The sequence below is a fragment of the Solanum lycopersicum genome, chromosome 6 (assembly GCF_036512215.1).
Source record: "Solanum lycopersicum chromosome 6, SLM_r2.1".
In the NCBI taxonomy this organism is placed as follows: domain Eukaryota; kingdom Viridiplantae; phylum Streptophyta; class Magnoliopsida; order Solanales; family Solanaceae; genus Solanum; species Solanum lycopersicum.
In genome coordinates, this window is record NC_090805.1 from 44,000,164 (window position 1) to 44,061,111 (window position 60,948).

The window sequence follows — 60,948 nt, forward strand, 5'->3', positions numbered from 1 at the left end:
ACCCAAAAAATGGTTTGCTATAACACACACAAATTGTCGAAATGAGGGGTATGCTCGCTTCGGGGCTCGTTTGACCTTCAAAATGGGTCAAACTGGCCGTGAGGGACAACCAGCTGCATAGACAAGGTCTTGACGGACGTCCACAAAAAAATTTGGCATTTTTGACGTCGAAATCCGGATCACCCAAAAAATTGTTTGTTATAGCACACAAAAATCGTCGAAATGAGGGGTATGCTCGCTTCGGGGCTTGTTTGACCTTCAAAATAGGTCGGACTAGCCGTGAGGGATAACCGGTTGCATAAACAAGGTCTTGACGGACGTCCAAAAAAAATTGACATTTTTGACGTCGAAATCTGGATCACCTGAAAAATGATTTGCTATAGCACACGAAAATTGTCGAAATGGGGGTATGCGTGCTTCGAGGCTCGTTTGACCTTGAAAATTTGTCGGACTGGCCGTGAGGGACAACCGGATGCATAATTAAGGTCTTGACGCACGTCCACTAAAAGGTTTGGCATTTTTGACATCGAAATCCGGATCACCCTTAAAATGGTTTGCTATAGCACACGAAAATCGTCTAAATATGGGGGTATGCGCGTTTCGAGGCTCGCTTGCCCTTGAAAATGGGTCAAACTGGCCGTGTTGGCCAACCGGCTGCATAGACAATGTCTTGACGGACGTCCAAAAAAATTTGGCATTTTTGACGTCAAAATCTGGATAATCCAAAAAATGGTTTGTTATAGCAAATAAAAATCGTTGAAATGGGGTGTATGCGCGCTTCGAGGCTCGTTTGATCTTGAAAATGAGTTGGATTGGCCGTGATGGACAACTGGCTGCATTGCCAAGGTATTGGCGGACGTCTACAAAATTTTTTGAAATTTTTGACGTCTTAATCCGGATTACCCAAAAAATGGTTTGCTATAGCACACGAAAGTCATCGAAATAAGGGGTATGCTCGTTTCAGGGCTCGTTTGACCTTCAAAATGGGTCCATAAAAAAATTTGGCATTTTTTACGTCGGAATCCGGATAACCAAGGTCTTGACGGACGTCCACAAAAAAAATTGGTATTTTTTACGTCAAAAATACGAGCACACGAAAATCGTCGAAATGAGGTGTATGCTCGCTTCGGAGCTCGTTTGACCTTGAAAATGGGTCGAACTGGCCGTGAAAGCTAACCGGCTGCATAGACAAGGTCTTGGCAGACGTCCACAAAAAAATTTGGCATTTTTGACGTCGGAATCCGGATCATCCAAAAAAAGGTTTGCTATAGCACACGAAAATCGTCGAAATGAGGGGTATGCTCGCTTCAGGGCTCATTTGACTATCAAAATGTGTCAAACTGGCCATGAGGGACAATCAGCTGCATAATAAAGGTCTTGACGGACGTCCACAAAAAAATTTGGCATTTTTGACGACGAAATCTGGATCACTCAAAAAATGGTTTGTTATAGCACACAAAAATCATCGAAATGAGGGGTATGCTAGCTTCGGGGCTCGTTTGACCTTCAAAATGGGTCGGACTGGCCGTGATGGATAACCATATGCATAAATAAGGTCTTGACGGACGTCCAAAAAAAATTTGGCATTTTTAACGTCGAAATCCGGATCACCCAAAAAATGGTTTGCTATAGCACACGAAAATCGTCGAAATGAGGGGTATGCTCGCTTGGCGGCTTGTTTGACCTTCAAAATGGGTCGGACTGGACGTTAGGGATAACCAGCTGCATAGAAAAGGTCTTGACAGACGTCCACAAAAAAAATTTACATTTTAGATGTCGAATCCGGATCACCCAAAAAATAGTTTGCTGTAGCACAAAAAAATCGTCTAAACAAGGGATATGCTCGCTTTGGGGCTCGTTTGACCTTCAAAATGGGTCGGACTGGCCGTGAGGGCCAACTGGCTGCATAGACAAGGTCTTGACGAACGTACACAAAAAAAATTGACATTTTTGACGTCAAAATCTGGATCACCCCAAAAACGATTTGCTATCGCACACAAAAATGTCGAAATAAGGGGTATGCTCGCTTTGGTGCTCGTTTGACCTTTAAAATTGGTCAGACTGGCCGTGAGGGACAACTGGCTGCATAGACAAGGTCTTGACGGACGTCCACAAAAAAATTTGGCATTTTTGACGTCGAAATCAAGATCACCCAAAAAATGGTTTGTTATAGCACACGAAAATCGTCGAAATAAGGGGTATGCTCGCTTCGGGGCTCGTTTGACCTTCAAAATGGGTCGGACTGGGTATGAGGGATAACCGGCTTCAAAGACAAGGTTTTGACGAACATCACAAAAAATTTTGGCATTTTTGACGTCGGAATCCGGATCACCCAAAAAATTGTTTGCTATAGCACACGAAAATCGTCGAAATGAGGGGTATGCTCGCTTCGAGGCTCGTTTGACCTTGAAAATGGGTCGGACGTGCCGTGAGGGACAACCGGCTGCATAGACAAGGTTTTTACGGATGTCCACAAAAAGATTTAACATTTTTGACGTCGAAATCCGTATCACCCAAAAAAAGGTTTGCTATAGCACACAAAAATCTTCGAAATGAGGGGTATGCTCGCTTCGGGGCTCGTTTGACCTTCAAAATGGGTCGGAGTAGCCGTGAGGGACAACCGGCTTCATAGACAAGGTCTTGACGGACGTAAACAAAAAAATTTGGCATTTTCTGATGTCGGAATCCGGATCATTCAAAAAATTGTTTGCTATAGCACACTAAAATCATCGAACTGAGGGGTATGCTTGCTTCGGAGATCGTTTGACATTGAAAATGGGTTGGAATGGCCTTGAAAGCCAACCGTCTGCATAGAAAAAGTCTTGACGGACGTCCACAAAAAAATTTGGCATTTTGGACGTCGAAATCTGGATCACCCAAAAAATGGTTTGCTATAGCACACGAAAATCGTCGAAATGGGGGGTATGCTCACTTCGGGGCTCGTTTGACATTGAAAATGGGTCGAACTGGCCGTGAACGCCAACCGGCTGCATAGACAAGGTCTTGACGGACGTCCACAAAAAAAATTGGCATTTTTGACGTTGGAATCCGGATCACCCAAAAAATGGTTTGCTATAGCACACAAAAATCATTGAAATGAGAGGTATATTCGCTTCAGGGCTTGTTTGACCTTGAAAATAGGTCGGACTGGCTGTAAGGTCCAACCGGCTGCATAGATAAGGTTTTGACGAACGTCCACAAAAAAATTTGGCATTTTTGATATCGAAATCCGGATCACCCAAAAATGGTTTGCTATAGCATACAAAAATTATCGAAATGAGGGGTTTGCTCGCTTCGGGGCTCATTTGACCTTAAAAATGGGTCAGGTTGGCCGTGAGGGACAACCGGATGCATAGACAAGGTCATGACGGATGTCCATAAAAAAAATTGGCATTTTTGATGTCGGACTCCGGATCACCCAAAAAATGGTTTGCTGTAGCGCATGAAAATCGTTGAAATGAGGGGTATGCTCGCTTCGGGGCTCGTTTGTCCTTTAAAATGGGTTGGACTGGCCGAGAGGGCCAACCGGCTGCATAGATAAGGTCTTGACGGACGTCCACAAAAAAATTTGGCATTTTTACGTCGGAATCAGGATCATCCAAAAAATGGTTTGTTATAGCACACGAAAATCGTCGAATTGATGGGTATGCTCGCTTCGGGTCTCGATTGAACTTCAAAATGGGTCGGACGTGCCGTTAGGGTCAACTGGTTGCATAGACAAGGTCTTGACGGACGTCAACAAAAAAATTGTCATTTTTGATGTCGTAATGCAGATCACCCAAAAAATGGTTTGCTATAGAATACAAAAATCATCGTAATGAGGGGTATGCTCGCTTCGGGGCTCGTTTGTTCCTTCATAATGGGTCGTACTGGCCGTGAGGGCCAACCGGCTGCATAGACAAGGTCTTGAAGGACGTCCACAAAAATTTTTGGCATTTTTGACTGATATACCATGGTTTCACGGTATAATTAATACTTTTTCCTTAAGTTTAGTGTGTCCGAAAGCCTTTTTTGTGTTAATTTTGATATAAGTTTCTCTTTGTTTGCAGGAAATCTATCCAGAGCTGAAAGCGGAGATTTTGAGCGAAAAAATGTAGAAGAGACCACCTACATAGCTTATGACGGTCCGTAGGTGGCAGCGTAGAGAAGCTGCTGAAGGAAAATGGGGAAGTCTGACAAAGTGTGGGATTACGAAGCTTGTGACGGTCCGTCATGGCTATGATGGTCCGTCCTGCAGGTTCGTCGTGAAGATCAGAAAAGTGATCCCAGTACCCAGATTCCAAGAGTTGAAGTATTTTGAAACGAAGAGCCTCGACAGACCGTTGTGCCTATGACGGTCCGTCACACTTGCCGTCGAGGGGAATGAAGAAAGCAACAGAAGAAATTGCACCAAGTATGGGACGACGGAGTCCACGACGGTCTGTCGTGTAGTCCGTCGACCCAGCCGCGTTTTGGCAGATTTCCAGTAATTAGAATCCTTGTGTAATTAGGTTTTTATTTTTTATAAATAGTTCGAAAAACTTCGTTTTTGAGGTTAGACTCTGGGAGATTAGACATCATATTATTAGAATTTGTGTATTAGTGTTTGATTTTTGGAGATTCTTACAAGTGATTTTTGGTGATTAATCAAGCAAATTTTTGGACTTTATTCTTTCTCATTGAAGTAAGTACATGAATTTTTATTTAACATATTTGAATGTTGTGTTTATGACTATGAGGAACTAAACTCCATAACTAGGGTTGTGGGAACCATAGGCAAATAATGAGATAAACCCTAACTAAAACAACAATTCTAGAATAGTGACTTGCATGTATTAATAATTCTTTCGCTTAGAAGTCTCTTTAACGGATGATCAACGTTAGAACTCGCCTTAATGCTACTTGCCGGACCAAGGAGATGGATAATAGGAAAAGAATTATTAACATAGATTTAGTGTATACTATCTAATAGGCTAGTATTGATTGGTACGAGGTAATAACTTAGTCAAATATCGAATACGATGCTTAATATGAGGTAAAGATAAGGGTTAGGAAAGCAACACACGTAGCCGGACCAAGGTGCGGAGTGAGGTTTTCTAGATGCCGGACCAAGGATTTAGAAATACATAACCTATCACTTTGCATGCAAGATACTGGGAAAGAATTGTTATAGTTAGAATTATCAAGTTATGAACTTGTGGGGAACACGTAAACCCTAGTTGCTTTAATTAATTGATTAAAACCCAAAATTAAAAGTTGTTAAGTGTCTCTTTCAAGTTCATTAGTTATTTTTACTCATTAGAAAATACAAACCCCCCTTTTTTATGTTTTTACTTTTTAAGGAAGTTATCAACCGAACAATAGTAATAACAAGTTGAAGTTAAGTCTAGACTATTTTCCTCGTGGGAACGATCCCAACCTCATTAGTTGGGTTATTTACTTGACGCGACCGCTTTACTTCTCATTTGAGAAGTAAGTTTGAGCGTATCATTGACGTCGAAATCTGGATCACTCAAAAAATGGTTTGCTATAGCACACGAAAATCGTCGAATTGAGGGGTATGCTCGCTTCGGGGCTCGTTTGACATTCAAAATGGGTCGGACTGGCTTTGAGGGATAACTAGCTGCATAGACAAGGTTTTGACGGATGTCCAAAAAAAATTTGGCATTTTTGACGTTGGAATCCGGATCTCCCAAAAATTAGTTTGCTATAGCACATGAAAATCGTCGAATTGAGGGGTATGCTCGCTTCGGGGCTTGTTTGACCTTCAGAATGGGTCGGACTAGCCGTGAGGGACAACCGGTTGAATAGACAAGGTCATGACGGACTTCCACAAAAAAATTTGGTATTTTTGATGTCGAAATCCGAATCACCTAAAAAAATGGTTCGCTATAGCACACGAAAATCGTCGAAATGAGGGGTATGCTCGCTTCGGGGCTTGTTTAACCTTTAAAATGGGTCGGACTTGCCGTGAGAAACAACCTGCTGCATATACAAGGTCTTGACGGACATCCACAAAATTTTTTGGCATTATTGACGTTGGAATCCGAGCACACGAAAATCGTCGAAATGAGGTGTATACTCGCTTCGGGGATTGTTTGACCTTGAAAATGGGTTAGACTAGCCGTGAAAGCCAACCGGCTGCATAGACAATGTCTTGACAGACGTCCACAATAAAATTTGACATTTTTGACGTCGGAATCCGGATCACTAAAAAATGATTTGCTATAGCACATGAATATCGTCGAAATGAAGGGTATGCTCATTTTGGGGATCGTTTGACCTTCAAAATGGGTCGGACTGGCCGTGAGGGCCAACCGGCTGCATACACAAGGTCTTAACGGACGTCCAAAAAAAAATTTGAAACTTTTGATGTCTAAATCGAGATCACCTAAAAAAAGGTTTACTATAGCACACGAAAAACGTCTAAATGGGGGTATGTGCGCTTCGCGGCTTGTTTGACATTGAAGATGGGACGGACTGCCCGTGAGGGCCAACCGACTGAATAGACAAGGTCTTAAACGACGTCCAAAAAGTTTTTTGTCATTTTTGACGTCGGAGTTCAGATCACCCAAAAAATAGTTTGCTATAGCACACGAGAATCTTCGAAATGGGGGGTATGCGCGTTTCGGGATTCGTTTGACCTTGAAAATTGATCGGAGTTGCCGTGAGAGACAACCGACTGTATACCGAAATTCTTGGCAGACGTCCACAAAAAAATTTTGAACTTTTGATGTAGGAATCCGGATCACCCAAAAAATGGTTTGCTATAGCACATGAAAATCGTCTAAATGGGGATATGCGCGCTTCGGGGCTCGTTTGACCTTGAAAATAGGTCGGACTGGCCGTGAGGGCCAACCGGCTGTATAGACAAGGTCATGAGGATGTCCACAATTTTTTGGAAATTTTGATGTCGGAATCCGGATCACCCAAAAAATGGTTTGTTATAGCATACGAAAATCGTCTAAATGGGGGATATCCACGCTTCAAGGCTCGTTTGACCTTGAAAATTGGTTGGACTGGCCGTGAGGGCCAACCGACTGCATAGACGTGAAAATTTTATTTATTTATTTATTTCAATTTTCTTATAATTCCTTTCCCTTTTTCCTATACTCTTCCAATTTCTTCAAATTCTAAAGCAATTTCTTTCCCAATTCCTTCAAATTTCTAAAGTAACTTCAGCATTACTTCAAACATCAAAGTCCATCAAAATTGGATTATGAGAAACAAGAGAGAGATGAGAGGAGCTGTGGGAGGGTTTCTGTTGGTGTTTTGAGTTTCGCCGGAGGCGATGACAATGGTGGCGTTTCGTCGGAGGCAACAGTGGTGTTTATGTCGAAGGCAATGACAATGGTGATGTTTCGTCGGAGGCAACGACAATAGTGACATTTCGTTAGTCACAGTTGTTGATATACGAATCTCCAAATAATATACATCTCTTTTGATGCAACTTTTTCTATTGTATGAGAAGAGAAGTACTATTTTATATTGAATTGCATCTTCTGAGTTAAGTATTTTGCTTCTTTGAGAAAGATAGGCGAAACAATTTCGACCGGTAAAATGTTTAGTGTGCCAAGTGACATCTTGGTGTATCTGTAATCTGACTTAGTTTTTATTGAACTCAAGGCCATATTACAGAAGAAGAAATGACCCCAAGATTCTCTGAATAACATGGACTTTCTGATTAATTAAGTCCTTTACAATGCACTTGCCTAATTTAGGAAAACTAAAAAAAGTGAGGGGAGCGGAATAGAGAGAAAGAACAAGTGCAAGTTGCCTCCGAAAAAATGAGGAAGAAACTTGTAATTAGTTGCTTGAGATTTGAGATTGATAATTAAAGGATCTATAAAATAAAAAAAAAATCTTATTTGAGAGTTCAATTAGGTTTGATGTAAACCTAAATTGGTTTTTTCCCCCAAATATGATCCAAATTCCATTTTTAGGTGATATAAATAGATCTCATTTTACTTTAATTGATTTGGATGGTTTATAAAAATTTCTTACATGAGATTTTAAAAGCTTGTGTGAAATCAATCATTGTGAATCCAGTGAAGGTGGTGGCAATGATGGTTTAGAGATAGTGAATGGTGGAAGAATTTGATCTTTTTGCTATGGAAGAAGACAATAAATAAATAATAAAAAACATATATTCTTAAAAATAGATATTAAAAATAAAATATTAAAAATAAAATATTAATATTAAATTTTTGTGTTCATTCTCTCAAAGAGAGTGAGATACACTCACTTTGCCAGCTAAACATTCAGGGAGGTAATAATTTCAGTTTTATAAAATTCAGGGGGGTGATAGGATCCCCGTAATGTATGAGTGTGTAGTTGGAAATCCGGCTATAGATTGGAGGGGCTTTTGACTATTTTCTCTAATTTTTATTTACATATGAAATAAATGGTTAATAGATATAATTGTGGGTTGTTTTAACAAAATATAAACTTGTGGATCAATTTTTGTATTAAATGTATCTTAAATCATGATATGGAATCACCATATAATTTCACATCATGATTTTTGGAGAATATCGATATAAAATCATGAGATAGAATCAACATAAAATCGCATGTCGAAACATTGATTCCATCTCACGATACCATTCGAATATTTATTTGTACACAAATCAAAACATATACCAAAAGGAGATTCATACTAAATATTAATTATACATAGTACTTACTATATTTATCATTTAAAGCACGTACAGCATCAAATTTTGTCATCGTTTTTGTGTTCTATGGCAATTAAACACAAATCTCTATGCTTAGCTGCACTTAATCCATTTTTTTCAATCATATCCAGGTCTTCTGGATTAGCTCCATATGGAAGCACCCAATCAAAATGGTAGAGGAGTTGAGCCAAAGGATGCTTAACATTAGTTAAACCAAATTGCATTCCCGGACAAATCCTTCTACCGGAACCAAACGGAATAAATTTATAATAATTTCCCATATAGTCAACAGGAGAATTTTCAAATCTCTCTGGTATAAAACTTTCAGGGTCGTCCCAACTTTCTGAATCTCGTCCAAGGGCCCATGTATTTATTAGTACTCTTGTCTTTGGAGGTATTGTATATCCATTAATATACGTTTGTTTCCTACATTCCCTTGGTAGTAGAGTACTTGGAGGATGTAGCCTTAGTGTTTCTTTGATCACTAACTTTAGATATGTCAATTTATCAAGATCATCTTCATAAAAAGTTATCTTTCCTTTGAAGACTTGCCTCACTTCATTTTGTGCCTTGGCCATAATTTTTGGCTTCCTCATCATTTCTGATAATGCCCAAATAATAGTCGCAGCTGAAGTTTCTGTTCCAGCAGCAAACATGTCCTACAAAAAACAAATAAGTGTGTATATTCGTAAATATTAGTCCCTTTATTTCACAAAGAATGATCTATTTTGACTTGACACGAATTTTAAAAAATAAATAAATTTTTTGAATTTTGTGGTTTTAAATTAAAGTTATGTCAAATGTACAAAATTGTCTTTTAGTATTGTGGTCTTAAAGATGACGCGTGAAAAGCTGAAAGTAAAATATTACCAAGAAAAGAAAGAGATCATTCTTCTTTAAACAGACTAAAATAAAAAGAAGACCAGTCTTTTTTAAATGGAGGGACTAACTTATTCAAATAGAGTGGTTTAAGTTTAGGTGATATAAATGTGAGCCACGATGACTTCCTAAGAGACTATGGCTTAGACGTGGCAAATTTGACTGATTCAGTTGATATTATTGGGCCGAGTAAAATGTTGAAGAGTTTTATATGGGATCCAGATCCAATTATCTATTGTTAAAAAGGTTTAGGAATTAAAAAGAACGGTTATGCAAATTTTGTCGAAGCTTTGATTGTCAATTATCACTCATCCCCTTTCTCTATTCTTGTATCTCATCCCCTTCTAGTTACCGTCTTCTATATTAATATATCTGTAATTAGTGTGTTATTACTTTATTGTGTGTATTATACGCAGTGACGGAGACAGAATTTTCATCGAGGGGGTTCAAAAAGATAAGTAAGCACGATAATAATCATAAAAGTGGGGCGGGTCAAATATAAATGGGTTGAATCAGATATAAGCAACTAAAAAAATTCAACTCCACCTCAACGCAAACAATAAAATCGAGTAAGTATATGTTTGACATAACATTAAAATATAAGTACGAGAGAATATATTTTTTGAACCTATAATTTTGGGTTTTATTAGTGTTGTTGATGTATATAAATGTTATTCAATTTTTGAAACTAACAAAGGAATAATTTTGATTCTGATCATATTGTAGCAATAGAATTTGTGTCGAGAAAACAATTATCAAGATTGAGAAATATCGTGACAATTATATTTATTTATAAATTTTAAATAATTACTCTTATTTATTTAAATTTACTTATAATTATATTATTTATTAATCAAATATAAATTAAATGTTTGACTTAAAATGAGTATGGGAGAATGTATTTTTTTAATTTTAATTAAGAAAACTTAAAAAACATTTGTAAGTTTTACTTAATTTTATAAAAATAGAAAAGAAATTTATTTTTTATATCTAATTAAAATTTTTAAATCCCAATAGATTTTCAAACAAAATAATTTTTTATTTATTTAGGAATAAAAATGAAAATCAATTGAAAATAAAGTGGAAAACGTTGTTATCTGAAATTGAACCCGCTACGTAGCACTTAGGTAGCGAATTATCTAACCCCCTTACCACTGAGCCAAGCCCTTGGCTTATCACTTAGTATATACATATAATTCAAAAAAAATGATCCTATATATATCGTGTAATTTTTTCAACGATGGAGGTTCGGATGAACCCCCTTGGATCCTTGTAGATCCGTCCCTGATAATACGTTGTAACTTGTAATCAGTGATTAATATGTATAACAGTGTTTTTGTTGGAATCGAGTTTGTTTCATTCGGTGTTTATTAGCTACTACACTTTTAACTAATACAAACATAAATCTTTTCCGATCGATTTTTAATATTACAAATTTATAGATTATTTTTTTAATGAATCAGAGTGATAAAGGGTTGAATTTAAGTCGATTGTAGTAGCAAGTTCATTCTGCCACTTACGATACCTACTTCTAGATATTCTTTTGAATTTTTTAAAAAGTGAATATATATATATATATATTCTTTAGACTAATATGGTGTATATAACTTAATTAAGGAGAAGACTTACAGAAATAATTGCTTTTATGTGATCACTTGTGATTGGAAATTGAAGTTCACCATTCTCCTTAATTCTAAGAAGAACATCAACCAAATCTTCACCTCCAATTAGTTTATCCCCATTACCTTTGCATCCAAGGGCTCTATTCTTAATGTGCTCATTAACAATATTCTCCAAAGCTTCATCAACTTTCTTATGCATCCTCAATAGTTCCGATTTCACTCCACTCATCTTGTGAAGTAACTTCCACGATGGAAACAAATCAGACACATCAAATCCTCCTAACGTATCCAACACATCCCTCAACAAATTTATCAAATGATGTTGATTCGTGCATACTTTCCCAAAAGCTGATCTACAAGTCACTGAGTTTGTATATCGAAGAATTAGTTCTGTTAAGTTGACAAGACGAGTACCATTAGTGGATCGGATTGATGAGAGGAGTCTCGTAATCTCATCTTTCCGAATTGAACTAAATGACTTGACCGTTTTGGTACCTAATAACTCCGTGACACAAATATTACGCATTTGTCTCCATTTATCACCGTATGGTGCAAATGCAATGTCCTTGTAATTATAAGTAGTGATGTCTATGGATGTAAGTTGTGGCTTAGTGGCAAAGGCGAGTTCATGAGTTTTTAGTATTTCTTTCACCATAATAGGGGATGATACGATCACAGCAGGAATTTCTCCGAGTTGTAAATACATAATCGGACCATATTTTGTTGCTAAATTTTTTAGGGTACGATGTGGAAATGATAGTGCACCTCTCAAGTGATGAAGACTACCAATAATGGGAAGTCTCCATGGACCTGGAGGCAATTTTTCTTTTGCCGTTGATGATTTTCTAAGTAATTGAGTAAACAAAAAGGGAAAGAATATAAGTAGTAGTGCAACAAGGTTGTAAGAAGAGGAATAAATGACCTCCATATTTTTTACTAAAATAAGAAAGAAAAATGTGGTTTTGATGTATATTGATTCCTTAAGATTTAGCAGGCCTTTTATAATGCTGCTTCTAAAATGGCGCATCCTGCTTTATGACAAGACGTGTGAGCTAGCAGTTGGTTGGCTCAAATTGGATTAAGAAATAAAATTATCTTTTTGCTATTAGTTATGATTTTTTTTACACCATGATCCCCATCAGTGATATCATAGAGTTAAAATCTTGAATTCAATTCCCAAAAGCAATATATTGTATTGGGAGGAAAATTATTGGGTAATAGCTACATCTTGCCTACATGGGTTGGGTAGCTCCAATAAAGGTCATGAGTGAACATCGTACGTGTTTTGGATTTCTAAAATAATATTTTATCTGTGTTATTTTATTTTTTAAAATATTTTTATCTTTTTGACTTAATACATTTTAATTAAAAAATAAAAAAAGAACAGTTTATTTTAAAATTAAAAACAATATATAGACTTTTTAAATTTCGAGGTTGGAAAGGTATATGCAATTTTATCTTGTATTTTTGTCAGAGGCAAATTTTAAAACTTATGATCATACGACAACTATTTTACCACTTATTTCAATTAGTTCTGATCTTTGATAGATGTTATTGTGTGAAATTGGGATTTGATGGGCTCATCAATCTTCTTTTAAATGATACATTCTCTCTTTCAAAAAGCATAATTTTTATTTTTATTTAAGAGTATACATCAAAGTCAAACTAGAAGTAATTATTTAACATGTTTCAGAGTGTGAGATGATAATTGAAAAAAATCTTGTACAATATTTCGAAGCGTGATATGATTAGACTTACTCTTAAATGAAGGTTACGCATTCCTAAATTATTAGTTAGAGTATTTATTAATAGAGGTGTGTAGTGTGTATAGATCAAGGGGGATGCCAGAAAAATCACCCTAACTACCAAAGACTTTAAAACCAATCAATCACCAAATCCAATCTCAAAGTTCTTTTTTAAAAAGCTCAAATATATTATTAAATTTTTAGAAAAAGTTTATTTATACTGTCAATTAAAAGTTTGACTCATTTATGTTATTAATGTTAAAGAAAAGACTCATTCATGTCATTATTTTTTACCAATAATTTTGCAAAATTATTTTTGACACGTGGCCAATTATAATTCGGCCACGTCATTAATTTTTTAATTAAAAACTTTTTTAAAATATTAATTCAATTTTTACTCAGAATTTAATTTTTTTTAATTAAAAAAATTGATGAAAGTGGTCAATTATAATTCGGCCACGTCATAATTTTTTAAATTAAAAAAATAAAATTTTTTCAGAATTGAGATTTTTTTAATTAAAAAAATTAATGACTTGGCCGAATTATAATTGATCACTTGTCAAAAATGATTTTGCAAAACTATTATTAAAAAATAATCGCATGAATGAGCCTTTTCTTTAATGGTAATGGCATAAATAAGCCAAAATTTTAACTGATGACATAAATGAGCATTTTCTGAAAGTTTGATGACATATTTGAGGAGTAATTTTCCGAGATAGTCACCCATGTTTAGAAAATTACCTAGAAATATTACTTATGTTTGTTGTAGGACTACAATATCACTCAACTTTGTCTATTTTTCTCAAAATATACTTGATACAAAAAAATACATTATTTCTCTCCAACGGTATCATGTCACTTTTTAAAATTTATTATTAATATTTTTCTAATTCTTTTAAAGAACCGGAGAAATTCACATATTTTCTTGAAGAACCGAAGGAGCTCATATTACAGTTCTTAATGTAATTTTAAACTGAGTATAATATGTGGATTTGTCTATTTATTTTAAAAAATCTATCTATATATAATAGGAGAAGTAAAAAGTGTCACATGTCAGCACCATAAATATTCAAGAATTTTAATTTTCAAAAAACATCTTAAATATGCTCTAAAAATAAAATTAAAAAATGGATTAAAATTAAAAAATAAAAACTGAAAATTGAATTATTTTATAAAGAAAACTGTAATGTCTATTTACATTTATCACACTTTCAGTAATTTTAGGGAATGCTCCAACAAAATGAAATGTAGAAAAAACTATCTAAATAGGAGAAGAAAAAGTGCACCATAAAAAATCTATAATTATTATTTTAAAAATTAATTAAAAAACTTATAGTAAAACATAATAATCATCATTAAAAAATAATTAAAATAGTCCATTACTAGTAAGTTGTAGAAATGGGATACTTTTTTTTCCATTCATTTTAAAAATTATTTTTATATATCTAAAAACAAAATATTTCAAAAAACATAAATAGAAAACAATATTTAAAAAATAAAACATATTGCAACCTAATGTTTAAATAGAATAAAGCATATTTTTTAAATAATAATAAAATAAATAATGTGACATGACATCCTAATTGGAGAGAGATAATGCATTTTTTATATCAAGTATAGTTTGAGAAAAATAGGTAAAGTTGGGTGATATTGTAATCCTAAAACAAACATAAGTGATATTTCTTGGTAAGTTCTCAAACATGATTGACTATCTAAGGAAATTACTCCATATTTGAGTCTTTTCCCTTTTTCAAAGAGATAATGCACAAGTACTTCTCAATCTAGGTCCGAAATCTCATAGACATAATTATACTATACTAAGGTCCTATTACCCCCTAAACTTATTTTATTAATAATTTCTATCCCTTTTCGATCTACGTGACACTATCTTGTGGGTCCAACGCTGATTGACTTCTTTTTCAAGCTAGTATCACGTAGGCCGAAAAGGAATACAAATTACTTATAAAATAAGTTCAGGAGGGTAATAAAATTTTAGTATAGTATAAGTGTGTTTCTGAAATTTGGGGCATAGGTTAAGGAGATAATTGTGCATTTTCCCTTTTCAAAATAAAATATAAATAGGTCTTTTGCTCACGAAAATTGCGAAACTTAACAAAAAAAAAACTGTTTTGAAATAAAGAAAATAAATGATTATTTTAAAATTAGAATTGTGCTTGTTCATAATACAAAGTAGGCTTATTTTTATTTTTTCTTTTCTTGTGGACCTTAAACTATGCATTAATTAAGTTAACATGAGGACAGTTGAATTACAGGGAAACATATCTATAATCATTTTTAAAACGTGTATGTATGAATTTCCTCTTGTAAAGTTGTTTTCAATAGGTTGGGAATATGATTTAATGGTGGAATTAGGGGTTGCACCATTAACTCATTAAATTTAAATATGATCCATCAAATCCATTTAAATCTGCAGTGTTAATGACTTTTTCCATCTATTATTTTGAGTTATTTTAACCAGTCCATTTAGTTAATCTAAACATGGGTTAATTTGGGGCTGAATCCATCGGTAACCTTTAAATTAGGCACCAATTTTCACTTAGACACTTCAAGTAGGCTTTGTTCATTTTTAAACACCTCAAGTAAGGGACCGCTATGTTATTTTGACACCTTTTTGCCAATCATCTAAAATTACAAAGTGTGTGTAACACACTTGCGAATGACATGACATCATGACTAATTAAAAGCTGACATGTAGCATTTGAATGTAAAAATAATAATTTAAAATAAATTATTAAAAAATAATTAATTTTTCAGCAAAAATAAATAAATAAAATTACATATTTTCTACCATCCTACCCCACCTTATATCACCTCCCTACCCCATCTGCCTTACGTCCCTTTTGCCTCCCCAATTATACAACCATTTTTTTGATTCTTCTTCCAAATTTTTCAAAAAAAAACATTAGATTTTAGTTTTTTTAATTGATTTTAAATATTATATATGACATTCTTCTAACTTTTTGAAAAAAAAATGTGTCTTGTTCGAAAAAGTCTTTTCAAAATTAATGTGATGATTTTTAAAAATTTTGTTTTTATAAACGTTTATAAAATTAGTGGTAGGGGCTAAAAAGTGAAGAAGAAGAAGGAAAAAATTCAGAAATATCCAAAAAAAAAAAGACCCTTCACGCGCTCAAAATGAGTGTAACACACACAATATGTCAAGTTAGCAAAAAGTGTCAAAATAACATAACGGGACTCAACATAATGTGCTTAAAATGAACAAAATCTAGTTAAAGCATCTAAGTAAAATTTGATGTCAACTTTAAAAGGCTACCATTGGGTTCAACCTAATTTGGGTGAAATATTTTTACTTGATATTCCATAGAGTTTTAATAAAGAAAAATGGTTGTATTTGTTTTCTTTGTTAATTAAACAACTTATAATGATTTCAAACAAGGAAATCAAAATTTGGAAAAAGTTGGAACGAATTGAGATATAACTTATAACTTAATCCATTTTGAGTCGGTACATATAGAAAGCCCAAGTAAGTTTTTGACCATGTGATAGCATATCATGATATGGTATCGTGAGATGGAATACAATGTTTGGACATGTGATTTACGTTGATTCCATCTCATGAGATATGATATCATATTCTTCAAAAATCATGATATGGAATCATATGGGAATATCATGTCATGATTTGAATTATTTTAAAACAAAAATTGATCCACGAGTTTATATTTTGTTAAAACAACCCCACAGTTATATCTAGTAACCATTTATTTCACATGTAAATAAAATTTATAATCACATCATTACTTTTTAAAATTTATTATTCTCACCGACATAAAATTTATTATTGTCATCAACATATAATCACTTTAACTCACACTTCACGATTGTTGGGTAATAAAATCTTGAAGAACCCGTGAAAGGTGTTCCATTTTTACTAAAATAGATTGATGAAACAATTACTTAAGTGGAGAATAAATAATTTTATAATAATTTATTAGACGATTTTATGATTTTTTGTTTATTTGATAATATTGAATAAATAATTTGGGCTATTTTAATAGTTTTAGAACTTATGAATTTTTATGTTTATGAAAACATATACACACCAAATTTTCATATCGCATGTCCAAACAAAACTTTATTTTCATATTATGATATTATATCATGATTCCATGTCATGATATCATATCACATGGCCAAACGGACATAAGTAGGGTTGGCAGAATTGGGCAATAACCATCTATAGATTTGAAATTAACATTAGTAATTTAGTACATATTTAACACAGAACGGATTTTTTATGGAAAATAACACATATTTTATTACTTTAAAAGTTAATTACTCAGATTTTTGCTAGTTTGTAATATTATATTCCTTACTATATTTTGAGCCTTGAATATGTGTATATATCTTCCTCTTCAGACACATGTATCACATACATATGAGGTCAAAATTGATAGTAATTTATTTTAGATACACTATATACAAGTAGATTCACATGTATCTAACCATCTCGTTCACCTCTTTCATATCTCGTTAACTACTCTTCTCTCTCCCTCTCGTTGTATTTTAGAATGTGTCTAGTATATGCATGTATCAAAAATATGTTGACTATATCTCGCTCGCCTCTCTCCTTCTCTTTGGCTCCTTTTTCTCTATTTCAGTGTTCTGACTTATATTCATGTGTATTTGATTTGAAATACGTGAAATTATTAATTAGTGAAATAAAATATAATTAATTAGATAGTAATTCATTTTACTTTTTTTAACAGGTACAAAAAATTGGTTTGGCGAAATTCACATTCTACCAGCTACGTCCACCCCATGTAGTGGCGGAACTAGAATTCTCGTCAAAGATATTCATATTCTTAGGACAAGGTGAATTCGATGAGCCTTAACTTACTATGTCAAAGATGTTCAACAATTAGTATATATATCCAAAAATATTGATATTTAATATATATAGTCATAAATATGTGCAAGTTGTTTTCGAGTGAGTTTTATTATTTTGCTAGTTATCCTTTTCATTGTAATTAAATAGCTATACGTAACATGATTACTGCTCACAAAAATTTAAAATTAGATGTCTGATACAAGACGCCTAATTTAGTTTTAGACAAATGAATTCTCTTCAGACACCTAATTTTAAATTTATGTGGAGAGTAATCATGTTACGTGTAGCTATATAATTAAAATGAAAAAAAATAACAAGCAAAACAATAAATTTCACTCGAAAATAACTCGCATATATGTTCCTATTCAATCTAAAAGTACGTACAAATGTGATTAATATGTGCATTAGATCGATTGTCAAGTGGTAGGTGCAAGAAACATCATAACCATATTAATTTTTTGTGTCGCTTCTACTAACACTAGAAAAAACATGGCCCGTATCATGGCCCAACAGAAGACTGTTTAAGCTAAATTGATGTGATTCACAATAATAATTGAAAAACATACATTAATTTATTTGATAGTACAAACTAAGGGAGCATAGTTTACAAAATAGTTTCGTAAGTCTTATTTATATAGAACAAAAATCTTATGTATCTTCAAAGTTTGAGATTAATCATAAAATTGATACACATTAAATAAAAGAAGGTTGTGATTAGGAGTGGCAAACGAGCGAGTCGAGTCGAATATAAGTCGATCAAAAAATGAGTTAAATAAAAATGAATAAGTTATTATCCGACTCAACTCATATTTTAAATAGGTAAAACAAATTTACCCAGTGAATCCATATTATATTAAAAATCTTGTTAAATGCTTTAAAAAAAATTATCAATTAACTTTACGCATACCAGCCCCTCCCCACATTCACCTTCCAAGAAAATGTAAAAAAATAAATATTCCCACCCACTCCCTACTCCCTACCAGCCACCCCCTTCCCCCCATCCCAAAAAAATTAACAAAATTTAAAAAAAGAAAATCAATAACTTTTTTTAAAAAAAAAAAAAAAAATTAGCACTCCACCCGTGGACCCTACCGCCCCCTTCCCCCACACCCCACACACATCCAAAAAAAAATCATTAAATTTTTTTTTAAAAAATTCATTAAATATTTTAAAAATAATCTCATAAGTTTTTGAAGAAAATTATCACCCCACCCCCTTACCCCCTATTAGCCCCCCCCCACCCCTTATTAGCCCAGCCCCCACCCTAGCGGCCTAGCCCTACCACCCACTATCCCAAATTAAATGTAAAAAAAAAAAAGTTTCATGTTTTTTTTATAGATTTTTGTTTCAAAGAATTATTTTTTTTTTACTATCTAACTCTTTATCACTTTTTTTTATTTGTTTTTACTCATTTTATTCATTTAACTATCCATTTTAAATTGTTAATATGGGTATTACTCATTTTTTACCCATTTTCAAATGAATTGGATGTCCAATTCATTTAATATGGGTAATATGAATGGACACCCATATTAGTTTACCCATTTTGCTTCCCCGTGAATTGCAATCTTAATCTCATCTTCTCTATTACGTTAAGGGATCTCAACCTCAACTTCAGGATGCAGCAAATTTTATGTTATTTGTCCATTATTGAATCAATCTATCTTACATTATTCACGGATGCATAGCTATAACCAGAATGTAAGTTAACAAAATTTCAAACAAATAATGAACAGAACAAGCTAAACTAAATTAGTTTAGTAAGTTGGGTCTATTTATAAACTAAAGGTAGAATTAAACAAAAAAGAGAAGGCAGTCATAAAAAAATCTCAATCCAAACTAATGAAATCATATATGGGCGGGAAGTGTTTCAGCCTTAACCCTCAGATGAGGTTGTTGACGAGGACATGAGCACACAATACGGGAAGTCAGCTTTGAAGCCTTCGAAGAGGGTGTTGACATTGAGAAGGAGATCCTTTCATCTAATTTGATGGATGAATTGATTGGTGACCTAATGTGAACGAGTCGTCTTCTGGCTTTAATCAACATGAAGTTTTATACTTCAAGCTTTGCTAGTTTACAGCTTCCTTGTGCATTGTTCTTTCTTGCTTATCTTAATTGAAGCAAGAGATGAGTGGATCAAGTGATTGTTCATATAAATGCACTGCTGCAAGAACTTTTGGAACAGTAACGTTTCTATATCAATCCGATTCCAACTGAAATAAGCAAATTGGTATGGTCTAAATACCCTCTCACCTGATTTTTTTCATATTATTAAACAAAACTATATATAAAGTGAACTTCATTCACCATATGTACAAAATTCACAGGCCTCAAACAATATAACAAGTTTGGGCAAAAAAATCCACATATGTTCCGCAACTTTCTCCCAATGAAAGTGTGGTGCATAGTATCTCTTAAGGTGAGTAATGTATGGGCATCAACCATGCATATATACCACAATGATTATTCATACACCATTCTATATATGTGGTTTACCCTTTTCTTTTCATCTGGACTCATATATAATATCATGAGTAAATGATAGAGGAACTTTTGACCAATTGTAATTTTAGGCCGCCAATTGTAATAAAGTGATGTGTGTCACAAATTCAAAAAACGGTTGCCAAATATAATTTCAGAGAATCAAATTACTGCCTTTCGGACTATAATTAATAATATCCTGATCGATCTCTATATAACAAAACAATTATTTTTTATAATATTATATCAATAAGGTTTATTTTAAAATTAATTTTACATATCACTTAATAAAAAAATATTCAAATAAACAACATTGTATAAAAGCAAATGAATGTTAATAATAATTTTAATCAAAAGTTGAAATTCAATGGGCCTTATTAAGGTGGAGGTCAAGCTTCACTACAAGATCGGGGAAGAAATAGGTATGGAGAAAAGTTTGCTATAACATAAATTGGATAAACAAAAAATCCGTAAGCCTTATCTTTCAAGCAAGTTCAAATAATTTAGAAGCCGCTTTCTAAAATTTTAAAACGGATGGTTTTAAGTCCAGAATCATATTTTGATTATAGAGTATAGGTTGATGACAAGTTGATTAGAAAATTGGTGAATCAATAGGTTTTGCTCATGTTTACGCTTTCAAGAGAAATTCTATCCTCCATGGTGAATATATTGTATAAAAAAAGGATGCTTACTTTTTAGAGTAATCTTCTCGATTTCTGAATGAAAAGACTTGATCGAAGACAAAATTCAATGTAAAATTCGCAACTTTTGAAGAAAAATAAAAATAACAAGATAAAAGTTTTGCTTACTTATTTCTCTATCTAAATAAGAGAAGGGGAATTTAAGTTTATAGCGTATCGAAAAAGTGATAAGAAGGTCAAATCTTGCTACTTTAATCATATGCTTAACATATATAAGTTGATTAGTTCTTTATAGGCTAAGAAAGTCATTGATTCGACCAACAGAATTATTTAAATAACTAAAATAGTAAACCTACCTACTCACAATTGATAAACCAAAATACTAATAATATTTTGTCTTTTTGATATAAATTTGGTTAAAAACAGAGAGTTTAAAAGTGAAATGTATGTTTATGGTCCCTCATTTACTTGTGAATTTCTTCAGATATAATGAATTACTAGCCATGAAAATGTAAATATTCACGTATTATGTTTTCTTTATTATTATTAATTATTGTTACTCAATATTTTGCACATAGTATTTTTACAAAAATAGTTTACAATTTAGATAACTTTTACATAAAAGTATCAATATACACATTTTAATTGTTCTCTAGATTTTTCTTTTATCCGTCGTTTAAAGTTTACCACACCCATTAAATAAATATACTTAATATACTTTTTCTTAACCAAAGTTTATTTTTTGGTTAGCCAGAAAAGATATATTTTGGCTAAATCACCCCCTTTTCTATATTTTCATTACTTGATCAATTAGTTACAATACGCTTTCAGGGAGTTCGACAGGAACAATTAGTACTTTTTAAAATTTTGAAGTGACAAATATAAGGGACCAGAGGAAGTAATTAATTGAATATTACGTGCATGAAGTAATTATGGACATAATAGTTAAATAAATACTTAAATTTGATTTTAACTGATGAATAATCCTACTAACTTTGAAAATACAGGTCTAAACGCCTCAACTTTATCTTACTAAGTAACTAAACACTTAAAGTCGTAATTATAGGACGTGACATATAAATTTTGAATATAATGTGGGTATTAGTTTAGTTATGTATGATTTAAGTTATACACGTAATAATTGTACAGTATTTAATAATACATATATTAGTTATATCGAATTTAGTAATGCATGTAATAATTATGTAAATATTAGTTATGTAGAGATTGCAATATATTAGTAAGACAATTTTTATTTCTTAATTTCAAAAGTTATTTGTGAGGTAGTATTTATTATAACATTAAAATAACCAACTTTATAAGTAACACAGTAAAATAAAATAAATACCAATAGCTAAAAATAACAAATAACTAAAACTAATTAAGTAATTTGTATTTAATATGATTAAGTAATTAAGCAATATGTAATTTAAATTAAACTAAAAAATAGATAACGAAAATTTTTTAGAAGTTGTATTTTTAAGAAAAAAAATTAGAACTTGAATTTTTAAGCAAAAAAATTAAAACTTTTAATTTTAACTAAAAAGAGAACAACAAACGAGAATTTAAGCAAAGAAACTAAGCAATTATCAAAACAAAAAAAGAACTCAAAGAAAAAAATGATACTTTTTTAATATATATTGATTTTTTTTATATGTTGTTGATTAATATATGTTTAAGGGGAACTTAATAGGGGTGAATATGTACATGTTAATACATGTATAATTAACACCTACATAATTTATTTTTCCTTCTATCCGCATAAATTATATACAAAGTTCTTCATAAGTTATATAGAATTAAAAAAAAATGTAACCAAGCATCGTATAAAAATAATATATGAATAACTTTTATACAATATCTGAAAATTTATCAATCAAACATTGAATAAATTAATACATGAATAACTTTTATTCTATTTGTAAATTAAACATGATATAAAATTAATATATATATATATATATATATATATATATATATATATATAACCAAATTATTCATATATTATTAGCTTTGATCTTATCCAACTATCAAACGACTCCTAAACATATCTACTAAAAATTAAAATATTTAGTTACGAGCTAATACAGAATTTGAGTTTTTAATATTACATGAATCAATAATTAATTGGGACCATCGGACCAAAAATGTAATGAAGAATCGAAGAATAAAATGAATTCAGTCTTACCGTAGTACAAATTTATTTTTAAAATTTTAGCCACGAAGATACAAAACATGAAATTATATATTTCTTCTGTTTTAAAAAGAATAATTTTTTTTAGTAACATTTTAATTTAGCTTTTCACGTGCATGTTTAAGGCTGCAAAATTAAAAAAATTTATACATTTAATCTAACTTTAATTTAGAACTATAAAATTTAAAAATCCTCTTTATATTTTTATATTCTGTATTAAATCAAATCGAATTATTCTTGATAAAACAGAAAAAGTAATATACGTACATAAAATGGGGGCATGTGTCAAGGGGGGCACGTTGTTAGTCTCGATTATGCAAAATAGTCAACTTCAGAACTTTTCTCCCTAGACTTGTTCTCGAAAGTAATTTATTTTCTCAACTCACTTCACTTATTTGTATATTCTAATCAAATTATTTAGTATAAATTAAATAGAAAACAATTTATATACTCTAATCAAATTGTTTCGCATAAATATAATTTATATACTCCAACCTCAGAGAATGATATATATAACAAGAGGACACGAGCTTGCAAGTTGAAGGTATAATATTTGGTCACTACAGCTAACCAGTCATCGTGCACACACATTTCATAATTCCGGTCTCATGAATATTTCTAATATAATTTTAATAAATTTTAAATCATACAAGTACATATTATTGGTGTACAAAATTGTTTATATAATTATATCATCCAAATTATAAGTAAGCCTTTTTAAAATATTATGTTTTATAAGTTGGAAAATGAAACAGGACTTGGTAATGAAAAGATCATTTATATATATCAATGGATATAAGGAAAAGAGTCAAAAATATTCAACTTTGATTTATTATTTGACTTTGCACTTACCGTTAAAATGAAGTTAAATTTGTCATTTTCGTTACTAAGAAAATAAAGAAAACGTTTGAATTTTATAGTACTAAACGTGCAAATATTTCAACATTATCAAATTTCCTAAAATATTTCAGACATTATAAAATTTCCTAACCACCCTCAAAACATTAGCCAAGTGTATGCTCTATATAAAGTGTACATTATTCTTTTGCATATTAATGTCCCATACTTACCAAAAATATGGAACTCCCAATCCTTGTTATTATCTTCATCTCATTTATCTTGTTCATTATCAAGCCATATATCAATTCTAAACCCAATAAACTACCACCAGGTCCTACTGGTCTCCCAATAATCGGCTCACTCTTAAAACTAGGTACAAAACCTAACCAATCACTAGCCGAGCTAGCCAAAAAACATGGCCCTCTCATGACTCTACAGCTCGGCTCACTCACAACCATAGTAGTCTCCTCAGCCAAAGTAGCCAAAGAGATTCTCCACAAACACGACGAAACTTTCTCAGCACGTATTGTCCCTGTAGCCGTAGCTGCTCAGCCGAACCCTGAAGCCACGTTAGCATGGGTTAACGGCGATCACATGTGGAAAAAAAAGAGAAGGTTTCTAAGTACGCAAATGTTTAATAATCAACGGCTTGATTTGCTTCAAGAACTACGTCACCAAAAAGCGGAACAACTAGTGAGCCATATAAGGAGCCAGTGTGAGAGTGGCTCCGCTGTTGATATTGGACGGGTCGCGTTCGCGACCACGTTGAATTTAATATCGAACACGATATTTTCGATCGATATGGTGGATACGGAATTTAAAACGGCTCATGAGTTTAAGGAATTGGTTTGGACAGTTATGGAAGATGCCGGGGTACCAAATCTATCTGATTTTTTTCCGGTTTTAAAGTGGTTAGATTTGCAAGGAGTACGGAAGCGTATAAAGCCAGCGTATTTAAGGTTGCATGAAATATTTGAAGAAAATATTGAAAAGAGAATAGAAGCTAGAGCTATAGGGATGAAGAAAAAAGGGGATTTTTTGGATATACTTCTTGATCAATGTGAAGATGATGGGTCTGGATTTGGTACAAATATCAAGCCTCTTATGGTGGTAAGTAATAATTGCACATCTTCATTATTTTTTTGATAAGAACAAATATAATATCAGGCTATCAGATAACTACTTTTGACAGATAAAAAAGATTTCAAGATTTTTTAAAAATATTCATCCCTCGGAAAAATGAAATTTTGAGAGGTGTGAGGAAAATATTATAGTGTACTTTTATTAAACATGAAATTTAAGAAAGACTATTAAAATTTTAAAAAAGTTATATTTAACTGAAATTTGTTAATATTCTACTTGTGCATATTAAAACTTCAAGGTTTACTAGAACTATTACTCAACAAAAAATAAGAGCTTTAGTTTCGGCTCATCGGGATAGGGACAGGACCAAACATAGAACTTGTCAAAAAATATATGGCAAAATGGGTCCCAAACGTTACCGTCAATGTAACAGATATAAAATATCTAGATTAAATGTGGTTATTAAAAAAACATACTTTTCTTGTTCTACAAAGCAAATTGTCATCATACATTTGTGCATTGATTTAAGAAATGAAAAGACTTCCTATAGGTAAGTTTTAAATAATAAGTGGTACAAAATATTAAGCGTCAGTCCTGTCTACGGGCAAATTTATAGGTAAGATATGGGAAACGTAAACTAGTATTAATTCGATATAATTAAATACTTTTTAAAATAATTTTATTTTTTAATATTTATGTTATAAAAAAAAAATCAAATCCTGCACTTCAGTCAAAACCAAGTTAGCTACTATAGGACTAGGAATCCTTTTCTAAAAGTCCCTTAGGCTAATTTTATAAATGACTAGCAATCATTTTTATTTTTTTTGGTGCACTCATAGTCTAAATATCTTAGCACTCAGAAAACAAATGAATATTTGGTGAGATTAAAACAAAAAGTATAAAATTAATTATTTTGAAATACATCAATTATTATTCAGAAAGAATTAATAAAGATACGATTGTTACATAAATTAAAATAGAAAAGTAACATGTATATGTTTATGGCATGTCAGGATTTATTCATTGCGGGAAGTGATACATCGGCCATAACAACAGAATGGGCAATGGCAGAACTTCTTCGAAAACCTGAAGAACTCAACAAAGTACGACAAGAAATAATGGAACAAATAGGTCTAGAAAGAGCAGTTAAAGAATCAGACATGGACAAACTCCCATATCTTCAAGCAGTTGTAAAAGAAACGATGAGACTTCACCCCGCAGTTCCATTACTATTACCGCACAAAGCACAAAATGACATACAAGTGTTGGGCTTCAACGTGCCTAAATACAGTCAAGTTTTCGTGAATGCATGGGCAATCGGAAGAGATCCCAAGTCGTGGGAAAGGGCACTAGAGTTTTTGCCTCAAAGATTCATCGAATCTAACGTGGATTATAAAGGTAGGGATTTTGAGTTTATTCCATTTGGCGCGGGGAGGAGGATTTGTCCTGGAATACCGCTGGCTATAAGAATGGTGAATTTAATGTTGGCTTCTGTTATTCAACCATTTAAATGGAAGTTACCTGATGGAATGGCTCCGGAGGAATTGAACATGGAGGAACAATTTGGAGTAAGTTTGAGGAAGGCTGTTCCTCTTGTTGCAGTTCCTAGTATGGAAGAAAAATAATCTTCTTTTAATTTATTCCTGATTTAATTTTAATTTGCAATTGTTCTTCTTTACCTTGTTAATGTGATTGTGCGAAGTGTATTTATGTAATGTTTGGCTTAATAATTTGTTTTTAAAAACTTTTGGAAACAAGAAACTTGAAATTAATGAGCAACTTTTGGACGTTGCCCTTGTCTACTTAATTGTTCTATCCAAAGAGAAAATTGATTTTTGCATCGGTAAACTTTGATTTTATGTTTAATTTTGAAGCCGCATTAAATAGTGGCGGACTCAGGATTTTCAATAAATGGGTTCAAAGTTCGTAGAAATAGACATACGGAGTAGCTGAAGAAGATTCCACATATACTATATATACATAAAATATTATTTTATAAATAATATAATTTTTCATCGAAAAAGGGTTCGGATGAAACCCCTTGTACCAAGGTGGCTCCGCCCCTGACAATAAATATGCATATTAACAAAAAGTGATATACTAACATTAATTAGTTAATTGTTATTGAATCCTCGCTAAAGTCAAAAGTGATATACTAGTATTAATTAATTAATTGCTTTCGGATCCTCGCTAAAGACTTTAGAAATATTTAAAGAAGTGTGTTTCTAAAGACTTCAGGAATATTAAAAAAAGTGTTATTGCCATTAAAAGAATTTACATATTAAATTACACTTAAATTATTATCGTTAATTAATTATCAATTATTTTATTATAGTGTGAACACACATGGTTTAATATTCGTATTATTATAAAGTTTTTAGAAAACAGAAATATACATAATAAAATAAGTAAGTAGAAAAGAGTTTACAAGACGACTAAGATGAGAATACCCCACTGGCCACTGTGAATACTATTCAAGGGACACTGAATGAGAATACAGGGACAGGGACTGGGACAGTGGCGAGAAATTTCATTTATTCATCATTTTAATAATTTAATTTATTTTAAAAATTCATAAAACAACATAATAAGGAAAAAAAGTCAAATTTTTTTAAAAATAATCACTAAAATGGGGCAAAAATAAAAAAAAACCGCTAAATATGACATGACAAAGTATGTTCAATTTAGCGCATGGGGAGGGGGGAAGGGGTGTTGCTCCATTTTTCCATTTACTTTTTATATGTTCAACCTCCTCCATAAAAATTCTAGCCCCTCACTGAATATAGGACACAATTTTTTTCAAATGTCAAACATAGTAATACTCGTTTTCAAAATTTTCTGGCTTGAAAACGATTTATACCTAATTACCTATAATTTTTAAATTTCAATTTTCTATATGAGATATTTAAGATCATAAGATTAAAAAATATTTTAATATTTTGCATATCCTTATTTAATTAAGACAATAAATTCATAAACCTTCTTTATTTACTTAAATTTCATTTCAAGTCAAATTAAAAAAAAAAAAGAAAAAAATAAAGGGATCAAAAATACCATGAACGTTACAAGAAGGGTAAAAAAATAGAGAAACTTTCACATATAGCCACTTAAAAATAATTAATTACCCTCCATAGCTATAGTTTGATAATTACAATTAATAGGTACATGTTATATGAAGGAAAGAGGCGAGCGAGACTGGGAGAGAGAGAGGGGAAAATAGTGGGAGAAAAGTGAATTGTATATGTATATTAGTTAGATAATTGTATATTATATATATGTATTTGTATATATGGCAAGAGAGACAGGGAGAGGAAGGAGAGAGGCGAGCGAGAGAGGACAGAAAGTAGGAGAAAGGTGAATTGTATATGTATATAATTGTATATAACTGTATATTATACATATGCATTTATATAAATGGCAAGAGAGTTTGGGAGAGGGAGGAGAGAGGCGAGTGAGATTGAGAAAGGGAGGAGAGAGGGCAGAGAGTGGGAGAGAGGTGAATTGTATATGTATATAGGTTAAAAAGTTGTATACTATACATATATATTTTGGCAAATTATACAAACTGAAAGTCAACTCACGTAATTAATACATAATGTTAGTCGTGAGTGGTAATTGTAGCAAACTATATCTATGATGAGTAATTAAATAGTATAAATTTGCTTTGTTGCATAATTTTCCCTAAAAATTATACCCTAATATGAATTTATTTAATAGAAAAAACAAAAAAAATTATTTAAGCGTATATGATCTAGGTCATTTGTGTAATAACAAAGATATATATGCAGCACGATTTTAATTTTAATAAGGTATATTCATTCTAAATAGCTGAGAATTTGAAATGGTCTTTAATTACCTAGGTTTGGCCGAAAATATCCCTGATAAAACCCAAAAACCTGGCGCCAAAAGATCTTCATACAATATTCTTATTTTTCTCATTTTAGATAAAAACTAAAGCAAGTTAACGATAAAAATAAAAATCTACAAAATAAGCAAGTCACACCCTCTTCTTAACTAATGAGTAGCCATAAAAAATGTTGAAACATGAGCTTGAAGTTCATTATTATTTATTACTTCTTACATAAATATACTTTAAAGAAACTCACATAAAGACCATCCCAATTAACATTAATTAAGATCATAAAACATAAAGACTTAAAATCTAACCATATTTTCTTTCATACAAGGAATTGCAACAAGAGGAATAGCCTTCTTTAAAGTAACTCCAAACTGTTCCTCCATGTCCAATTTTTCTGGTGTCATTCCATCTGGTAATTTCCAATAAAATGGTTGAATAATAGAAGCCAACATCAAATTTACCATTCTTATAGCCAACGGCATTCCTGGACAAATCCTCCTCCCCGCGCCAAATGGTATATACTCAAAGTCCCTTTCTTTGTAATCCACACTAGATTCCATGAATCTTTCAGGCAGAAACTCTAGTGGTTGTTCCCAATACTTGGGGTCTCTTCCAATAGTCCAAACATTCACTAAAACTTGACTGTCCTTAGGCACGGTAAAGCCCAACACTTGTACGTCGTGTTGGGCTTTGTGAGGTAAGAGTAACCCTTTCTGTTCCTATTTGTTCCATTATTTCTTGTCCTACTTTGTTCAGCTCTTCAGGTTTTCGAAGAAGTTCTGCCATTGCCCATTCTGTTGTTATGGCCGATGTATCACTTCCCGCAACAAATAAATCCTGTCAATAGCACACAGATGTAGTAAGAGTTGGTTATCTATCCTAATTTTTTTTAGGATAACTAGGTTTTTCTTTTCACATAAAAGTATCCATATTTGACTAATCTTTTTTTCTTGTAGGAAAGATTTAGGACTCTTTAACTTATTTCTACTTCATATAAATCCGGAGTTTAATTATATTTTGTTGGTTGGAGTAAAAGTATATATCTCACAATAGAGATCATGTCCCTTACAAAGATAATTATTGATGAATTCTTATATCATGGCAACGTTAGTAATTAAAAATGATACCTAATCCACTATTACAGGTTAATCTATGATACCTAATGCCACTCTATATATGTAATTTAAATCAATATATATGTATGTTCAATATAACAAACACTTACGACGATAATTGGCTTGATAGTTTCACGATCGAATCCTGACTCTTTATCTTGACATTGATCAAGAAGTACATCCAAAAAATCTCCAGCTACCTTCATCTTCGGACTAGACGCTCTATCTTCTACTCTCTTCTCAATAAGTTGATCAAATATCTGATGCACGCTGGCCTTATACGACGCCTCACCCCTTGCAAATCTAACCACTTTAGAACCGGAAAATAATCAGACAAATTAGGTTTACCAGCATATTCATTGATTGTCCAAACCAAATCCTTAAACTCTTGAGCCATGTCAGACTCCGGATCTACCAAATCAATCGAGCGCGACACTAAATTCAGCATGGTCGCGAACGCGACACGTCCTATATCCACAGCTGAGTCATTTTCACATAGTTTTCGAATATGACACACAAGTTGTTCACCTTTTTGATGGCGGAGTGGTTGTAGCGAATCGAGTTTTTGGTTCGTAAACATTTGGGTGTTCAATATTCTTCTCTTGTTCCTCCACATGTTGTCGGACTCAACCCATGCCAACGTGGCTTCTGGATTAGGTTGGGATGTGACCGCATCGGGGGCCGTGCGGGCCGATAATGTTTTGTCGTGTTTTTGGAGGATTTCTTTAGCTGTTTCTGCGGAGGAAGCTATAACGGTGGTGATCGAGCCGAGTTTTAGAGTCATGAGAGGGCCGTGGATTTTGGTTAGCTCGGCTAGTGATTGGTTGGGTTTTGAGCCGAGTTGAAGGTGTGAGCCGATTATTGGAAATCCAGTAGGACCAGGTGGTAGCTTGTTGGTGGATTTAGTAAAATTGAGAGTTAATAGTTTGATGAAGTGCCAAGTGATCAAAAATATTGAGATGCAGAAGACGAGGATAGAAAATTCCATTTCTCTTCACTTATTTTGTACTAGCAATAGAATACAAAGATGGAAGAAAAAATAGGCTCCTTGAAGTATATATTTGTTGGTTTTGTTTGGGGTATATGCTCTTCTTTTGTGTTTTTATTCTTTAAGAGGGGATGAGGAACGAGCTTTCTTCTTCACAAGCTTATCCATTTTGAATATTTTATATATTTTATTTTTTTAATGTTACAATTTAAGTGGTACAATTAGAATTTAAGTATCGAGTAAATTTTATGTCTTCAAATACTTCAAAGTTGTTTATTGTTACGATTTATAGTATTTTTTATGTCATTTTGAAATTATATATATTAAATTTTATATCTTAATTTATGTGACATCAATAGAATTCAAATTTTTTTATACATTTCTTAAAATTTATATATTAAAAGTTAATAATTATTGTGATATATTAAATTTTTAACTTGATCGGATGATCTATCAAAAATAACCTCATTCTACCGTTCAAGGTATAGAAATAAGATAGGCATAGACACTATTATCCTCGTACCAATTAATCAAATTATAATAAATGTATAGAAAGAAAATAAATAAATCCCTCACACTAAAAAGTGCATTTAATATAGAGAAAAGGGTCTAATGTGTTTCTCAATTTTGTTATCCGGAGTTAATATATCCTCGTTATGAAATAACTCATATATACCTTTATTAGTATAGAAATAACTCAAATGTATAATTCTACTGGTATAAAAATATCTCATATATATTCTTTTTTCTAATGAAAGTAAAAAAAATTAATTTTGATTTAATCTTTTAATAATATTTTAAAAAAATATAATGCCATAATCCATATGAGTATATTTAATCCTCTTCAAACATATATTTTTTAAAACTTTTTTTGTTTCAATGATTGATTTAGATTTATTATTTTGATGGTCAAATTTATTTATATTCTTGTAGAATTTATTATAGATGACCCAATTTTTTTTAAATACAAAAACTAAATTATAATATATCTGGAAAATAGTTTTAAATTATATATAGCCAAAAAAAAATCGTTTTAAATTTTTTCTTACATTATTAAGAAATAAAAGAAAAAATAAAATAACAATAAGTAACTCAAATAATGATAATCAAGAAATCAAAAAATAATTTATATATGAAAAATATTAAAATATACCTTGAACTTTATTAGAAAAATCATATATACCCCTAAATAATGTTTTAATAAAATTAAAGGTTAATTATATAAACTTAAAACTAATTTTTTCACTCCCATTAAATGAAGATTGAAGGATATATGAGAGCTCATTTTGTCACGGTAAAAATATATATATGAACTGTTTGTATAACAGTATGTGTATATATTTGAGTTAGTTTCATAACGAAAAACATATCAACTTCAAATGACAAAATTAAGGGGTGTATCAGACTTTTATCATTTGTGCTATCCATCGCCACATAGTACCCCCATCAAATCCACGTTTCAAATTATTAAAACTTCGATTTATTTGTTTTTTTAAAAAAAAAGATTTTTTTTTATTTATATATAAATTTAGAAAGTTTTTTTCTTAAAAAAGGATAATCCAAAATTGTAAATTACTTAGAAAAGAATCAGACTTCACGAGGAATTGATCCAGGCTTCTTAAAATTATTTTCTCACAACATTTATTTAATTTTAAAATATGACATTTGTTAAAATAAATAAATAATATTCTATCCGTCTCAATTTTGTATGATACTTTTAGATTTGAAATTTAAACAAATTTATTTTCTGATTGTTAATTTTTCAATTATCATTTAATTATTTTGAATTATCAATTATTATGACTTTATAATATGTAGGTTATAAGTATATAAATTTTATTTAAAAATTTTAAATATAAAATTCCTGTTAAATTTAATTTGTTTGACTGTCAAATAAATACGTGTCACAACTGAGATAGAAAATAATTTTTTTTTTACATTAATAATAAGTAGAAGTTCATCATAAACAATAAAAATCACCGCCACAAGCAGTGATCTCGAAGCAAGAACAAGCTATTGATTTTTTTCCTTTTTCCAACTTAATTTTATTTCAATACGTACATATCAGAATCTCATTGAAACTATAAAATTAAACTTTAAAAAAGTAGTATATAGTATGAGTTTACTTGTTTTCAAAATTCGGAACTGCAACAAGAGGAATAGCCTTCCTCAATGTAACTCCAAACTGTTCCTCCATATCCAAATTCTCTGTTGTCATCCCTTTTGGTAACTTCCAATTAAATGGTTGAATAATAGAAGCCAACATCAAATTCACCATCCTTATCGCAAGTGGCATTCCGGGACAAATCCTCCTCCCAGCGCCAAACGGAATAAACTCAAAATCTCTACCTTTGTAATCTACACTAGATTCCATGAATCTTTCGGGCATAAACTCTAGTGGTTTTTCCCAGTACTTTGGATCTCTTCCCATTGACCAAACATTCACGAAAACCTGACCGTCTTTAGGCACGTTGAAGCCCAACACTTGTATGTCGTGTTGGGCTTTGTGCGGTAATAGTAATGGAACTGCGGGGTGAAGTCTCATCGTTTCTTTTACAACTGCTTGAAGGTATGGGAGTTTGTCCATGTCTGATTCTTTCACTGCCCTTTCTATACCTATTTGTTGAATTATTTCTTGCCGTACTTTGTTGAGTTCTTCAGGATTTCGAAGGAGTTCTGCCATTGCCCATTCTGTTGTTGAGGCTGATGTATCACTTCCAGCAATGAACAAATCCTGACATATAATATCAGTTTAGTATGCTTACACATGTGCATTACGTCAAATAATTAATTGATCTAAAAATATGATTAAACACTTACAAGGATAAGTGGCTTGATAGTTTTTCTATCAAATCCAGAATTTTCAACTTCACATTGATCAAGAAGTACATCCAAAAAATCTCCGTCTTTCTTCATCGTCTGGCCAGTCGCTCTATCATCTAATCTCTTTTCAATATTTTCTTCAAATATTTCATGCAACCTTAAATACGCTGGCCTTATACGCCTCCGTATTCCTTGCAAATCTAACCACTTTAGTAACGGAAAATAATCAGAAGTATTCGGTACCCCAGACTCCTCCATAATTGTCCATACCAATTCCTTAAACTCATGAGCCGTTTTAAATTCCGTATCCACCATATCGATCGAAAATATCGTGTTCGATATTAAATTCAACGTCGTCGCGAACGCGACCCGTCCAATATCAACAGCCGAGCCACTCTCACACTGGCTCCTTATATGGCTCACTAGTTGTTCCGCCTTTTGGCGGCGTAGCTCTTGAAGCGAATCGAGTTTTTGGTTAGTGAACATTTGCTTGTTACATATTCTTCTCTTGTTCCTCCACATGTTGTCGGGCGGGACCCATGCCAACGTGGCCTCCCAATTTGGTTGGGAGGCCACGGCATTTGGAACTGTGCGGGCCGAGAATATTTTATCGTGTTTTTGAAGGATTTCTTTGGCTGTTTCGGGAGAAGAGGCTATAACGGTGGTGATGGAGCCGAGTTTTAAAGTCATGAGAGGGCCGTGGATGTTGGCTAGCTTGGCTAGTGATTGGTTGGGTCTCGAGCCGAGTTGAAGGAGTGAGCCGATTATTGGAAAGCCAGTAGGACCAGGTGGTAGCTTTTTGGTATAGAAATATGGTTTGATTAAGAACAAGAAGAAAATTAGGGAGATGAAGAAGATAAGAATGGGAAGTTCCATTAAATTCTCTTCAATTTTTGTCCAGTCTAAGTTAATAGGACTTGTGTAGAGCTTACTTAGATATATATGTTTTGATCTATTTAGAGATCGGATAAGCTTACTTCTTTGTGAGCCTATCTAGAAAAAATGAATCGAGTATACTAGTATCATGTTGCAACGAGTGGCTCATCGGCCATGTGTCGACAACTTTCTACCCAACCTACAATTCATCCACAAAAATTATTTTTAAATGATAGATAATGTCAGTAATCTCTCACACATTTCAAGACTTGTTGGATAATATATGGTTTGAATAAAATAAATTTGATAGTGTTTACTCCCGCGCGTGTTTAGAATTAAGTTGAGTTAATTATTTTTATTTTTTTTAGTTATTACTTTTTACCATGATTATATTTATATTATGTTTGAATATCTATAATAAGTAGATTTGTAGTTATTGTGTTTTAAGTTCTTTTATAATTTATATTAGAAAGTATATTTGAGAAATTTAATATTATTATTTTGGTTATGTTATTAGCATAATTGAAATAACCAAATAAAAAATTGGAATCGAATAGAAAAAAATCAAATCAAATCAAATTTATTTTGAATCGATTAGGTTATATTTTTACAAAATCAAAAATTAAAAAATTCAAATCAAATAGTCGAACCAAAAAATAGAACGTGTGCATAAAAACAATATAAAACATAAAAATAAAAAAAAATTAAAATATTTTGAATTATATTAATTTTATCTTTAATAAACTTATCTCATAATATTATATCCTATATATTAGTACCTCCAAATAAAAAATATTAATAATATATCTTATAATACCATACAAAATATAACACTAAATTATATTATAAATTATTTTTGCTAATACAAAAATCAAAATAGTTAACTTTTGAGAATCAAAAGGGCATTCATTGCGTAAAAGAGCACGTTAAGAATCTCATACATGTTCAGAAAGGGATAAAGCCATTAAGATAAACACTTTAAGATATACCGTATAACCTTGTTTTATTTCATATACTACCATAAAAATAACTTTTAGCAATGATAAATTTACACATTAATAAAGAATGTTAGCTAAAGTCTTTAAACGATATTAGTTAAGTGTCATTAGAACTATCATCTTTAAAGACTTTAAAAACATATAAAAAGTATTTATTATTACTAAAAAAAAAAATATATATATATATATAGCGATAATTAAGTTGTTGTCATTACTCAATGGTTTGATGTAGTGATACTAGGTATTGCAATAAGAGGAATAGCCTTCTTTAAAGTAACTCCAAACTGTTCCTCCATGTCCAATTTTTCTGGTGTCATTCCATCTGGTAACTTCCAATTAAATGGTTGTATAATAGAAGCCAATATCAAATTCACCATTCTTATAGCCAGCGGCATACCTGGACATATTCTCCTGCCCGCGCCAAATGGTATAAACTCAAAATCTCTACCTTTATAATCCACACTAGATTCCATGAATCTTCCAGGCAGAAACTCTAGCGGCCTTTCCCATGACTTGGGATCTCTTCCAATGGCCCAAGCATTCACTAAAACTTGACTGTCTTTGGGCACGGTAAATCCCAACACTTGTACGTCGTGTTGGGCTTTGTGAGGTAAGAGTAATGGAGTTGCTGGATGAAGTCTCATCGTTTCTTTTACAACTGCTTGAAGGTATGGGAGTTTGTCCATGTCTGATTCTTTAACTGCCCTTTCTAGCCCTATTTGTTCCATTATTTCTTGTCCTACTTTGTTGAGTTCTTCAGGTTTTCGAAGAAGTTCTGCCATTGCCCATTCTATTGTTATGGCCGATGTGTCACTTCCAGCAATGAATAAATCCTGTCAACGGATTACAAATATAAGTCGTACCCGAATAACTCAAATTTAAACTAAGAAAAACGCTTACAAGGATTATCGGCTTTATAGTTTTGCGATCATTTTCATCTTTACAGTGATCAAGTAGTACATCCAAAAAATCTCCGTCTCTCTTCATCGTCATCCCTTTTACTCTTTTCTCAATGTTTTCTTCAAATATTTCATGCAACCTTAAATACGCTGGCCTTATACGTCTCCGTACTCCTTGTAAATCGAACCACTTTAAAACCGGAAAAAAATCAGATAGATTTGGTACCCCGGCATCTTTCATAATTGTCCCTACCAATTCCTTAAACTCATGAGCCGTTTTAAATTCTGGATCCACCGTATCGATTGAAAAAATGGTGTTGGATATTAAATTCAACGTGGTCGCAAACACGACCCGTCCAATATCAACAGCGGAGCCACTCTCGCAGCGGCTCCTTATATGGTTCACTAGGCGTTCCACCTTTTGGTGGCGTAGCTCTTGAAGCGAATCGAGTTTTTGGTTAGTGAACATTTGCGTGTTACATATTCTTCTCTTGTTCCGCCAAATGTTGTCGGGAGGGACCCACGCCAACGTGGCTTCCCGATTCGGTTGGGAAGAGACTGCGTCGGGAATTGTGCGACCCGAGAATGTTTTGTCGTGTTTTTGGAGGATTTCTTTGGCTGTTTCAGGGGAGGAAGCTATAACGGTGGTGATCGAGCCGAGTTTTAGAGTCATGAGAGGGCCGTGGATTTTGGCTAGCTCGGCTAGTGATTGGTTGGGTTTTGAGCCGAGCTGGAGGAGTGAGCCGATTATTGGAAAGCCAGTAGGACCAGGTGGTAGCTTCGTGGTGGATTTAGTAATATTGAGAATTATGAAGAAAATTAGTGAGATGGAGAAGAGAAGGATGACAAGTTCCATTTTTTAATTTTCTCTTCAATTCTTGTTTAGTTCCAATTTTCTGCTGATTCGACTTTGTATATATAGTGATAAAAAGAGGGAAGAGGCTCCCCCCAAAATAAAAAATAAATTTATTCTTAAATTTTTTTTTCCAATTTTAAAAATTCATTTTTTTTCAGTCCTACACTCGAAAATGTAGGTTTTCTTATTAAATGAATCTTACCCCAACCAAATTTGATTTAATCATACTAAGGGCTCTAAAAGTTAAGGGGAAAAAAACTTATTAATAAAAAATATGTCTTCCTTGATTTTCAGTGTAGTGTCTGTATCCATTTTGAGATATTGACTAATTCTGCTTCACACAAAATTATTAAAGAGAATTACTTGATATTGTAATTTTTTTAATTCTAAAAAATTTAAACTTGAGATAATAATGGAGGGACTCTATTTATCCAATCACAACTCTCCATAGTAAGATATATATATCTCACTTAGCAAGGATATGACTTGATCTTCTCCCTTTCTCTTTTGTTTATTTTTCTAAAGTTCTTACTTGAATGAAAGAAATAATAAAGCATTAGTTCATTTAGCTGGATTATTCTCAGAGGCAGGTTTGTTACTTGATAATTCACATTAATTCCTAGTAATAGACTTGTAATTTTTCTTCTATGCTACTTGGTTTAGCTCAATTACTTTAGGTGTACCCAACTTAGGCAACTTTTCTACTCTATTAATTAGGAGATTAAATAAATCGTAAATATTTTTTGGAATCTATATTAAATCTATATTAAGTGATTAGTAAGGGTATGACATATTTTTATGAAAAATATTTTAAAGGCATAAACTAAAAGTTATTTTTCATTATTACCTTTATGATTATTCTCAAATTTTTCACTAAAGTAGCTAAGAACCTCATTAAATTAAGGGTAAATATGAAATAAAATGTCTCAACAATCCTCATAGACTTTAAATAATTCAATTATTTTAATCATGAAAAGGATCTCATAATTTGTTTAATATAGATCAGAGGGAGTTCTTCTGTTATTGCCAAATAAAATTGTTCATAACGTTTGGATAAAAAAAATATGTTTAGTATCTATTTCAATCTTGGCTTGATTTCGAGTACAAATGTTAAATCATTAACTAATGTTTGATTTGATTTAAGATATAAAATTCTTCAAAGTTTTGAAATAAAATTTACATATTTAATAAATATAGAAAAGTACAACCACCACGGCGCCATCCTCCCCTCTCCTATCCTCTTTTTCTATTCCCTTTTAGATTACTTGAATTGTTTGAAATATATTTTTATTTTTTAAATTAATTTTATTGTTCAATTTTTAAAATTATTTTTTAAATTTTACCCTTCATCCGTTAATATTAAAATTAATTATTTAGATATTCTAATCATAAGTTTGACAATAATTACTAAGAATAAAAATTTAAAATATACCTAATTCATGACTCAATTTTTTTTAAAAAAAAATATAAAATATCTTAACAATTCAATTAATTTGAAACAAAGAAGTTCTTCCTTTAGCTCTGAAAATTATAGGGCACCAATTCTTTATCTATGAACCCTCAATTAGTGGTAAATGAATATATAGTTGATATCAAGTACATAAAAAAGTGTTGTATGCTAACCCATCATCATGATGCAAAGGAGGAAGATGGGTTTTCCATCCAATGGAAGGATATGGGTGATAGAATTGTTGACAATCGCATAATATAACGAAGGATAAAACTAATCGTTAAATAAAAATTAAGGGATAATTTTAACGATTTTCTATCACATTTTTTTGAAATAATATAACTATATAGAAAAGACGGTTGCTGGCAGATAAACTAAATGGACCCAGATGAGCAGAGAGAGACAAGGATGAAAGAAATAGTAGTAACAAAGATTGCGTATCTAACAGAGACAAGTGTACCCACTTAAACATGACACTTCGTCTAAGTTCCTACCATCTTTCTCTCTTTCTTGTTGTTTTTCTCATTTTAATTTGTTTTAAAACAATACGACAATTTTTAAGTTTGAACTTAAATGTCTAATTAAAACAATGCGTAAAGGAGAAATTATTAATGATTCTTAAACCAAAACTTTTTACATTCGAAATTATTTGTTATGTTGCTTATCAAAAGTCAATTTGATTAATTTTCAAAGGTAAATTAGTTTACATTAATCTGATATTCTGAATAAAAAAAATTAAATATCCTAAAATTATATATAAAGTATTATAAATTACAATTTTTTGCATATTAATAAGATAAAAAAAATACATCTTAAAATGTTAGTCAAAATTTTTATAGTTTAATTCTAAAACCGGACGAAGAAAATACTTATATTCATTTATTTTTTAACTCCCAAAAGTAAGTAGTATTATTGACTCGCCGAATCCACACAAAACCCGACTACCCAAGCTAACTTGTTACGTACCTGTTTTTTCTTTCGTTGAACTTTACATGTGAAAAAAGAAGAAGATCAAGAGGCAAATATGGTGGGCATATTTTCGAGATTTTCTGTGAGCAGAGCTGGTCATCGTCGGACTCAAAGTGCACTTGTAAGTTGCATCTCTGTTTTTTCGTTTTGACTTTCAGGTCTCAACTGAAAGTTACAAAGCCATTTAGAGCTTGTTTACTAAGCGCGCCGCGAAGATTTAGTTATCGGAACTTTTATGATGTAATTTGGTTGCAGGATGAAAGGGAAGTGTTTCCCCCAAATTCAGGGGCTACTATAGAGAGGGCTTCCTCTGGGACGCCTCATGGTATTGAATTTGCAGTTGAGTTCAAGCCAGTTAAACACCCCTCTGAGCCTCTCCATATTGATCGACCAATTCAATGTCCCTTTCCAGAGCCTTCAGTCCTAAATGTAAGGTCTTCTACTCCCCCTATATGTCTCTGAAGTAGTCATGTGAGTATGTCCGATCCAGTATGTCTAAAGACTCGTGGATTCAAGATTTAAAGTTAATAGTTTCAAGACTGATTTTTTCTTTTCTTTTGAATTCTCCCAGCTCCTTCATTCTACTTATTAGGACTGCTAACTGGAATTTGTATAATGCTCGACTTACAGGAGGGAAGAATATGGAAGGAGAGAGGGTCTTCTGTGCGAATTAGAAGGCCTGAAGGAAAAGCTACCGACTCTATGGCAACTCAAACAATACCTGGAACTCCCATGAATCGGGCTATTCTTCCATCAATGAGTGCACCTGAACACAGTCTGCTTAAATTGTTGGAGGAATCTGGGATTTGTTGATGGATTGCTCCACTTCGTCTGTCAAGCTTACTACAAGAAACATGATGGTATTGTGTATGTAAAAATTCAAACACAGTTGCATGTAAATTTATATAATAATGTTATAAAGATTTCCTTTCTATTGTAGACAATACTACGTTTTATGTTAATGTTGTATCTTATACATCATTATGGATTGATTCTATAATACAACTCAAAAAATGTATGGTCCAGATACTCGTTTCCGTTTTCACTATTCAATTCTTCTTAGCTGTGCTTGGTGCAAAAATCTTGGAGAATTATCTATATATTCTTTATATTCCTCCAACAAAATTACTAAGGACCTAAGTATGGGTTGTATGTTTAATTATGACCAAAAATAAAATATGGGATGTTAGCTAATGAGTTGATATTCAAAACATAACTAGAAGTAAAGAAATAACACAACTCTTCGTCCATTGAATAAGTATGATATATCGTACACCCTCTCAAAAGATACACAAATTAACAGAATCATATTTCATCAAACCTTAAAAGTTTTTAACAATGACGCTAAGACAAAAAGAGCTATCAACTTTGAAAATCTAAGCAAGATACCACATGCATTACATTTGCGAACTTTCCAGCCTTCCCTTTAATAGCACCTCGGTGAATACCCAGATTTATTTGAAAATCCTTTTCTAGGCTAAATAAATTACGCCCGTGATCAAAAGGTAGCAGGTGGTTTCTCCATACTTTTACAGCCTTAGCATCACCCTTTTTCCATTCCACCCTAACAACAAGCATATAACATGGATTATAAGAAACAGAGAAGCCCAGTTTTTTATGTCATCAACCTTTTAAGAGACATAATATACCATCACTCAGCAGATCTCTATATCTCGCATCTCTTGACCTATGTGATGCAAGGAAGTTACAACAATAGGAATGTAGAAAGAAATGAAAGAAAAAGAATATATATATATATATATATATATATATATATATATAATGCAACCGGATCCCTCACATTCTAGGACGAGTCTATCACGAAGACGGATTACTTTGTCACCATAATGATTCACTAGATCTAAGCCTTCCCCAAAAGCCCGCTGTATTTTACCTATTAAATATCTTAACAAAGTGGCAGACTGTTCTTTAAAAAAAAAATATACTGTTTCTGCTGGAACTAAGGAATAAATTTGGACAGCTGGGCTTGCACCTAAATTGTTGGAGTTGGTCGATAAAAGGATGCATGAAGTGAAATAGCAAGATACAAGATAGCAACTCTCTCCTGGGGTTGATCAATAGATAGACTGCATGACGCAAAGGAGCACGATATATGCTTTTTTTAAAAAACTTTGTTATTGTCTCGCATAATTAGAGTTTTGACACCAAGATACATAGATATAACTCACATAAGGATAGGAAAATAACACCACTAAAGTGTTAAAGATAATATTCCAAACAAGTCCTGTAAAACAAATAAATATATTTATAAAAAATTTTACGGGCATGGAGACTTGAGCTAAAAGGCCTCAACAGAAAATACGAGGGAGGTACTCACTGCAGAAGTGTAAACTCCATTTACGATGGCAGTAATATGTCCAGCTGGAACAAGTTAGCTCAGCTATTAGATTTGATGGCAGTGGCACCATTACAAGATTGGCTATTTCTTTGTGAAAGTCTAGCAGGCTTCTTGGAGTAGCAAGAATTCCACTCCCCACCATCCTGAGCATAATAATCCATTGGATAATCTACTTGTGTCTCTTCCTTCACTTCCTCACCACTCTTATCACAAGCACCACAAGACTCATTCTTTGAACACTTCATTACTTCATCACGACATATATCTGAATTCTTTGATGTCGTCCTCTCCCACCATCCAGACAAATCACCCAATGCAATCTCCGCCTCAAATGGTGTTAGCAAAGGCTTTTTAAATGCATCTCCCCAATCAATTGACAACCTCGGACAAGCAATCTGAATCCAGGCATCCACTGCATCCTCAAACAATGCAATCCTCGTGGGAGATATCTCCGACATCAACACAACTGTCCAAGTCATCCCCTTTTCGGACATTTTCTTCTCTAACCTATCCAATATCCTTGGATTCCCTTGCCTACCTAATGTCCCAAGCACTATCCCCCAATTCTTCGCCCCCCTGGCTTTTTCAATCGCTCTCTTCCTCTCCTCCTTCATTCCCTTATGATCATACTCCTCCACAAACAACTTCCCTATAAACGGATCATATCTGTAAGTCTTTATCCCCGGATTCGCTATCATAAACGCCTCCAAATGAAACCTACCGTCAGCCACAAATATCAAAACTACATTCTCTCCATCAGAAAATCTGTTCTTAACACTCGGGGCAGTACAGCCGAGTACCTCCCCAGCTGATAACGGTTTAGCTTGAGGAATCAAAATACTAAACCCCAATTTTTCAAGTTCGGGCTTAACCGCCCGAATTGCAGAAGCAAATTGAATTGTCCCAGCCATAATGATATTGTCATACGTATCGGAATTATAAAAATTGAGTTTGAGTTCATTCAACAACCTGTGAACATCGATTGAGATTTCGACGAATATATAAAGGCATGGGATAGTGGTGGAATCAATAGGCACGAGGCAGCTATGGCCGAAATGAATGAGGAGATCAGCGGAAAGCGCTCCCGCCGAGAGGTCGTCAACGCAACACGCGCCGAAAGTCACGTCGCCGAGGATGAAACAGTGAGTGGCGGAAGTGAATGTGGAGAGTATATCGGAGATGATGAGTGAGTACATGAGGAGACCCTCAGGGAACTGCAGGGCCACACGCTTGGCACTTGAAGTTCGCACTCGCCATACACACTTGTGGATTTCGAAGTTGTAGTTTTGAGGTAAAAGTGATATGGCGGCGTTGAGTGCTGCATCGTTTAGGATGGAGTCTGGTATTTGGTTCTTCACGAACCTCTTCGGACGCGGCCGGGTTGACTGCTGCAGTGACTGCTGATCTCCAGCGTCAACTGCGGTCGTCGCTGACGCCGCCGCCGCCGGAGTAGGGTTCAGTGGGAGAAGGCCGCCGTGTTCTTTCTCCATAGTTTGTAAACTGGCGGTGTAGATGTAATGGAGAGAGACTCAATTTTGTATAAATACTGTGATTATAGGCTAATTAGGGATCTCTAATATCCAAACACCTCTTTGTTTTTCTACTTTTACTTTGTAGTCCAATAAAGAATATATCAATAACTTGATTATTCATATATTTATTTTAATATCATCTTTAATTTGTAAATAGAATAAAAGTTGTTGATATATTAATTTTATATATAGAGAATTATTAACTAATGAGTAGTTTCTGAATAAATTTTTTTTTAATGATAGCAATACGTTTAGTATCAGTTTAAGTGAAATTATCAATTTTAATGATCTAATATAGTATATCTGTGCTGATTTAGCATCTGTTTTAAAAAATCAAATTTCTTCTTAAATGATTTTTAGATTGGATTTTGAGTCCAAAGTTGTTGCTATTTGTTTGTCGTAATTTCAAATGTGACAATAAGATCCAGACGGGAACAATTGAGGAATTCTTGTGTTGATAGAAAGAACACAAGTATCCGCTGCGATAATCGACGTATATGTAAACTGGCATGGAAACGAAAAATTCAACAAGCTATGTGAAGAACCAAAGTTTGTTTCTTGGTGGGTAATGTTTGGGGGTGGGATCAATTCCAAGTATAAGAGCTAGACTCACCATTGGAGTGAAGCTAACATTTTTATTCCACAAATAATACAGAGTTCTGAAGTAAAATGGAACTAATTCTAACAAGATCAAAGTTTTGGGTAAAAATACAACAGGCTCTCATTAGGTGCTTATTGATGAAAGTGATTCTGACGTTACAATTCAGAGCTCTAATATATCCTTTTTGTGTTGTAAAATCTGATGTTGAAGTCATAATATATCCATTGGATATAATATCCTATACATGCAGATCATTATTGAAGTTGGATTGAAGAAACAGCTGCAGTAATTTCCTTTGCTCGAGGATCATGCTCTTCCAAAGATACACCGCGGGGATCTTCCGTAACTAGCATAGCAAGAACATTGAGTGAACTCCAAGTTTTTGTCACATTTTTGCTTGAAGCCCCCAAAGTGACAGCAAAGACCGCATCAAAACCACCAGCACCAGGAACACCAGCCAACAGAACCCCCTCCATACTCATCGTTGTATCCAGAAGGTGAGTTTGTGATTCAGGTTCTATCTGTGAATTTAACACATGGTGAAGGATGGTTTAAAAAAATGGGAGAAGACAGCAATGCAGCTGACTCTTAAGAGCTTTTGATTTTAAGTACATGGTAGCGACAAACTTACCGGAATTCCTGCAGCCTCTCCCATTTTGCGCATATAATACCTGATTCCAAGCATCGCATCTCGGGCTCCTAATAACCCTTTAACAATATCTGCTTGACTTGGTTCATTTGCTCTCTCAAGCCACTATTCATGGTGAAAACCAGAAAAAACTTCAGTTCTAGAAGAAAATTTCATTAACTGTGGAAGGAATATTACATCATCCAATCAAAAAGTAATGATGCTCGATTTGAAGACAGAAATATTTGCAAGGAGGTACTTGGATTGTCTAAATAGTTGATCACGAAAAAGTCATTCAGACATGCAGGAGAAAAGAATTGAATGACCTTTTTTAGATCGTCGGTGCCTTGCCTCCAAAACGTGATGGTACTAAAAAATAAAAAGGATTTTTGTTTGTGTAGAAACAACATAATGGAAGCTTCTCTAAGAAAAATGGTTGTTGGTTCCAGCTAATGGTTGCAACAAGCAATTTGAAGGACTCGAAGGAGGAGGATTAAGACTCCCAACAGAAAGAGGGCTTAAAGATTCACTGGATGCAAGTTCAGAGGAAGGGGGCTCTATTGCCTCAGAAAGACTTGCCAGTCTATTATAGTGGAACTAGAAGGATCCTTCACTCCTTATTGATATATACAAGCAGCAAATAAAGTTCAAAATCAAAAGTAGAATGGGAAGTATTGAGAAGAGGGTATCTTTTGTAATTTGTTTTTACAGAGGGAATAAATCCCTTATTCTACATATGTTAGCCTGCACTTGCAGTATGTTTGTGTTAATTGTTTCCATTAGCTCTTAAGTAATGCATTTTTCAGCTATTACGGCTGTAGTTTCAGGTGGTTTTTAGTGAGAATGACTAATCAAGAAGGTAGTCAACCCCAAGCAACTTGGGATTGAGGGTGTAATGATTGTTGTATGACTTATCAAGAAGGTGAAAGTAACCATTGCTATCGTTCGGAATCAACTCAGTAAAGTTAAGCCAATTTTCTGCACTTCAAACACCCATGGATACTTAGCAGAGTAAGCCTTTCCAGAACAAGTTAGAAGCTAAGTGTATCAAGGATAATTACACCTACCATTAAGCATAAAATGAAGCAAAAAACTTCCGTACTTAGTACGGATAGTTCGCAAAATTTCTACATAATACTAGATCTTAAACATCCTTTCCAATTCTGACCAAAAGAATTTTACCTTTTCTGCTGGAAGCAGGCTGCAGGCGTTGATGAGACATTCATAAACATTGTAGTTCCTTTCTGCCAATTTACACAAGGTATTAAGGTGCATTTCCAAGGCAGAGTTTCCTTCAGACAACTTTTTCCATGTTTCAAGAGAATTCTGAGGATCAGACTTCTGCCATTTCTTAACAGCACCAACCATAGATGGGGTAGAAGATCCTCCACTGCCCGGTTCTCCAAGTAACTGCAAGATGCTTAGCAATCAATTTCAGCAACTTAAAGGAAGAAACACTGTGCACCACAGATAATTTACATGGTAATTAATAAGTCAAATTTTATAGCAGTAGAGTGTAGTAGTGAGCCTCAAAAGAGCAAGAAAGAATCCATAATAATGGGCCAGCACAAGGTCAAAAATTATAGACAGGATACTTCAATGTTAATGTTTGCATGAGTTACCTTCCAACTAAGATTAATTACCCATCACAGCTGACGAAATCACTTAATCTTAACACAGCAATATTTATGTTTAACTCTCGCACCACAAAGAGTGACTATATTTGACAACAATATTTACCAGTTGGGGTGTGAAACTTGCTTTTGGTTCACTATGAGCATGATAATCAATCTTATGTCCAGTCAACAATGAGCTTGGAGGTCAAAAAAGGATGTGAAGATTTATAATTAGAAGAAGAGTTATAAAAAAGATATGATTATCAGGTAAATCAAATTTCTTTATCATCCAGCTTACTAAAAGTCAATAAGAATTTCAACACAGTTATACAGACAATGTTCAACAGAATATGGAACATAATTTATCAGACTCACGAGAGTCATCAATGGAGGCAATGAAAACTTGGTCCTCTCATGGTCCCACTTGGCTTTCAGGACATCATAAATGACTTCTGTTAGTGGTGTTGCCATACCTGCATTCTGCAAATCCAAAATAATCAACAAGTCAGAGCTATTTGGAAGATTCAACAAAATTAAGATGCAAAATCTGCAGTATCTCTCAACTCCACCACATAATATTATCTTTTCACTATTAAAACTCTTTACATTATGTATTCCTGTATGGTAACCTACATCTACCCCACCCCAACCACCCAGGAATCAACAGAGGCCTTTCCCCACTTTGCTCTTTCAGGAACTCAAAACCCACTATCGAGGTTTGATGTGGAGGGTGCCTTCAACTTGAGCCACCCCATCTTGTCAAGTTTTCCTTCAAATTAAAGCACACTACTGATAAGATAAGGCATCACATGTCCAACAGGTTTCGCATGGCACGGGAAAGAGGTCATGCCATCATTCCTTAACTTAAGTAGAGGAGAGTTCAAATAAACAACCAACAGAAGGAAAACCTTGCTCCAGACCTTTGTGAAGCCCACCAGAGACATCGTTCTTGCCATGGAATGAAACCAAAAAGGTAGTATCTCACCTGAAATGACAAGCATCTCTATTGGAGTTGCTGACAAAAGTACTGATTCACATGGATGACTTTAATCAAAGTAGTTTGGCAAATAGAAAGCAAAGGCTCACTTATCATACAACTGCCACTCACCCAATATTACCTTTAGACTGGACACAAATGATTAACCAATTAGGTACTTCTCCATCCCATATTAGTTGATCATTATACCAACAATAGTTTCTCATATTAGTTGTCTACCTTTGACCTTACTAAATCAAGAAAGCATTGTTTAAATTTTTTCTATATAACCCTTGTAATTAATTCTTTTTTAAAGTATTCACATTTGTTTGTAAAATTCCCAAGAAGTTTTTTAAGGGGTAAATAGTAAAATTATCTTCTATTTATGATTTCTTAAGTACCGTGCAAAATGAAATGTGATCATTATATGGGACGGAGAGAGTACCTTGTAAGACAGAATTTGAAACTCCGCAGTTTTGATTAGAGGTGGTTCTAGCATGACTGCTTTGTCTAAAAACTACTACAAAGTAGTGTTAGTAGAAAGGAGAGATGGTTGGCATCTCCACCGAAAGGGATGGGAACAGCCTTTAGGCTTCACCTGTTACCACACATCCGGTTAAGGCTTCCCACTTCGGTGGATCTTTCCCTAATTCTTTTCTCATAAAAAAAACTACTAGAAATAGGTCGATTGAATTTCTGGCAATTTGCTTCATGTATACAAGTGACCAACATTCTGAAGAGCAGAAACTATCTTAGTTGCAGCTTCCCTTGTTACCCTTTTTGTTCTGTAATATAAGAAAATAACCAAAAAGAGTTATATTTCTGGGCGCATATAGAGCCTCAAGCAACAAAGCTAGAGTTTAGACTTTGCACCAATGTCAATAGTCTAAAGCAAGTTTTATCAGGCCGCTGAGCTAAAGGCCCAGAGGAACCTAAATGGTTATTCCAAACTTACTTCCACCATAGTTACTTCCCTATGAAGGTGGTACCACTTCTTCTGGATTCATGCCTAGCCCAACAGCAATTTTTCCGCCTTACTGTCTTTATTTGTGCTATCACTAACCCGATCAGCGTCATTCTATCGAGTTAACAATAAACAGGAGAATAGCACCTTGTGGTGCCAGAAACAGCCTATTGACGATGTGATTTAGATATTTTCTAGAAGTTGCCTCAATTTGGAAAGAGTATCAACTTTACATAACACTTTTCAGGACAAAAGCTATTTAAGTTCTGATGTGGACTTTCCATGAGAGACGAAGTCTTTGGCAGATTCAAAACTACAGAGTAGTAACCTAGGCCCATTGTTTTCATTTTTCCTGTTGCTCTCTTACACTCAACAGTCAACGCTAAATTAGAGAAGGTCATCTCTTCTATCTTTTTCTTTTCTTTTGAGAATGGTAACATCTTTTCTTCTATCATTACCATGACTCTGAATTGATTAGACAAATTGGGAAGACAAGAAAGACCTGAGCAGAGGAAAGCACTTCAGGTGAAAACCGCACATAACGTTGGCTGCCGAAAACTGCAGAACTAACATCAAATCCGCTGCCAACTTTACCCTGAGCAATGCAGTGGGCAGTTTGACCTATCACGTGAACAATATCAAGATCACTATCATCTTTCCTTCCGTGTGATTGATCCTCCGAAAAAGAGGAGAGACTAACAACACCAAGATAATGAAGCAAAGCAGCAACCACAGCTGTTGTCATAGCTGCTGATGACCCCAATCCAGTTTTTGCAACTTCAGGCTTCTGATTTTCTCCAATTGAATCATCTGCATTAAAGGTGATTGATGTAAAAGGTGGAAGGGAAGCCAATGATTCAGGTGTAAGAGGAAGTCCACGCGCTTCGATCTACAAGACATATTTAAAGATTAATGTCAAAAATCTTACAACAAAAATAAAATAAAGTAATAAAAGACTTTGGTCATGTCTTTTATTACGTGTATCTTGTGCAACTGAGGCTTCACCAAAGAAATTTGAACTGACTTAGTCATGAAACTATGAAAAAAAGCATGCTTCCAAGTTGATCAGTCCCAGCCATATAAAATCCTATAAGAAGACCACTACTATTTCTTGTCCTATGCCCATGCATAAAGTAGAGTGGTATCAACCAAATTAAATGTTCTAATTTGACTCTGGTATGAAATGCATGTGACTTCAAACATCAAGATTTACGTAATCAATCTGTTCTTATGTAACTCAAACCATCATCATAGCACTTGTTCTTAGTTTTGACGCGTCTGTCATTTTAAACATAAAATTTTTTTGGTCACACATTATTAGCTTTTGTCAATTTAACATAAAAAATTCAACTTAGATTACTTAACTCGTACTGAGTCATCTATGTAGCAACTTTTTCTTTAAAACCATCCAAGCAATTCAGCAAAGCTAAGACATAGATCTATAAACTACAAGCCATATTGGAAATATTCTAATATAAGTAAGCTGCAAAGGAGGACCACCTGATTCCGATACGAATAGAACTCATTGCATCCCAAGATTGTTATATCAAGACCTGCATGACTAATAATGTTGAGATTTTTTTTTTGTTTTCAAATGAGGAAATTAAATTCAATTTTCAATAAATGACTTGATCTTCAGGAAAGAAAGGCAAAAGTAAACAGTCAGACGCTACCTTTCAGAAGTAGTTTCTGTAACATAGCCTTCTTATCTTTGTCAAATGTTGCATGGGCTGCTGCTATGGCATATTCCACTGCATATTCTACAAAGGGGTTTCTTGATTCACTGAGATAAAACGAACATAGTAGTTATTACATTTCTAGACACTTATATCTTCTAATAAGGAAAAAGACTGAAACATTCAATTATCTAATATGCTTATTCCTTTAATAACAAATATCATTGATTCAGAAAGAAAATAACGAAATAGTTTCATTACACTACTTGCCTTGAAGAGACGCTCTGAAGTTTTAAATTCTTAAGAGACAATTTGTACATAGTTTCTCTGGCCATCTGAGGAGAAGTCAACTTAACATCTGTCCAAGCCTAAAAGAGTACAAGAAAGACACAGGTAGTTGTACTTTGCAAAGGGAAAAGAAGGAAAGCTAATACAAAAGTGTTTCTTAAGAAGAGAAAAAGGAAATAATTAAAATGACTTCTGATCAAATGATTATCCAGTTTAGTGCGGAAAACATCACTCACCCATGCCCAACTTTCAGGTATAATTTCCTCGTGAAGTGGCTTCACAATAGCATAAAAACGAGCATTTGTACTCAGTACAATACCAGCATTTGGCCTCTCCAAAACAAGATAACCTCCAGTCATCAGAACCTTTCCAGGAGCAGAGGCCACACTATTTAACCATAAATAGTAATTGCAATCAGACAGAAGTTTATGTACAAATGAACACGTTCAAAGATCGAGTAAGCACACACTTACACAGCCATTTCTTTATAATTCTCTCTTGGATGAGTAGAGCAACTTTTACTTGACAGAGATCAACTGCAGTTCAAAATTACAAAATCATAAAAAAAGATTGCACCCATAATATTTGACTGTGAAGAAGAAAATGGAAAAGGAAAAACTCAAGTATGATAGCAATCATTCATTTTACAGCTCAATCCAACACAAAGTGGTGATCGACTAAAGGAATCCTTTGAAACAATTTCACTCTATGCATGCCCAATTAATTCCAAGACTAAACAACTTAAGTACGATACAAAATCAACGAAAATGGAGATCCTTGATTTGATTTCACCTAATATGAAAGCATATTGAAACCAATGCTTAAATCATTTGAAGCATACTTTCACTAAAATCATGAAAGAAGCAATACAAGAAACTGAACTTTCCTGCCTACAAAATCATCGGGCCGGCACATGCCTTCAGTTTCAAACCCAATATGCTTAGTATTGGTACTAACTTCACATCAATTTTTGGCAAACATATATATACACACACCTACCAACTTAATGTCAAATGATATTAGAGGAAAAAGATCAAATCTTTCACAATTTACAATGTCAAAAAATGAACTCAGTAGCTCTCACTTCAGCATTATACAATTCCATATGAATAAACTGGATTAAATTAAAATTGACAAGAAGATCACTAAGTATTGGTCATCTCAAAGATAAAACTCAGTGAAGAAACATCAGAAAACAACAAAGGCATCTGCCACCTAACCTAACCAAAGAATGCAAGAATAACTTTTCTTCACTGAAATTAGAAGATGAAATCACAAATTTACAATATCAAAAAAATGAATTTGAAAGAAGTCGCAAATTGGATCGATAAAGGAGATCAATATTGTTATGACAAAGATAAAGTCATTTCAACAAGATGATATAAGTATAAGAAAAAAACGTACATTTAAAGAACTGCAGGGATTTGAAGAGGAGGAGGAAGAGGACTATGGCGGCAACAACGATGTCAAGCAGCAGTCCAGTTTTGACATTTTATTAGTGTTCAAAGTTGCTTCACTGCTATTTTTGCCTCACTATGAGAAGCAACCAAAACTCCAACTCGACATCTTTTCATTAATATAATATTTCGATAAATTTATATAATGTTTTATATTATCAATTTTAAACATAAATTCATTAAAAAAAAAGTAACTTACGTTCTAGAATAATTATTAAAAGTTAACAATAAAAAAATTATTAAATAATAAATAACGATATCACACATTATTCTTAAACTAACACACACAATAAAAACCTATAATGAGTATCCAAACTAGCTGCTATATTAATGTGATTGAAGTTATGTCTCTTTGTTTTGCTCTCAATTCATTTAAAAAACCATGTTTTATTGAATTCTGTTAAGTATTATTTATAATATTCTTTTTATACAAATTAATCATAGAGAAATGATATATGTAACTTCAATAGGGATAAAGTTAGTCCGGAGCTTAAATAGTATAAAATATTAATAAAAAATTCAAAACGATATATAAAATTTTATATTAATCAAAACGGCAAAATCGCTGGAACAACAGCGATTTACTCCACCGGAAAAAGACTGCAGCGATTTTGTAAAATATGTTTTTTTTTAAAAAAATCAAATCAAATCGCTATCTAGGCAGCGACTTTCAATTTTGTTTTAAAAAAAATAATTTGAAATCGCTGCCTTTTCAAACAAAAAAAAATGAAAATCACTGTCTAGGCACGATTTTCTTTAAAAAAAATTCAAATAGAAATAGCTGCCTAGGCAGCTATTTTCTAAAAAAAAATTGAAAACGCTGCCAAGGTAGCGATTTGAATTTTTTTTAAAAAAAAATCACATTATGCAAAATCGCTGCTATTGCAGCGATTTTTTTTTCTGGTGGAGTAAATCGCTGTTGTTTCAGCGATTTTGCCGTTTTGATTAATATAAAATTTTATATACCGTTTTAAAATTTTTATTAATATTTTATACCCTTTAGATTCCAAACTCGGATAAAGTCACGTTGTTCATGGTAAATTCTAGCACTATGACAAAAAAATGGCTATCCCCCTTCTTCTTTTCTCTAATATATCAAATATAAGTTTTACCTTTAAATAAGTACAAATTAACATGTCGATAGTTGATTTGTATTGAAATTTGGAAGTACTGACAAAGAGAATATTAGTTAGTATTTTATAAGTGAACTGCCAGCTCTGAATTTAAACCTAAGAGGCTGCCTATATAACACATACATTTTCTCCAAAACAACGCTTCCCACCCACAAAATATATATTTTTATAAAAAATAAAATAAAATTGTTATGATCACATTGTTTTTTAAGAAATAGAATATTGACAAGTTTGACACTATTTTGTTCGCAGCACTCCAACTTACAGAGTTGGTGACTCTATAGGTCCAACAGATTCAAACGAACACAGTAAATTTAAAATTATCTCGTGTGTTTCCATCTGAATACAGGCAAAGCTTATATATTATCTATTCATTTTGGTGGATGCATATCGCAGGCAAAGAAGTCGATATAGTTGAATATTAAGAGGACAAATATCAGATTTACCAAAAAACTAAAGAGATACCAATGTGGTTCCATCGACTCCCCTCATAGTCTTTGGTTTAACTATTAAAATACTTCAAAATCTAACTATAATTCACATTCAATATATTGAATTATTATATCCCTAGTCAATGGAATGGACTCGTAACACCCATGCACTGAGTCGTCAAATGACGAGGTAAGCCCATTAAAAAGGGTGAAGTGCTTCCTGCCAAAAGATTCTCCATTTCCAGCGCTTGACAATACCGCCATTGTTAGAGGAAGGAGTCCCCACTCAGTCGGCAAATTTGGAGGAATAACAACAATAGTACTTGAGAAATACTTTGTTTAGTCTAAAACAGGAAAAAGTACAATTTGCCTTCTGGAGAAGAATAAGATCTTTGTCTCAACTCACAAGCTAATAATACTAAACAAGCAAATGAAAGGGTAGAAAACCTAGCTAAAGAGCTTCAGGAAAACAGCATAATACATGCCAAACGGCAATAATATAGTATTCCAAGTTGCGCATCACCCATAGCAACAGCCATGACTTCCATTACACCAATGACTTGGAAACTTATTAGGGAACCAAAATTAATGGGTATCAGCGACACACCAACATGTTATAAGGAAGAAGCCATCCTCAGAAAGCTGCTAAGGAAGGAATAATATAAGTAGATAACATGCGGCACCATTTAATCAATGACGACTGATCATCAGCATAACATACTAGAAGCCCTCAAACTAATTTCAAAAATGATCCCACATTCACAAGGCACTTTGATTAGCCACTGTCCAGATACGAAGCTCAGAAGAACACCCATCCTTGTGTAGCAGAGCCAACAGGCTATTTACCCTAACAAGGGCAAGCACAATAAACACAGCCTAGAGGTACTTCACCATGCCACGACCCTCCACACTCAGTTTTGTGGCTTGGAGTTTCTTCTTTTTGGGAGCTTTTAACTGCTGCAGTTTCTTATTCATCTGCAATGAAAATACCAATATTTCAGTGTTAGATCAGAATCATTCGTAATACATAGCAGCAAAGGCACTAACATCGTAACAAGATCAAACTCCAGAGATAAAATTAGTACTCAGTAGGAGAAAAATATAGGGTCATCTCACGCCATAAAACCCACTCACTGAAACTAAGAATACCAGAGGATGATTAATCTCATGTCCCACGCACAACAAGATCTATTCACTGAAACCACAACTAGGAGAGACTCCAGCATTATAATTTACATCATTTCCCCTGAATTAAAGAATTTCACAGGAGTATCTAAGTTAGGAGGGATTCCAAGACAAGCACCAAATTGAGCACTTCATTTTATAGGCAAAAAGCTATTACTGGCTCCTCTGATAAGGATGTCAGGAGCCTTTTTCTAAAAAGCATCCCCCTTCTGTTCCTTTTTTAAAAAAATAAGAAGCTTCATTAATAAGGCATCAAGATCCTTTTTATTCTTATTTATCTTTAGTGCAAAGAAACTAAAAAATGGAGGAGAGTGAAATGAAGAAAATAATATAAATTCAAATTTACTTAGCAAGACGTACACACCTTCATTCGGCGCTGGTCTTGAACCATTGCTCTAGCCCTGGCCCTAACTTCGTCAGGATCAATCTTAGACTGTGGACGCACCACAAAATCCATTGACATTGCTTCAGGCCTTGATGTAAGTTGCCTACCAGATGACTGACCAGATTTTTGCCCTCTGCGAATTTGCAAGCATATTAAGCCACGAGAAAAAATAAGGATGCAGCAGACAACTCACAGCACCCAATCCAAAGATACTTGGATCAAAAGGTGTGAAGTCAGAACATCTTACTGTGAATATCCAGCCAAGTCAAGGTCATCGTCTCTGGATTCCATTCCTGATGCTTTATTCATGGGTCTGTGACAACATAGAAAATATAGTTATGGATGGTAAATATTCAGACTACAACTGGTACGAGGACCAGTAGAAGTACTGAAAATAATCAATACTTTTTCAAGGGCCGCCTGTATTGAGCAGCTCTCTCATCCTCTAGATTTCTCATGTCTTCAAACCGTGTACTCTTGTTGAATATTGGTCGACTCTGAATAAAAAAACAATCAAATGTCAGCTTTTTCATGTTGATAAGCATCTATTCTGTGCAATAACCAAATACAGATAATAATGTTTTATGTTCTTCGGTGAAAAATTTGCCAGTACTAAGATGCCCTATTGTAAATATACATATATAAGGATAATTCTATTAAAAAGATAGGACCTATACAAAAATAAATAAAATCCTATAACCCCATTTTATATTGAAATACCAAATACATAGTTACCTAGACAGCATGAGTTGCAGTCTCCCACCTCCCCAGAAAAACAGAAGAGTATATAGCTGAATGACAAAATAAGCTAAAGCTGGAAAGATGTTTGCCTAATATATTCTCAAGATACTGTAATGAACTTGGAAACCAACTCAGCAATTTAGCGGACAAAAGATCATTAACACTCCAAGACGTGGAGAAAGCTAAGCCCCAGGCCCTCAACAGAGAATCCCTCCTTTTATAATTCCTTTCACAAAGGGAAAGAAGAAATTAATAAATAGTTAAATCCATCTTACCCATTTGTCAACCAAATCCTTGGCAAGTTTCCTGTTAGATGTAGTCTCCTCATCTGATTTCGAGAGGAACATAATAACCTACATCAAGTAAGTAACAATAAGTCTCCCCCATGTACCTCCATCTTGGAAGCTATTACGCTACTAGTTCTACATGAAAGGTACCTTTCCAAGACCACTCTTTTTCAACATCTCTCTTCTATCATACTGCTCAAGATCAATTGGATACTACAGGATCATCACGAAACATAGAAGTGTCAAGTCAGATAACACAAAATACAAAGTTGCAAACAGATAAACAACTAAGTCGAATCTAGAAAGCATGGTCATACATCAGTAAGGATCTTTAGGATCGCAGCACGAATGTTTATGTTGGGCAGGCTTCCATCTGGAAGGGGTTCAAGCCAAGTCCTCAAAAGAGTCAACACTCCATGATCTAAAAATTCTTGCTGAAGTTGCTTCCTGCAAATTGAGAAATTGGGAAGTGTCAATGTACATCTATTAGCCTCCAAAAAGAAAATTCAGTTACTGCCATGAAAATAAATGACAAGCTCACTCACTTAGACAGGACATCTATGAGAAGAGGGAGTTTTTTTAGTTTATTTATAGCAGGTTTGGAATGTCTATTCAGTTCGGCATCCTCCTCGGCAACAACTTCCAACTCAGCCATAACATTCTCTACTAGCAATGCAATTTCTGCTGCACTCTTTTCAGTTTTCTTTTTCTTCTTGCCTCCCTTGAAGAGCTGCTTGATTTCGTCATCCTCTTCCCCTTCTTCAGCCTGAAAAGAATAAAATTAGAATAAATATACCATCCATACCACCAATTGGCTTCACAAGCGTCTAATGTATTCCAGATAAAAGCAAGAAAGCTTCAAAATCAGCACTCTTCTGTAGATTTTTACAAAACACCGTGCATAAAGCATCCGCAATGTTGGGAAATTATGATAAGCAAATATAGCAGGAAGGAACTACAAGTATCCAAAATTCTACCTGTGGAGCATTGCTGGGAGACAGTGGTTCATTGTCGCTTCCATACCTGTCAGCTGGATCTACACCACTATCATCAATGAAGTTATCATCATCGGCATTCTTTGGACCTTCTTGGTCATCCTACATTTGAAAACAAAGACCATCACAAAACATGTCATTAAAACCAAACTGCCTTCAATTTGGATATCCACTCAACTCTATTAGCTCCTACAGACTAAACTAACATCATTAGTAAAACTTGCTTTTCCTGACAAGGAAATTTCAGTAACTCATATTCAAATCAGTATCCCCAAAGAAGGAAAAGAAAAAGAGTTTCTTGTGATACGTGAAGAATTACAAAACTATTTGAAAGATGATAACAGAGATAATTGGCCAAACCTCAGAGTCACCACCAGCAATGGTGTCCCACATCTCCTTCATCTCCCGATCCCCCTCCTGGTCCTTTAACCTGCTTCCTCCAGAGTAACCCCCATTTTTCCTCAACTTAAATTTCTTCTCTCCTTTCTCTCTCCCCTTCTTCTCCTTCCTCTTCTCTTCACTAAACTCCATGCCAAACCTCTTCCTCTTTCCACCACCAGCAGAGGAAGATGAAGGACCACCGCCGTCAAACTCATCATGCATATTGCCAGTCATGTCATCAGCAGCAGCACCACCATAAGCATCCTCCTCATCTCCTAGCCCAATATCCGGTGTGTTTTCTCTAGCTGAAGATTTCTTAATTAACCGCTTCCTGGGCTTAGACTTGTTAAGATCATCATATACTGGGGTCGGTGACCGCTCTCGCTGTCTCTGATTCCATGCATCATCATCGTCCAGATTGTCACCAAGAAATTGTTCCTGTTGCTCGTTATCTGATCGGACATCCTCATCAAAATCCACCAATGCCTCTCCATCCTCATCTATGTACCTGGAAGATGAAAAAATTCCAATCAATACACCATCTGAAATCCAATTTCAGCTCATCCCCAAAAAGGATCAAAATCCCAAACAACACAGACCCACAGAAAATCACGGAATATACAAAAAAATTCCAGACAAAATCTTCATTAGTAACCATAACTTTTGCTGTTGTTCAAAATGGATCAAAAGAAAGGAGCAGACGCCCCCAAAAAAAAGATCCATAAGAAATCTCAACGAATTCATTATTGGAAACCCTAATTCAACTCAACACACCAAAAGGCGTCATCCAAAATCGACACAAAAGCAACACAAAAAGCCACAAACTTTCTGATCAAATCGTCATCAGAACCCTAATTCAACTCATCATCGAAACGGGTCATCCAGAAAACAACCTGTCGAGAAATAAACAACACAAATCTAGATCAATTCATCAACCACAAAACCAAACTCGACTTATCACAAAAATGGGTCATCCAAAAACAACCCAAACCAACCAAAAATCCCCAAAATCCCGATCAATTTCATCATCAGAAACTCCAATTCATCTCATCACCAAAAGGGTCATCCAAAAAAACACCCAAATCCACCAAAAACAACACAACTACAAACATTAAATCAAAATCAAAACAATCGAAACGTAACCCTTTAACTTCTCGCGGAAAATAAAAGCAAAAACTTACGGATCGTTGTTGTAACTCATCTTGAACGCTACAACGGCGCAGAGAGAAAAAGATAGTTAGATGGGTATGTCTGGAAAAGTAGATTATATATATAGATGATTTGTGAAGTAGGGGTAGCTCAATCAAATTCTATAGGCTATGAAACGATGGAGGTTTTCGGACTTTGTTTACTCTACTTGTGAAGGCAGCAATCAACGCGGTCAAATTTCTAACTTCATTTTGTGATTGCCTTATTTATTGTGACCAGATATGCCTACACTTGTTGCTTGCCTCCTTTCTATTTCGGAAAATTACTCAAATATTTAGGGTAATTTTAACATAAAAATTTAATTTTATTTTTTTTAGAAATTGAAATAATAGAAAAGATTATTTTCATGACAAAACATCTATTTAGTTTGGTTCATTATTATCCTATTGATCTACTTTGAATATCGAATCAAAACGAACTTATTCAATTTTCTATTTTTCTTATTTGAATTTTGATTTTCTTTTCTAAAAATTTTTATTTTTTGATTTGGTGTTCGATTTTAAGAGTTACCTTTCTTTAATATACTAAAAATTAAAGTAAAAATTTAAGGAATTCCATAGTGTAATTCAATAATTACACTCTGTCCCGACAAATTTAGTATTTACTAAAAATCCCTTAAAATTTTTGTTCCGTGATACTTTAGACTCTAATGATATATGGTAAATGATACATGGTAAATTTAAACTGTTAAGAAAAAATGGGGAAAAAACAGTACATTTAAACTTGTTAACTAAAATAGCTTAATTTACGGTAACAGATCATTAATCAGCATTAAATTAGCACGTAATTGAATATTAATTTCAAATTTTGAAAATCAAAGATTATATCATCTATTTTGAATACAATTTTCAAAACCGCATGATACATAGAAAACATTATGATACACAACAAATTCATGTATCAATGCATCGTCTAAAACGCTATACACACTGATTCAAAATATATCAGCAAGCACACTTGATGGATTCAAAATATATCAATGCATCATCTAAAACACTATACACACTTGATGGATTCAAAATGTATCAGCAAGCACACTGATTCAAAATGTATCAGCAAGCACACTTGATGCCGCAGTTATTGAAATTAATCACTGATACATGATAAAAAATTTCAAAAACCCTTGATACATAGGAAATCATATGATACACATCTAATTCATGTATCAAATCATAGACTAAACATTATAATCCACTTAGTACTTATGTATTAAACCTTGTCTGATATATGATAATAATTTTCATAATTTTTTGATACATATTGTATTCCTTAAAATTTTTACTAATTTCAACAACAATTTTAAAATAAGTATAAAAATACAAACCCGAAACAATGTAGGCCTGACAACAATGTTTGCTGCTTCTTTTTTCTTTTTTTGTTGTATTTTGATAAACTTTGATTTTGATGTTTCGCCAGAGTCTTTGTTTGAATCCTTCTGAAGATTGAGTGTTTTAGTGGAAAAAAAATAGGCATGATATGGGGAAGTGTGTGTTATAGAAGAGAGAACACTATGTATCTCTAAACTTCTACTAAAATAAAAAAAAGAATTATGTAATATTTGAAAAAAGAAGGGAAAATTAGAGAATACTAAACTTATAGTTGTGTATTTAAGTTATTTTTCCAAAATTAAACTCTTATTTAAAAGATTGTTAAAAAAATCATATTTGAGCCCAAAACACCAAAAGCTCATATACGTTATTTATTCCAAAATTCAACCATCGTCCAACATCAATTCCTTTTTCACCCTATTTAGTACCCCTATGTCCCTATTTACTTATCCATATTTTTTCTTTTAGACGTCCATATTTACTTGTCCATTTTGACAAATCAAGAAAGGATAATTTTTTTTCCCTATTATACCCTCATTTAAACTTCTTGAAAATTTTTAAGTTTTAATTATTCCTCTTTAAAACCATATTTAATAAGGGTAAGATGTAACTTCACTATGTTAGTTATTGTTATCTTAATATGTCTGTCTTTTCTAAAGTGTACAACTAAATAGAAACAGAGGAAAACTACATGTGAACTCCAAAGCAGTAATTGCAATCTGCATATCTGAGAACAACAAGTGAGAACTGCTACTATGTATTTTTATTGCTATGTATATATGTTGCGTGGTGTGCACATTACTACGACTAAAAATAACTTTTAGCGGTAAAATATTGACATTAATAAAGAGTACTAAAGTTTTTATCACCATTAGCTAAGTGTCGTTAAAAATTAATGTCGCTAAAGGTTTTAGGGACAACTACA

General features: G+C 33.3%; 8 protein-coding genes and 1 non-coding gene across 10 annotated transcripts; 3 read left to right on the plus strand and 6 right to left on the minus strand.

Moving 5' to 3' along the window:
- Positions 1 to 8,410: 8,410 nt before the first annotated feature.
- On the minus strand, positions 8,411 to 12,210 carry LOC101258162 (premnaspirodiene oxygenase-like). The gene is made up of 2 exons (XM_004241716.5): positions 11,166 to 12,210; positions 8,411 to 9,316 (listed from the first exon to the last, which is right to left on the minus strand). The coding sequence occupies exons 1-2, from the start codon at positions 12,183 to 12,185 to the stop codon at positions 8,696 to 8,698; spliced, it is 1,641 nt and encodes a 546-aa protein (XP_004241764.2). The 5' UTR covers positions 12,186 to 12,210; the 3' UTR covers positions 8,411 to 8,695.
- Positions 12,211 to 24,121: 11,911 nt separating this feature from the next.
- Positions 24,122 to 26,825, plus strand: LOC101257867 (geraniol 8-hydroxylase). The gene is made up of 2 exons (XM_004241715.5): positions 24,122 to 25,045; positions 26,032 to 26,825. The coding sequence occupies exons 1-2, from the start codon at positions 24,173 to 24,175 to the stop codon at positions 26,641 to 26,643; spliced, it is 1,485 nt and encodes a 494-aa protein (XP_004241763.1). The 5' UTR covers positions 24,122 to 24,172; the 3' UTR covers positions 26,644 to 26,825.
- Positions 26,826 to 32,896: 6,071 nt separating this feature from the next.
- On the minus strand, positions 32,897 to 34,985 carry LOC101257572 (geraniol 8-hydroxylase-like). Its single transcript, XM_019214338.3, has 2 exons — positions 33,801 to 34,985; positions 32,897 to 33,714 (listed from the first exon to the last, which is right to left on the minus strand). Exons 1-2 carry the CDS (start codon positions 34,677 to 34,679, stop codon positions 33,103 to 33,105), a joined length of 1,491 nt encoding a protein of 496 aa, XP_019069883.1. The 5' UTR covers positions 34,680 to 34,985; the 3' UTR covers positions 32,897 to 33,102.
- Positions 34,986 to 35,665: 680 nt separating this feature from the next.
- On the minus strand, positions 35,666 to 37,543 carry LOC109120430 (geraniol 8-hydroxylase-like). The gene is made up of 2 exons (XM_019214204.3): positions 36,578 to 37,543; positions 35,666 to 36,510 (listed from the first exon to the last, which is right to left on the minus strand). Exons 1-2 carry the CDS (start codon positions 37,430 to 37,432, stop codon positions 35,893 to 35,895), a joined length of 1,473 nt encoding a protein of 490 aa, XP_019069749.1. The 5' UTR covers positions 37,433 to 37,543; the 3' UTR covers positions 35,666 to 35,892.
- Positions 37,544 to 39,601: 2,058 nt separating this feature from the next.
- On the minus strand, positions 39,602 to 43,835 carry LOC101256980 (2-(3-amino-3-carboxypropyl)histidine synthase subunit 1). 2 transcript variants are annotated; one of them, XM_010324405.4, is made up of 2 exons: positions 42,190 to 43,835; positions 39,602 to 40,694 (listed from the first exon to the last, which is right to left on the minus strand). In XM_010324405.4, exon 1 carries the CDS (start codon positions 43,698 to 43,700, stop codon positions 42,249 to 42,251), a length of 1,452 nt encoding a protein of 483 aa, XP_010322707.1. In that variant the 5' UTR covers positions 43,701 to 43,835; the 3' UTR covers positions 39,602 to 40,694; positions 42,190 to 42,248. The 2 variants fall into 2 exon arrangements, with proteins under 2 accessions (XP_010322707.1, XP_004241760.1); XM_004241712.5 differs by lacking the exon at positions 39,602 to 40,694 and adding an exon at positions 41,075 to 41,415 and having other exon boundaries at positions 42,190 to 43,825.
- LOC101257272 (uncharacterized) lies at positions 39,833 to 40,876 on the plus strand. Its single transcript, XM_004241713.5, has 3 exons — positions 39,833 to 39,972; positions 40,107 to 40,280; positions 40,482 to 40,876. The coding sequence occupies exons 1-3, from the start codon at positions 39,907 to 39,909 to the stop codon at positions 40,662 to 40,664; spliced, it is 423 nt and encodes a 140-aa protein (XP_004241761.1). The 5' UTR covers positions 39,833 to 39,906; the 3' UTR covers positions 40,665 to 40,876.
- Positions 43,836 to 44,330: 495 nt separating the features above from the next.
- Positions 44,331 to 52,129, minus strand: PMK1 (phosphomevalonate kinase 1). Its single transcript, XM_004241711.5, has 11 exons — positions 51,896 to 52,129; positions 50,965 to 51,027; positions 50,728 to 50,878; positions 50,474 to 50,571; positions 50,201 to 50,310; positions 50,028 to 50,080; positions 49,030 to 49,416; positions 46,963 to 47,067; positions 46,154 to 46,381; positions 44,975 to 45,097; positions 44,331 to 44,864 (listed from the first exon to the last, which is right to left on the minus strand). Exons 2-11 carry the CDS (start codon positions 50,970 to 50,972, stop codon positions 44,598 to 44,600), a joined length of 1,530 nt encoding a protein of 509 aa, XP_004241759.1. The 5' UTR covers positions 50,973 to 51,027; positions 51,896 to 52,129; the 3' UTR covers positions 44,331 to 44,597.
- Positions 48,094 to 48,219, plus strand: LOC112941732 (U6atac minor spliceosomal RNA). Its single transcript, XR_003247305.1, has one exon. It is a non-coding gene; the product is annotated as a U6atac minor spliceosomal RNA (small nuclear RNA).
- A 1,703-nt stretch (positions 52,130 to 53,832) lies between the features above and the next one.
- On the minus strand, positions 53,833 to 59,041 carry LOC101256389 (protein IWS1 homolog 1). The gene is made up of 11 exons (XM_004241710.4): positions 58,668 to 59,041; positions 57,466 to 57,994; positions 57,088 to 57,207; positions 56,656 to 56,876; positions 56,428 to 56,557; positions 56,261 to 56,323; positions 56,099 to 56,176; positions 55,488 to 55,579; positions 55,330 to 55,395; positions 55,062 to 55,215; positions 53,833 to 54,487 (listed from the first exon to the last, which is right to left on the minus strand). The coding sequence occupies exons 1-11, from the start codon at positions 58,685 to 58,687 to the stop codon at positions 54,389 to 54,391; spliced, it is 1,572 nt and encodes a 523-aa protein (XP_004241758.1). The 5' UTR covers positions 58,688 to 59,041; the 3' UTR covers positions 53,833 to 54,388.
- Positions 59,042 to 60,948: the final 1,907 nt, after the last annotated feature.

Coding starts and splice junctions, on each gene's coding strand:
- LOC101257572 (XM_019214338.3), bottom strand. CDS start 34,679: ATGGAACTTCCCATTCTTATCTTCTTCATCTCCCTAATTTTCTTCTTG. Junction 33,715..33,800: donor CTATCAAGCCACTTATCCTT/GTAAGTGTTTAA, acceptor ATTATATGTCAG/GATTTGTTCATTGCTGGAAG.
- LOC101257272 (XM_004241713.5), top strand. CDS start 39,907: ATGGTGGGCATATTTTCGAGATTTTCTGTGAGCAGAGCTGGTCATCGT. Junction 39,973..40,106: donor GTCGGACTCAAAGTGCACTT/GTAAGTTGCATC, acceptor ATTTGGTTGCAG/GATGAAAGGGAAGTGTTTCC. Junction 40,281..40,481: donor CAGAGCCTTCAGTCCTAAAT/GTAAGGTCTTCT, acceptor CTCGACTTACAG/GAGGGAAGAATATGGAAGGA.
- LOC101256389 (XM_004241710.4), bottom strand. CDS start 58,687: ATGAGTTACAACAACGATCC. Junction 57,995..58,667: donor ATGAGTTACAACAACGATCC/GTAAGTTTTTGC, acceptor TTCATCTTCCAG/GTACATAGATGAGGATGGAG. Junction 55,580..56,098: donor AGGATTTGGTTGACAAATGG/GTAAGATGGATT, acceptor TTTTTTATTCAG/AGTCGACCAATATTCAACAA.
- LOC101257867 (XM_004241715.5), top strand. CDS start 24,173: ATGGAACTCCCAATCCTTGTTATTATCTTCATCTCATTTATCTTGTTC. Junction 25,046..26,031: donor ATATCAAGCCTCTTATGGTG/GTAAGTAATAAT, acceptor ATGGCATGTCAG/GATTTATTCATTGCGGGAAG.
- LOC101256980 (XM_010324405.4), bottom strand. CDS start 43,700: ATGGAGAAAGAACACGGCGGCCTTCTCCCACTGAACCCTACTCCGGCG.
- LOC101258162 (XM_004241716.5), bottom strand. CDS start 12,185: ATGCGCCATTTTAGAAGCAGCATTATAAAAGGCCTGCTAAATCTTAAG. Junction 9,317..11,165: donor ACATAAAAGCAATTATTTCT/GTAAGTCTTCTC, acceptor TGTTTTTTGTAG/GACATGTTTGCTGCTGGAAC.
- PMK1 (XM_004241711.5), bottom strand. Junction 50,572..50,727: donor TACCTGAAAGTTGGGCATGG/GTGAGTGATGTT, acceptor GTACTCTTTTAG/GCTTGGACAGATGTTAAGTT. Junction 49,417..50,027: donor TCTATTCGTATCGGAATCAG/GTGGTCCTCCTT, acceptor TATGTCTTGTAG/ATCGAAGCGCGTGGACTTCC.
- LOC109120430 (XM_019214204.3), bottom strand. CDS start 37,432: ATGGAACTTGTCATCCTTCTCTTCTCCATCTCACTAATTTTCTTCATA. Junction 36,511..36,577: donor CTATAAAGCCGATAATCCTT/GTAAGCGTTTTT, acceptor ATCCGTTGACAG/GATTTATTCATTGCTGGAAG.